Here is a 72089-nt window from a genome sequence, read left to right as displayed (position 1 = left end):
ACAAACATAGTGAGTATGTATTATACTAAGGGAAATATGAATAGGTTAGGATGGAATAAGGAATACAGTGGGAGAGACTTTCATGTTACTATAAGCTAGCCTTAATAACCTCGACGATACCGCGAGGAGAGAAATTAGAAGAGATGTGTTTACAAAAGCTCCTTGCTTAGCATTTGATTGACCTTATGATCGTAGTTGTGTCTGTGTTAAAGTTTAAGCTATGCATCCAGGGATTTGCTCGAACGATTATATGATAGGGATTGCTATCACATATATGAGGGAAAGTGAAAATAAGACAAAAGTGATCGGCGAAACAAAAGGATGACAAGTGGTGAACACTTAGCATATGTGATGTACGTGGTAGAGGTGTTAGAAACAAAAAAGGAGGGGTAGGAGCGAGGTAAATAGGGGGGAGGTCCCCTGGAGCAGTAACTCGATAAACGGAAGGTGGAAGAGAATTAAACCCTGCGGATCTTCTAATACTACGAGGAAATATTAATGGGTGCCATGAAGCGATTGAGATTTTTAATCATACCGTGAGAGTGGTGTGGTTAATTAAATTATGACCCGAAGTATGGAACCAACTAATGAGTAAGATATCTTACCTGTAAAGAGCGACTTTACACAACATCTTTTCAGAGAATTCTAAAAGGACCATGCATTACCCTGCTATCAATGTGATGAGGTAGTGGAGGATAGTACTTCTATGGCAGTATGAGCTGATCCGAGGAGAATATGGAAGGAGCGACGTGGAATCTTAAGTTGCAGCTTTATCAAAAAGGAAGAAACCAGGTTCGATTGTGAATGGTCAATGAACTGACTTTATATGTATGTCAAGGTAGCAACAAATGGAGTCGCATCCTTGGTGAATTACACGATAAAGGTCCCAGGGAGCGATTATCGAGGAAAGGTGAGCCAAGAGAGGACGAATTTGCGGATGAGGCGGTATATAGAGTATAGAGCGAATATGAGCTATATTAGTGCAAATGGTGAACACACAAGATTGGCTATGGGTATTGATAAAAGTAATGAAAGAAATGCTGGGGTAAAGACAATTCCCTTATGGTTTGATAGTGTGGCAACTAAATGGTAATCAAAAGAGATCATCAAGGGAGTAGGCTTCAAATTTCTGAGACAACGTGGCCGCCGAAGGCGTATGAATGAGATAATACAAGATATGGGTCATAAAAGGTAAGACGGGCGAAGAATCTAACATGGCAGCCGTACAACAATAAGATAGGTTACGAGGTAAGAGTTAATGGATGAGCATATGACGGAAGAACAGTATTAATCCCAAGAAGATACATCACGTGAATATCGCAGCTTCAGCTCAAGCGTAAGATAGACAAGAATAAAATATTGTTTCCATAGAATAAGGGCTCATACGAATGATTTTATAGCGAGGAGATACAGGCGATGAGAGTAAGATTTGGACTAAAGGGGGGAACTGAATGATGGACTGAGACGGGAAGTCAAGTGAAATAGCCACCGCAATAAAGTTACATAGATGCGAAGTTTCAATGTCGCATAACAATTTAGGAAGCATTGCACAGTGAAGACCTTAACGGCAGAGTGCTTGACTCAGAAGTTGGTAATGCCTTTGCTAACAGAAAGATGTGGCACTAACAATAAGAGAGGGTCAAAATTGAAAATGAACCATTTAGAAGCATGTAAATACTTGAGCGTAGTAACCCACATTAAAAGGGAAAATATGTGTATGATTGTTTAGAAGAAGAAGTTCATGAATTATGCGAGCTTTCAAGCACAGAGTACTAAAATGTAAAGGAACAAAAGGTGAAAGGCCATAGTGTAGGAGATATAATAAGGAGTAAACTCATGTAAGACAATTCCGTGGTATTAGCCAAGAATGAGGATGAATCTAGAGCTGAAATAGGCGTGGTAATTGTAAGGAATCATGAGCTATCTATGAAATGTGTGTTAAAATGTTTGGTTCTCTACCAATGTCTGAAGATTGATATATCTCGAGAGATTTGGGGAAAAGTGGGCCATTTTAGTAAACCTCCATTTTGGAATAATTAGCGGATAAAGGTCGTTTTCTAACTTTTTGAGGTATGTTAAGGACACGTACGTTAAACCTTTAACAAAGATGAAAAGACCTGTAAGATGGCTTGGAATGGATATATGTCGGCAGTCGCATAAAGCTTGCAAGAATGAGAGGATATTAAATGATTAAAGTTCGGACATTTCGTTTCAAAAAATTTAGGGAGGATTATTGAAAGATTTTGTGAGAATTTCGTGCTGCCCCTCCAAGGGTTTAAAAGTAGTGAAGGAAGAATGGATGAAAGCTTAATCAAGATATTAGGAAAGAGCGCGGAATAGAAGAGATGCATTGGTAAGCGAAAGAGGATACGAAGTCCAAGTGTATGCATTTATCTCCACTCCCAGAAGAGGTTCAAAATGAAACTATACTGCCCCAGGTATGCAATGTAATGCTTTACTTTTGAAAGCTTTTGGTCGTGTATGACCATATTGTATGTTGTGATATCGTAGCCTTGAGTGGAAGTGTTATTGTGGGCTATTGCGACAGGATGGTAGCGCTATATTGCAGGGAAAATTCTGGCGAAATTTCTGTAAGATCCCAACAACCTAACATTTGAGGACGAATGTTTTAAAAGGGGGGGGGGGGGGGGGAAGAATGTTACACCTCAAAAAAAAAATCATGTCATCGTATGATAGCTAGACTAACTCAGGCTAAGAAGTATACGATGTTCCTAAAAGTAAGAAGTAGTATTTAATGGTCCTAATTAAGATTTCAAAGACTTTTGATGCAAGAGAAGAAGTTCGTTGAGGAAGGCGAAGTATACGTGTGTTTCAGAAGTGTTTTATAAAGCACCAAGTTAATGATGGATTAATAGTTCCTTATAGAAGAGTTATAATGTCCCTTAGATTGTTAATGAAGTGTTAAACAAGTGTTAAGAAGGTTTCATGAGGATTGGAGATCAAACGAGTCGACGAGAACAAGTCTCGAAAAACTGTGGATTATACGGTCCACTCTACGGTCCGTATAAAAGATACTAGCCGTATGTTGGACCGTATAAACTGCCCAGAATTGGAGCCTTCACTGGAACCATTGTACAGTCACACACACGGACCGTATAAATTGTACGGACCGTATGTGTGTCCGTATGTTCGTGTCGGGACAAATTTTAAGTTGATATAAGGAGGACCCAAGTTCATTATTTCATTTCATTCTTTCTCTCCACACTCCAAGAACCCTCTATAACTCTCTCCACACTTCTTCTATAATAATCCAAGAGAAATTAAGGATCAACTTCATCAAACCAAGGCAATCAAGTGCAAGAAACTCACTAGGGTTCATCCAAGGCAAGAAATCTCTTTGGAAGTGGAACTAGGCTTTTGCTCAAGTGAGGTGTTTCCACCCAAATCTCATTCCCACACTATCAAAGGTAAGTTTTATGATCAATTCTTGTTATTTAGAGTATGGAGAGGTTGAAAGACTTGGATTATGAAAGGAGGTAAAAGATGGGTCATAAATATGAGAATAGTGGCATTTGTGAGTAGTAGCTTGATATGAATCATGATTCTTGATATGTTGTGACTATAATTATGTTGTAAATGACATTAAGAACATGGGAGAAACGTTATATGAGGATAAATGTAATGTAGTATTATGACCATGGTTATGGATGCCCTTGAAATGGAAGTAGGAAAATTGAATAATGTATGGTGATGAAAATTGTTGAGTATGATATTATGAATATTGTTATTGACGTTTGGGAGTTGTTATATGATATGGAGGAAGTTGTATAAACAAAGGAGATGCTGCCCAATTTTATTTAGCTTTAGTTCAAGCATGCTTATGTTATCAATTATCTAATGTTAGTATGAACCCTCTTGAAGGTAGAAACGTGAATGTTGGATGGGAACGTTCAAGTGATAAGGTAGCTAAACGAAAAGGTATGTAAGGCTAGTCCCCTTCTTTCAAAGGCATGACTCTTGTTTTGTGACTTATTTTCTATATTCCCGTGATCTTCTTACATTCTAAAAGAGGAAGATTAAAGGTTCTTAAGGGCTTCCTATGAGATAGAGATGAGATATGTTCCATGATAATGATGCCACGATGAGTTCGATGTTCTTATATTTAGGACTTCATTGATGTTGCTCCTTGTTGTTAGTCTCACCTCGTGTTACTAGCCCCTTCTTTTCTAAGGCATGATTCTTATGACATGATTTTCCCTATCTCACCATGACTTTCTTACATTCCGGAAACTATGAGTTGATGTTGATGAAGAGCTTCTTATAAGATAAAAGAATAAGAGATATGTTATGAATACGATGATGATGATGATGAGCCTAAATCTAAAGATTCTAAAGTTCATGATACGATGTTGTTACGAAGTTAATGACCCTTATACGACTCCTTGATGCTATTCGTTATTGCTAGACCCACCTTATAATGTTAGGTCCTTCAAGGTGAGGTATGATGATTATGATTACTCTCCTTTAATTAAAAAAAATAATACATAATCGCACATTTAATTAGCAAGACAAATAAAAACGATATCTTCAAGAAGTATAATCACATATATTTTATTAGCAAAATACGAGAATAGCATTTTTAATAGAAAATTTCACTTTACAAGCAATAATGAAATTTCAATAGGCCAATCATGCTTCTACTACTAACAATACAAGTAAAATAAGTACTTTCAATGGGGGAATCATGCCCTTCTAGCAAATATAAATTTATACAAGTTGAAACAAAGTTTTGATAGGGAGTATCGCTACATAATTAGTACCCTATCCTAATTCCAGAATGCTATATGTGCAAATGCTTATTAAATTAAAGAACGAGGTGCACACAAATTGACGCAGACACCATTGTTATAAAGAATCAAATTAAAGAATCCAGTAAGGTAAATATAAAACTAAACAAACAGGAATCTCAAGAAATAAAATTTAAAAAATTAAGCTATATCCATACGGATATTCTCATTAATTATAATTTAAATATCAAAGAGTTCTACATTTAATTGAACACAAATGAAGAATCAAAATTTCTTAATGTAATAAGCAGTAGACACAGACCTTTAATTTGATTTCATTCTAGAGTTTCCTATTGGACTAGGAAATTTACAAATTTTGTTAAGACGTAAGAGCTAAACTGCAATATTTTGGATGTTTTGGGTTTGTTTTTGCATTTTTTCCTTTCAATGTCACTTTCAAACAAATAGAGACCAAAAAATAAAATAAAAAATAAAATAAACGGAAAGAAAAGTGCAAAAGATGAAAAGCGAAATCAATAAATAAAATAAGCATATAAAATAAAATAGAAAGGACAAAAACAATGTGGTACTTTGTTCGCACACCCACAATCCGCCCCTCAAACTAAGTTACACATGGCACATTACCATAATTAACGGGTTAGAAATTCACATGTCTGTGTGCCGCCCACATCGTCAGAGTATTTACGGTCACTAAAGCCGAAAGGTTGTGTATGCGTTTTTAAAGCTACGGGTAAAGGTCGTAATAGGGCAAAGGCGCTGAGTCGGGCCCCACGCCACACTCCGCCATCTTCATACTCGTTCCGCCAAATTGTCAATTCTGATACCAGTTGTTGAGCTAAACGGTCCAAAGATACTCTTTACATGATGTTATATTCTCCACTTTGAGCCAAGCCCGCACAGTTTTCTCCAAAAGGTCTCACATCATTAAGAGTATCGACCACCTTATAAGTAGCTCCTTTTTCTTTTTAGCTACCAATGTGGTACTTGGTTCGCACACGCAACAATCTTCCCCTCGAACTAAGTTACACATGGCACATTACCATAATTAACGGGTCAAAGATTCAACATGTCTATGTGTCACCCACATCGTTAGAATATTTACGGTCACCGAAGCCCAAAGGTTGTGTATGCGTCTTCAAAACTACGGGTAAAGGTCGAAAATCGGCCCACAGGCAGGCACAAGCACCAAGCTGGGCCCTATGCCACACATCGCCATCTTCATACTCGTCCCGCCAAACATTGGCTCTAATACCAAGTGTTAGGCTAAACGGTCCAAAGATACTCTTAACATAATGTGATATTGTCGCGATCCGCTTTGGGCCAAGCTCGTACGGTTTTCTCCAAAAGGCCTCACATTATTAAAAGTATCCAACATCTTATAAGTAGCTCCTTTTTATTTTCAGCTACGAACGTGGTACTTTATTCACACATCCAATAATCTCCCCCTATGCCGGTTATGTTTTAACAAAAATTGTTGGATAATGTTCAAAGTTAATGCTTTAGACGAGAATCGAGCATGCGAGTTCCAAGTAGTCTTGAACCAAGGGTGTTCATATTCTTATAAATATCGGTTGCAAGTAATTTTGACCTATATACACAGTATAATTTTTCAGCAAAAGTGTTCGATCACCCTTCTACCTCCATCGCTCCGCCACTGATGCTACTCTCCTTTAAGATATATTTTGTTAGACATATCATTGTATGAGTGTGATCTACTTATTCTCCCTACACTTTTTTTTGTTAAGTGGATGGATTTGACATAGACCGCCTACCATGCTTAGAAAAAGCTAAATACATAGACGAGCCCTTAAAGTAGTTCTAATTTTTATTTTGACACCTTAATCAAGATTTCTTTTCAGTAGTTTACCATAGCTCAAACCTTTGTCGGAGGATATTTTTTGCTTATCATTTTTATACAAGAACAAACTTTCTAAGTTAATTTCTATCGGTGGGTTGTTGATACAGTGATTACTGCTAATTTCTAGCTACTTGTGCTCTTGCCTGCTAATTAGAAACTTGTAAAGATAACTAAAAATTGCAGCTTTTTAAATTCTTGGACAGACTCAAAGTGAAGAATTTTTTTGGAGATAAAGAATAATAAATAGAAATTAGTGAGAAAGTTCGATTTCCTTTTATGCTTCTATGTTGTAGCTACTGTTGGAAGCATTACAAAGGTAGAATTTTAGCTCTCTAAAAATAAAAATGAAGAGGAAAGATGAAGGTGATGTTTGAGGTTTTGTATAGTACTATGTTGGTGAATCTTGAATTAAGAAGAAAGAGGTCATTGTGGGGGGACCAAAATTGTTACATGTCGCCTTCCGAAAAGCTAGTGTGTCTCGTACCGTATAGTATATGCTCATAAAATGATAGTGTCTTTGAGCTCACAAGAGCTACGAGCCATGATGAATACATTTATATTACATCTCGCTCTCAGAAAACTAAGTACGTCACAAATTGGTCGACGTATGCTTGCAAGTTGAGGACCTCTTTAGGCCCTCAAGGGCTACTGTTACACCGTGGAAAATTTCGTATCACTAGTGTCATAAGTAAACTAACGTAATTTAGGAGGGGCCATGGAACTCTTATAAGGTTAATCAATACTTTTAACAAGTGTTAAGAGAGTATCTAGAGGTTCCGGGATCAAGCGAATTGAAGGAAGTAAGTTGTCAAAACTTTGGAAAAAACTTGGCAGAATTTGGGATGCGATTTTTTATCCAAATGGAGAGAGGTATATCTCCTAGCATATGAGAATTTATGGAGTGAATCAACTATCCAATTGAAGTTCATTGACTCTAGTTTTCAACGCAACAAACCATTCGTTGAGATGATATTAGAGTAGGAAATTATGGCCGTTTCAATACAGACTACTCGAGCAGTGCATTTTGACGATTCAGGGAAACTCGACGACCTGTCAAGCAACTCGACGGTCCATCGAGGTTTCGATCGAGTTGAGGCGGTGGAACCGACCTATGGGGGTATAAAACCCCATCCCACCTCATTTTCATCATTATCCAACTCCTCAACACCTCTACATACCTCTATACACGCCTTTCAAGATATTTTACTCAGTAGATCACTAGTCACTCCAATTTGTATGCTAATTTGCTCGAGAAGCGTGTAGCAACGTCGTAGTACTGTAATTGTTTTTGGAACGAAATGGGGAAGGTGGGATCACGAGTTCAAGGCTAACAAGGATCGACACAAGCTTAGTAAGGTAAAATCTTCCTTTATATCTATGGAATTAACTCGACTCAAGGTCATATTTGCTAGATTATAATATATGCAGTCGAATTGAGCAAAAGATAGAACAACCCTACGTTAACATTGTTGATTGGGTGATATAGAAATGGGATTGAGCTTGATGTTGCATGTCTTGAGTTAGTTGTTGTTATAACCTTGGGAACATAGTAGAAACAGGGGAAATGCTGCCCAAATTTTCGTAACCCGACACTCTTCGATATGCAACTTATATACATTGATATACAAACATGATAGGTTATAACTAAGGACATATCTTTCAATATAGTCTCGGGGAAGGAACGAGCATCGAAATAAGGATTCGTTCAAGGTGACAGCTCGACAAATAAGGTATTAAGGTGTTTGCTACTCCTCTTTCCTTGGCACGAATCTAAATTTAGCGCACCTATGAATATACCCCGATGATTCTACTCTATTCGTGTATCACTTCTTGTAGATGTTCTTTATTGAACCACTTACTTGTTTTCCCCAATTAGTGTGATATATTTCTCGAATGATTCTTGAAATATCATTTTTATCATCATTAATTTATTTTTTTGAGTTCGATACTAATTTCATAATTCATTCGGAGGTTATCGACCTTACGTCACACCGAAAGGTCCAGATGTCATTTCTATTAGTTCCTCATGCATTGTATATATGTGTGTATTCATTATTTTACTACAATGCGTAGCACTATAGTCAGCCGGGCAGGCACGTAGATGTGCACACCACTGCAGTGGGCATGTTATGAAGATGATGCTCCCCGGATGCGGGTTGAGGATGATATGATGATGATGATGTACTATATGTATATACTTGCATATGATTTTTAAACTTATGCAATGCATAGTTCACGTCCTCAGATTGCTCAGGTGAAATTCTTATATTTTATATCTATATCTTACTTATGTTATTGTTTCCTACCTTACATTCTCAGTACTTCTATTCGTACTGACGTCCCATCCTTCGGATGCTGCATTTTGTGCTCCAGGTCTTGGCAAGTGTAGCGAAGGGCCTCCACCACACTAGGATTTCCGGCTTCAGCGAGTGTCAACAAGTGCCACTACTCCGGACTTACTATCTTTTGGTATACTTATGTTATTATGATATATGTTCATATGCTATAGGTACGTCGGGGCCCTATCCCGACCTTTATGCTTTTGTATGCACACTCTTAGAGGCTTATAGACATAGTGGTGTATGTATATGTTGTGTCCGACCTCGTTGGTCTTCTTTTGGTTTGATGTTCCCCTGATAGACTTGTCGGCTTTATGATACTTATGATGTTTGTAGCGGCCTTGTCAGCTTGCTTATGTACATATATATATGTTCGATCATTGCATATTTCTATGATTGGGCCTTCTCTGAGTACAAGTATCTTTTGAGTCATACTATATTGAATGACGGCTATATGATAATCATGGTAACTGTTACGCCAGGTGGTATTCGGCCTACAGGTCTATGCCCGTCATGCTCCTCGTCGGGGTATGACAAACTTGGTACCAGAGCAAGGTCAGTCCTAGGGATGTCTATGAACCGTTTCTAGTAGAGTCCTAGTTATCGGTATATTGTGCACCATCTCTTATAGCCAGGAGGCTACAGGTCATTTAGGAAGTCATTTTTCTTCATGATCTAAATCGTGCGATATAGTCAGGTAAGAATGCAATTATCTAATCTTTTCCTATTTATTTTTTAGCGATGCCTCCGCGAAAGAAGAAAGTCAGTAAAATATTGGGCGCTGCTGGGGAAGGTACTAGCTATGTACCCCCAGCTGAGTTAGGAGATAGCGAGGCTCAAAGTGCTACTCCATCGCATGCTACCCCTATTCCTCCAGTTGCAGAAGAGCATGGAAGGGCTCCAGTCCCTCCGGCTTTTCAGCCTCGAGCTCTTCCCCCGGTTCCTCCAGATAAGGACTTGCGAGGAGCAGTCTAGTTATTGATCAGATTGGTAGCAGTTCAAACTCAACGACAGGCTTGCCTTTCGGATAGGGATGTCAGTTCCCGCGTTCGTGATTTTCTTACTTTGGATCCTCCGAGCTTCATGGGGTCAAACCCGAAGGAGAATCCCCAAGACTTTATAGATCGAATGGGTCGTACATATATGCCTCTGATATAGAATCAGTAGAGTTGGCCTCTTATAGATTGTGGGATGTGGCAACAGTATGGTATGAATCCTGACTACAGTCGAGAAGGCAGAATGCACCTCCAGCAGTATAGTCCGAGTTCACCAGGGCCTTCTTGGCTCACTATTTGCGCCTAGATTTGCAAGGCCAGAGTTGATGAGTTCTTATCGATTCGCCAGAATAATATGAGTGCTCAAGAATATAGTTTGAAGTTTAACTCTTTGGCTAGATATGCCCTGTGATTGTTGCTGAAATGGAAGATAGATTTCAACATTTTGTAATAGGGCTTGTGCCCCACTTGATAAATGAATGTATGACGGCCTCACTTCAGGACAGTATGGATATTGCTCGTATTGAAGCATATGCTCAGAATCTGGAGGATCGTAAGCTTCAACAGCGGGCCAAACAAGATACGGATAGAGGTCGTCATAAGCGGGCAAGGTCCGCGGGTTATTCTGGCAATTATCAGAGAGGTTATAGGCCTCATTCTTCCAAACGATCAACCCTTTCAGCATTTAGTGCACCTTCTGTTCCAGGGGCAGCGTTAGGACCTATCCACTTATTGTGGACCTGGTCAGAGTTCGAGGGCACCAACTTATTTTTACAAGGGAAAGTCTAGTCAGGCAAGACCCTTATTGCCCAATTGTGATCAGTGCGGTAAGGGCCACTCAAGCCAGTGCCGCCAGGGTATAGGGGTGTGTTACACTTATGGGTAGCCTAGTCATATATGCGGGATTGTCCGTCCCGAGGTAAAGGTGGCCCGACTCAGCCTACAGGGTCAGTCGCAGGCTTTTCATCTTTTGTTCACCCTCCCGGGAAAGGTTCTTCTTCAGCCCCAACAGGTAGAGGTAGGGGCAGAGGTCATACATCTTGTTCCGGCAATAGTCAGAACCGTATTTGTGCACTCATAGGGTGCCAGGATCTTGGGTCATCCCCAGATGTTGTGACAGGTGTCTTATCCATCTGTTCTCGCGATGTTTATGCATTGATTGATCCAGGCTCCACGCTATCTTATATTACTTCATATTTTATAGGTAAGTTTGGTATTAAGCCAGAATCACTATCTAAGCCTTTCTCAGTTTCTACCCCAGTTGGGGAGCCTATTATTGCAAGACGAATTTATCGTAAGCGTGTGATTGTTATATGTGGCCGCGAAACTCTTGCTGATTTAGTAGAATTAGAAATGGTAGACTTTAATGCCATTATGGGTATGGACCAGTTGGCTTCTTGTTATGCTGATGTTAAATGTTGGTCTAAATTTGTGAAGTTTCAGTTCCCTGGTAAACCAGTTCTAACATGGAAGGGCAATACTCCAGCACAAAAGGGTAGGTTTATTTCCTACCTTAAGGCACGGAATATGATCTCCAAAGGCTATATTTATCATTTGGTTCGAGTTAGGAGTACTAAAGACGAACCACCAACTCTACAGCCTGTTCCAGTAGTTAATGAATTTCAGGATGAATTACCAGGTCTTCCTCCTGAAAGGGAAACCGAATTTGCGATTGATGTGTATCGGGGCATTCAACCCATCTCTATTCCTCCCTATCGTATGCTCCCTGCCGAACTGCAAGAATTGAAGGTGCAATTGCTGGACTTGCTAGATAAGGGCTTTATTAGGCCCAGCACTTCTCCGTGGGGAGTGCCAGTATTATTTGTGCGTAAGAAAGATGGCTCACTAAGAATGTGTATTTTCTACAAACAACTAAATAAGGTGACTATCAAGAATAAATACCCATTGCCCAAAATCGATGATTTATTTGATAAGCTGCAGGGTGCCAAATGTTTCTCGAAGATTGACTTAAGGTCAGGATATCATCAGCTACGTGTAAAAGGGGAAGATATTCCAAAAACGGCTTTTTGAATGAGATATGGGCATTTTGAATTCTTAGTTATGTCCTTCGGATTGGAAATGCTCCAGCGGCATTCATGGTGCTAATGAATACTGTATTTCGGCCCTTTTTGGATGTCTTTGTTATTGTTTTCATTGATGATATCCTGGTATATTCTCATTCTGAAGCAGAACATGCTCACCTTCAGAAAGTGTTGCAAACATTGCGAGATTGAAGGTTGTACGAAGTGCTCTCCAAATGTGAATTCTGGCTAACTTCAGTAGCTTTTCTAAACCATATTGTGTCTAACGAAGGTATTAAAGTTGATAATCGTAAGATTGAAGCCGTTAAGAATTGGTCCAACCAACAACAACCTTAGAAGTTCGAAGTTTCTTAGGCCTTGCGGGATATTATCAGAAATTTGTTGAAGGATTTTCTTCTATAGCAGCCCCACTGACAAAATTAACTCAAAAAGCAACCAAGTTTCAATGGTCGGAAGCTGGTGAGCAGATTTTCCAGAAACTGAAAGACAAGTTAACATCCACTCCTACTCTCACCCTTCCAGGAGGCACTGAGGGTTATACTGTATATTGTGATGCTTCACGCACAGGTCTGGGATGTGTACTAATGCAAAATGGTAAGGTGATCACTTATGCATCTACACAATTGTGTAAACATAAAATGGTAAGGTGATCACTTATGCATCCAGACAATTGCGTAAACATGAGCAGAACTACCCAACTCATGATCTTGAGTTGGCGGCAGTAATTTATGCTATGAATATATAATGTCATTACTTATACGGAGTTCATGTTGATATTTATACAGATCGCAAAAGCCTTCAATATATATTCAAGCAGAAGGAGTAGAAATTGAGGCAACGAAGATGGCTCGAATTGCTGAAAGATTATGATGCCGAGATTTTCCATCATCCTGGCAAAGCCAATGTTTTTGCTGATGTGTTAAGTTGCAAGTCAATGGGTGATACGCTCAAATTACACCTTTTAATGGCATAACACTGACATTGTCAAATATAGTAACCCAACAAGGTTGGGATCGAATCCCACAAAGAACAATATGTAGACGTTTAAGCAGATTAAGAATTATCACCAACAATGGCTAGACCGAACACATCAATGGTTGTTTTTAAATATGGTTTTGATAAAATACGAAAATAAAAAATCTAATATAGAAAGAAAGTAAATTGATCAATGTCCACAAGGATGGAATAAAGGAAGCTACTTCTCAAGTAATGATCCAATATATTTCACGAATTACAGATAATGGTAATATTATGTTAATTAGCCTCGGATAATGACTCTAAATTAACTTCTCCCGAAGATTAACTAGACTACCTAATTGAATATCCCTAAAGCAATTAAGAGCATTAAGAACACCCGACTATAGCTACAAGTGGTATCGTCTTTTACTAGGTCAATTTCCATTAGATGAGGGTTAACGCCGCAAATTCATGTTAATTATTCTATCTCAATCCCGTTCTTCCTCTTCCGAGTTTCAAACAAAATAAATGGCGAGTCCTAGGGTTAACTACTCTCTTGAGAAACATTGAAGAATAAGAATAATTAAAATAACAATAACTTACTTGATTAAAAATAATGTCGATCAATAAATAAGCACAACAAGAGTTTCAATCTCAATTGTCAAAAAGAAATTCCCATCAACAAGGTTTGAATAAAAGAAAGAAAATATACGTAGGAACCCTAGCCTCCAAATTTTACAATGCTCCCAATTGGCTTTTAAATGAACTGGAATAGAAAAAATCGTCAAAATCCAAGTTCTGCTCGAACTGGGCCGGAAGACCTTCAGCGCAAACGCGCAGCGCGAACGTGTGGATGACGTTAGCAAGACTTCTCTTCTTTAGCGCGAACGCGTGACACACTCGCACGAACGCGCAGATTCACTGATGCGTGTGGACGCAAACGCGTGACTTACCTGAGCGAACGCGCATGCTAATTTTCCACCAAAATTTCCAGAATCTCCAGTTTTTTCCAGTGATCAACCTTTTTCCTCTTTTTTGCTTGTTTTCCACACTTAGGCTCTAGGGACCTCGTATTACCTGAAAAATAATAAAAATCACGTAAAATTACATAGACTTTCTTAAAAACAAGTAAAACTTATGGCCGAAAAGCATCGATTGTGGCGTAAAATCACGCCACATCAACACCCCCAACTTAAAGTATTTGCTTGTCCTCAAGCAAGCCATACAAAACAACGACTCAATATAACACTTAGATATCATAGAGTAAGAATGTCTACATTTGTTTTGACTCTCAACTACTGGCACACATGTTTTTTTCTTCCAAGAACCACCCCATTTTTCGATTTTCAAACCATATACACAACCCAAGAACGCTAAGACTAACAATGAAACTTCAATGCATCACATTACATTATCGAACATATTATGATGCACACAAACGCTACTTTAGGCGGTCACTTTATTTTGCTCAATTCTCATCCCTATGCCCTCACATAGACCAAAGAATGTCCCAACACACATATATATATATACAACAATAATGGGACAAAGACGAATGAGAAGAGAAAAACACTCACACTCACAAAGAAATTCATATCTACACATGCAAATACCATAGGCTTGCCCTTATTTTCTATGTTTTCATCCTAGGCTCATTCGGTTGTGATCACATTAGGATTTGTTTTGGCTTGTAATGTAGGCTTGGGGAGGGGTAGGATACTTTTTGGATATTAGTGAATCACCCTCCTTGAACACTACAACATCCCTTCCCCTTAATTCGCCTCTCCTCTTTCCAACCCCTTTATTTTCTTTCAAGTTTTCGACCTCGATGTGGTTTTATTCCTAATCAACTTGCAAATCTTTTTGTGTTACAATTTTCTGATTTTTATCTTTATCTTTATATATATATATATATGCAACTACCACATCGAATTTCCACTAGCAAACTCCACCACCCCCAACTTATATTTTTAACATCTACTCCACATTTAATTCACCCCCAACTTAGGCATTTTGCCGCATCTATCTAGTAGCATCAAGGAGGGAATGGGTGCGGAGATGGATCAATTGTATAAAGGGTAAGGTTTCATAATTGGCTAGCCAAGAAAAAGGTCAAAAGGCTCAGAAAGGGAAACTAGGGATATTTGAAATTTTTGGTAAGGCTTATTTAGGCAAAGTAACTATTTACACAAAGAAAGCCTAAGATCATCTCACAACCAAACTAACTTTCGGATTTCAAACAAGACCAACCGGGCAAGTTCTAGATTATACATGCATAAACAGGACCAAACTAACAACTCGCACACACATTGGCATAAGGACAAATATTTTTACACTTGTGACTTCCTAAGTAGTCATTTATCACACACAATACTCCAATAATCATAATGTCATATAAAGAATCAATCTTGTCAACCAATAACTGTTCTAAGTATGCATTTTCCAAATTTTTTAGGGGTCCAAAATTTCCAACAAACCATAACAAAATGCCATCAGTTACAGAATAACACCAAATAAGTCAAAACTACTCTATTCAACCTAAGCAACATCCTAAACATACCAGTTTCAACAAAAAATGAAACCCCTCAGGAAAAGAACTCTGGCAAAGAAAAGCCGAGGGGGTTCCTAAACACATATTTACAATACAACAATTCCAGATAGCCTACCCCTAACTAAAAAAATTTGCAGTCTCCCCACTGCATCACATAAGCATACAAAATGTTTTAGGCATACCAGCTAGCACTGAGTGCTAGAGTCATCTCTGCTCACCCTCGGAGCTAGAGCTACTGGGCTCTGGCATGAAAAAATCTTTCTCATTTTCCTGCTCCTCATTCTGTGCTCCGCATACACTCTCTCAGAACACTCATAATATTGTTAAAAAACTTGCTTTGCTTTTTGGTGTGCTCTATTGCCTTTTTCTGCCTCTTCTCCATCTTACCTTGCTTTTCCTTTATATTCTTCAGCTCCTCTACTACACTTGCTAATTTCGGACCACCAGATCCAGAAGGAGCTGTAGATGTGCCCTCTCCAGATGGGCCCGAAGGTAGACTAGCCACTAGCCGCTGAATCCGAGTGTCCACCCCATGGACATGGGTGGAGATATACTGAAAAGGCCTGGCAGCCTCTTGCAGTGGTGGAAAGAGTGGTATAGCTGGAGTAGGAGCAGGTGCCCCATCAGTGGAAGGGGTAGAAGTCGAATCCGATGCAGTAGAGATGAACTACCCAAATGACGGGGCTGCTACGTCAATCTTTCTTTTCTTCTGCACATTACCGGGCCCTCTCTTCTTCAATGGATGAATCGGTCCAGCGGGCCCCTTTTCTTTGTCACCTGGCCTCGTGGGCACCCCATCAGTGGAGGACAAATAAGTGATCAACGACGGGAAAAATAGACTCTTAGTCCTTTCAAGCACCACCTCCCGTATTTCTTGTATAATAAGCCTCCCCACATCCACGGGCAACCCTTCCATCACATCACAAATTAGTTTATCTCTCGCAAGGGGCACTTCTAAATCATGTTTCGAAGGCAGCACTCAGGATGTCACAATATCTAGCCAAGTCTTGGCCTCAGCAGTGAACTCTGTGGAGTCAATCTTCCTTTGCATTGTGATCAACCACTTTGGTTTCTCCCCACCGTGAAGGTGGGTCACAAACCATTATTGCTTCATTTGTTCGTACCTCTGTGCCATCTCACTGTTATCACCATCCTGCATATTGTAGTAGGCATTGATTCGAGAAGCATTGCACAGGACATCTACGCCTTTGACTTTGACAATCGCCCGATCTGTAATGTCCGCCTCTGCAACATTTGCATAGAATTCCCTCACAAGGGTATAATTTTCCTTGATTGGTTCATTCGTAAAGCGTATCCATCCGCTTGTTACCAGTCTTTCATAGAACTCGGGCATATTTTCTTCCAAATTTTCCGTTACAATGCCCCTTTCTTCGATGAAGATCTTTCCCAGCAGTCTATCATAGAGTTTAGAACATTTTGCTGACTGAAAGGTGGTGGTATCGTAGTTTTCAATCTGGGGCACTTGGGCAACATTGGATGTTGTAGCCATTTTTCAAGCTTAAGTACCTACAAAATGATCACACATGTCGAACATACGGATGGATACCTAATACAATGTATAATGAGGCAATTAGGCCAAAGAACTGGGTCACGAAAGTTTCGAGTAGCTCTGTGCGAGCATTCTGTTTCTGCACTACCTGTTTTCCTTTAGCGTGTTCGGGCCACAGAGGTGCGCATTCACGCTATTTTAATTTTTCTTATTGCGCGTTCGCGCTGAGGACAAGCGTTATCGCGCTGAGTTGGTGTCAGTTAAGAATTCCAGAAGACAATTTCACAAACAGGTTATGGGCATGTTTTTGGGGCTTCGATTTAATGATATTAAGCACGTATTTTGCCCCATATTTTGCTCAAATCATCATCCAACTCTCAACTCACATCACTCAACAACTAACAACAATTTATATGGCAAGAAATTCAACAATTTCATCAAATTTTAATGCTTAAACAAGTGAAAGTAAAATTTTCTTTCACATTTTTTAACATGAAAAGATGATAAAAACAACCCTATGAACAAGAGAATGAGAGAATCACATACCTTGTGGTTGCAAGTTGAAGAATGTTTAAGATTTGAATTTGAGTTTGAGAGAAAAGTGAGAGAAAAGGGAGAGAAATGGGGGGTTATACACCCTTTGCTTCCGTTTTTTACCATGTGCTTACCTGGGAACTCCGCGTTGGTGTGTTCGGGTGGTCATATGGCGCGTTCGCGCTGACCAATATTTCTGTTTTTTTTTCAACGCGTTCGCGCCAAATGGGACGCGTTCGCGCAGAGGTATTTGAGACCCCCTTTTTCCAGATCGCTGTTTTCAGGGGTATGGTATGAAAATTTTTGCCCTGCTCAAATTACCTCCTAGCATTCTGAGACTCTGTAGGTTAGTCAAAAATAATAAAATAAACTATGCTAAAAATTTATAAATGATGGGTTGCCTCCCACCAAGCGCTTGATTTAACGTCTCGGCACGACGATTATCAACTTTACCTTTTTTCTCGCCATTTGGAGCTTATGAATTGGGCACCCAACTTGGATTCAAGTTTGTGACCACGAGCAGCGAGGGGTGATAAATATATGACCACACCTAGTAAAATATTTTTCATCTTACACTTCTTGGCTTTCGAGTGAGGAATGTCGTTATGCCTTTTTGAATTTTCAAATTGCAAAATATAAGGCTCTTGAACTTCTTAAATTACGATATCCTCTTTTTCCCCCAGATTGGAGTCAACACCAACCATATTTTTCAGAACAATGGTTGACTCCAATTTATTTTTTTCTTTGGCATTCCCAATAAACTCATCTTCATGATTTACCCTTTCATCTTGAGCATTAGGGAGTTCATAATGATTTGCCCATGGAGGATTTTCATCGTTTGTCATCAAACCAAGTTGGAGACTAGTTTCCACGTATTCTTCCAAGGCTTTCTAATTTTCGTTACCCTCACCTAGCAGGCACTCCATTATGAGTTTGAACTCACCAATTTGACCATGCTCACAATAAAAATCACTAATAAACAAGTTTTCATGGAAAGATGACATTTTTTTTCTCAAAATAAAATAAAATAAAACACAGAAAACAACTATACAAATATTCACATGTTCGGTTCAAAGCAATTTAGCTTATTTCCTAAATTAGCCAAAATACGCCAATTGTTCCCCAGCAATGGCGCCAAAATTTGATACGCTCAAATTACACCTTTTAATGGCATAACACTGACATTGTCAAATATAGTAACCCAACAAGGTTGGGATCGAATCCCACAAAGAACAATATGTAGACGTTTAAGCAGATTAAGAATTATCACCAACAATGGCTAGACCGAACACATCAATGGTTGTTTTTAAATATGGTTTTGATAAAATACGAAAATATAAAATCTAATATAGAAAGAAAGTAAATTGATCAATGTCCACAAGGATGGAATAAAGGAAGCTACTTCTCAAGTAATGATCCAATATATTTCACGAATTACAGATAATGGTAATATTATGTTAATTAGCCTCGGATAATGACTCTAAATTAACTTCTCCCGAAGATTAACTAGACTACCTAATTGAATATCCCTAAAGCAATTAAGAGCATTAAGAACACCCGACTATAGCTACAAGTGGTATCGTCTTTTACTAGGTCAATTTCCATTAGATGAGGGTTAACGCCGCAAATTCATGTTAATTATTCTATCTCAATCCCGTTCTTCCTCTTCCGAGTTTCAAACAAAATAAATGGCGAGTCCTAGGGTTAACTACTCCCTTGAGAAACATTGAAGAATAAGAATAATTAAAATAACAATAACTTACTTGATTAAAAATATTGTCGATCAATAAATAAGCACAACAAGAGTTTCAATCTCAATTGTCAAAAAGAAATTCCCATCAACAAGGTTTGAATAAAAGAAAGAAAATATACGTAGGAACCCTAGCCTCCAAACTTGTGTTTTATGCCAAAGATAATTTTGCAATGCTCCCAGTTGGCTTTTAAATGAACTGGATTAGAAAAAATCGTCAAAATCCAAGTTCTGCTCGGACTACGCCGGAAGACCTTCAGCGCGAACGCGCCACGTGGCAGTGCGAACGCATGGATTACGTCAGCAAGACTTCTCTTCTTTAGCGCGAATGCGTGACACACTCGCGCGAACGCGCAGGCTAATTTTTGACCAAAATTTCCAGAATCTCCAGTTTTTTCTAGTGATCAACTTTTTTCCTTTTTTTTCGCTTGTTTTCCACACTTAGGATCTAGTGACCTCGTATTACCTGAAACATAATAAAAACCACATAAAATTACATAGACTTGTGTAAAAATAAGTAAAACTTATGGCCGAAAAACATCGATTATGGCGTAAAATCACGCCACATCAAGGGATAGTCTATTGCACGTACCAGCTGAAAAGCTGGAAATGACTAAAGAACTTCACCACCTAGCAAGCCTAGGAGTTCGCTTATTAGATTCAATAGATATTGGGGTTGCCCTACAGAATATGTCACAATTGACTCTTGTCTCGGAAGTAAAGGCTCAGTTGTATGAAGATCCAGTTCTAGTCAATCTCAAGGAAGAAGTTCAACAAAATCGGATTTCAGCCTTCGACTCGATTCAGATGGGATTCCTATACATCGAGGTCGTTTGTGTGTTCCAAATGTAGCCGAATTTTGGGACAAAATTATGTCAGAATTTCATTATTCCCGGTATTCTATACATCTTGACTCCACAAAGATGTATCATGACCTCAACGGCTTCTGCTTATGGAGCGATATAAAGAAAGATATTGCGAGCTTTGTATACCATCGCCCTACTTTCCAATAGGTGAAGATTGAATGCCACAAACCAAGCGGCTTATTGCAGGAGTTAGAGATCCCGGTTTAGAAATGGGAAGTGATTAATATGGATTTCATAACGGGATTGCCCCGTTCTTATACCAAGTTTGATTTTATTTGGGTAATCGTTGATAGGCTAACCAAATCATCCAATTTCTTACCAGTAAAGACTACTTATATTGATAAAGATTATGCCAAGTTGTACATTAAGGAGATTGTGCGTGTTCATGGTATTCCTATGTCTATTATTTCTGACAGAGGCTCTCAATTTACGGCAAACTTCTGGAAATCTTTCCAGAAAGGTCTTGGCACTCAGGTGAGTCTTAGTACAGCCTTTCACCCACAGACAAACGGCCAGGCAGAGCAAACTATACAGACTTTGGAAGATATGCTACGGGCTTGTGTACTGGATAATTATTTACCTGTTATAGAGTTTTCCTATAATAATAGCTATCATGCCAGTATCAAAATGGCTTCGTATGAGGCTCTGTACGGTATAAAGTACAGGTCTCCTGCCGGTTGGTTTGAAGTCGAAGAAGCAAGTTTGTTTGGGCCAGATCTGTATATCAGGATATTCAGAAGATAAAGCTTATTTAGGAACGGCTGTGTATAGCTCAGAGTTATCAGAAATCTTATGCAGATGTACGATGACAAGAATTGGCATTTCAGGTAAGTGATTGGGTGTTTCTAAAAATATCACTTATGAAGGGCGTAATGAGGTTTGGTAAGAAGGGAAACTCAGTCCCCGATACGTCAGACCTTATAAGATCGTCCGACGAGTAGGCCAGGTAGCTTATGAATTGGAGTAGCCAGCAGAGCCGTAATTAGTCCATCCGATCTTCCATGTATCTATGTTGAGGAAATGTATCGGAGATCCTTCCAGAATCGTACCTGTTAACAATATACAAGTTACAGAAAGCTTATCCTATAAGGAATAATCATTTGCCAGTCTCGACAGACAGGTCCGCAGACTTAGGACTAAAGATGTGGCTTCGGTAAAGGTTCTGTGGAGAAGTAAGGACAAGGGAGAGATGATGTGGGAAGCGAGGCGGAAATGAAGTCCAATACCCTCACTTATTCCCTGTTACAGATGATGCTATCCCAGAAGGAACTTTACAGGATTCCGCTCTACCAACAAATGACTTGCAAGGTAAAAATCATATTTAAACTTTTTGAGAGGCAATGTAATGGGAAATTTTATTATGTTATTCTATGAGTATATGTTGTCGAATACGGTATCCTCTAAGGTTTGTAGATTGGGTTTGCTGTATGCAAGCATTGGTAGTACCGAGTTTATAAAGGAAACTCTGCCGAAATTTTCACAGAAATTAGGATAAACAAGTATACCTCGCATTCTCTAAAACATTCGAGGACTAATGTTCTTGGGGGGGGGGGGGGGGGGGATGTTACATCTTGCCTTTCAAAAAGCTAGTATGTCTTGTACCATGTAGTATATGCCCGTAAAATGATGTCTTTGAGCTCACGAGAGATACGAGCCATGACGAATACGTTTACGCTACATCTTGCTCTTCGAAAACTAAGTACGTCACGAATTCGTCGACGTATGCTTCCAAGTTAAGGACCGCTAGTGTCATAAGTAAACAGAAGTAAGCCCGAAGAGGCCATGGAACTCATATAAGGTTAATCAAGACTTTAAACAAGTTTTAAAGTTAGTATCTAAAGGTTCTGGGATCAAGCGAATTGAAAGAAGTAAGTTATCGAAACTTTGGGAAAAACTTGGCAGAATTTGGGACGAGATTTTTTAGCCAACTTCAAAAGCGTATATCTGTTAGCATATGAGAATTTATGGAGTGAATCAACTATCCAACTTGAAGTTCATTGAGTCTAGTTTTCAACACAACAAGCCGTTCGTCGAGAAGACATCGAAGTAGGAAGTTATGAGCCTTTCAAGACAAACTACTCCAGTAGTGCATTTTGAAATTTCGGGGCAACTCGGTGACCCGTCAAGCAACTCGACAGTCCGTCCAGGTTGTCGTCTAGTTGAGGCGGTGGTACAGACCTATGAGGGTATAAAAACTCCATCCCACCTGATTTTCATCATTATCCAACTCCTCAATACCTCCATATACCTCCATATACTTCTTTCAATACATTTTACTCACTAGATCACTAGTCACTCCAATTTGTACTCTAATCAGCTCGGGAAGCGTGTGGCAATGTCTTATTATTGTAATTGTTGTTGGAATATAACAGGGAAGGTGGGATCACGAGTTCGAGGCTAACAAGGATCAACCTAAGCTTAGTAAGGTAAGATCTTCCTTTATATCTACGGAATTAACTCGACTCAAGGTTATATTTGCTAGATTATAACATATGTTTAGTCGAATTGAGAAAAAGACGGAATAACCCTATGTTAACATTGTTGATTGGGTGATATAGATATAGGATTGAGCTTGATGTTGCATGTGTTGAGTTGGTTGTTGTTATAACCTTGGGAACGTAGTAGAAATAAGGGAAATTCTGCCCAATTTTTCGTAACCCGAATCACTCTTCAATATGCAACTCATATACGTTGATATACAAGCATGATAGGTTATACCTAAAGACATATCTTTCAATATAGGTTCGGGGCAGGAATGAGCATCAGAATAAGGATTCGTTCAAGATGACATCTCAATAAATAAGGTATGTAAGTTGTTTGCTACTCCTCTTTCCTTGGCACGAATCTAAATTTAACGCACCTATGTATATACCCTGATTATTCTACTCCATTCGTGTATCACTTCTTATAGATGTTCTTTATTGAATTACTTACTTGTTTTTCCCAATTAGTTTGATATACTTCTCGAATGATTATTGAAATATCATCATGTTTATCATCATTAATTTATTTCTTTGAGTTCGATACGAATTTCATAATTCATTCGGAGGTTATTGACCTTACGTCACTCCGAAAGGCCCAGATATCATTTCTATTATTTCCTCATGCATTGTTTTTTTTTTTTGTGTGTGTGTGTGTATGTGTATGTATGTATGTATGTATTCATTATTTTACTACACCGCGTCGGCTATAGTCGGCCGGGCAGGCACGTAGATGTGCATACCACTACAGTGGGCATGTTATGATGAAGATGTTCCCTAGACGCGGGTTGAGGATGATTTGATGATGATGATGTACTATAAGTATATACTTGCATATGATTTTTAAACTCATGCAATGCATATTGCACGTCCTCAAATGGCTCAAGTGAAATACTATTCTTTTATATCTATGTCTTACTTATGTTATTGCTTCCTGCCTTACCTACTGAGTACTTCTATTTGTACTGACGTCCCATCCCTCGGGACACTGCATTTCGTGCTGCAGGTCCTGACAGGTGTAGCGAAGGACCTCCACCATTGTAGGATTTTCGGATTCAACGAGTGTCAGCAAGTGCCACTACTCCGGACTTGCTATCTTTTGATATACTTATGTTATCATGATATATGTTCATATGCTATGGGTATGTCGGGGCCCTTTCCTGACCTTTATGTTTTTGTATGCACACTGTTAGAAGCTCATAGACATAGTGGTAGATGTAGACGTTGTGTCTGGCCTCGTCGGTCTTGTTTTGGTTTGATGTTCTCCTTGTAGCCTTGTCGGCTTTATGATACTTATGATGTTTGCAGCGTCCTTGTCGGCTTGCTTCTGTATATATATATGTTGGATCATTGCATATTTCTATGATTGGGAGTTTTCTGCGTACATGTATCTTTTGAGTCATGTTTGAGTCATACTATATCGAATAACGACTATATGATAATCATGATAATTGTTACGTCAGGTGGTATCCGGCCTACAGGTCGATGCCCGTCATGCTTCGCGTCGGGGTGTGACAAAAACGCACAAAAGGAGGTTTGCACTAATGGTGAAAATAAGAGTTAGAAGAGATTTAATGGGTGAAGGTGACAAAGTAGGAGGAAGGTAAAGGGTGGAAGACGACACAGAAGAAAAGAGAAAGAAAAAAATGATGTTTTTTTTTGGCGTTTAAACATTCTTGGATAAGGTATTACACTCATTGTGCTAATTGTGTTTAATAGGCACAGTTTAACTATAGATCAAGTGTTCAAAAGAAAAATAGTATTTGTTGAAGTATTAAATGAAAATTTGAGTCAATTTTAAGAAGTCGTCTATATATTTGGACTATATTAAATTTTGTACATAGGAGCAGGGCTAGGCCATACTCCCAGTTCCCACTACAAACATACAGCTTGATCCTATCACTACATTTTGTTACCCTAATTAAATTTCAACTTGTATAAAGTTGAACACGTAAACACAAATGCTGACGTTGCATATAAATTTTGGAGGTATCTAAACGATCATTTTGTAAGTTGGAGCGTTCAACTGACAAAGTGGAGACAAGTGAGATGTCTACTTATGCACAACCAAAGTTAGAGGGCGTACTTGCCAGCTGAGACCAAGTTTGAGGACATGTTTTATGTATTATCCTAAATAAAAAGGCAAAGGGAGACTCTCCCTATACTTTGTCACCCCAATTCACAAGCTTTCACTTCACAAATAACTACATAAGAGATCTTGATGGCTGGAGAGACAAATCAATCTTGAAGTTCCATAGTCACAACGGAGAGATCCAAGAGGTAAGCAAGATGAAGAGCTACAAATAGCACATCGTGATGCTTCCATTGATGGCTCATAGGCATCTAATACCATTCTTGTCTCTGGCTCTGAAAATTCAAGAAAGAACTAATATAGAATCACCATAGCCAGCACTAGACTTAACATTCTCTATCTCAACTTAGCCATTTCAAAGGAACAAACCAACTCATCAATTGATGACCAAATCCAGTTAGTGGAACTTGCTTTCAACTCTGAAGACCATGGCTTGCCACCCAATGTAGAGAACACTGAGGCCTTGCCTGTCACAGACTTGATAAAGCTCTTCAAATCCTCTACTTCTCTTGAGCCCCACTTTCATGACTTTGTCTATACTCCACTTTGCATAATTTCTGATGTTTTCTTTGGATGGGCTAACAAGGTTTCCAAGTCTTGTGGTACTATCAATGCTGTTTCGTTACAGGAGGCGCTTATGGATTTGCAGCCTATTTTTCACTATGGGTAAATCTCCCTCATTATCGATTCGCCAAAAGTGGAGGTGAGTTCATGATTCCTTGTTTTCCAGAGAGCTGCCTTTTCCATATATCTCAAGGTCATCCTGTTGTTAGAGCTGCAAATGGAACTGATTCTTGGTCAAGTTACTTTAGGCCTCAGTTATTACTTTCTTTAGACTCTTTTGGTTGTGTCACGACCCAACCCCGTAGGCCGTGACTAGTGCCCGAATTGGACACTCATATTGCCTATTAACTGTAATCATTTATAACTAGCAGGTCATGAACTTATTTGTATAAAAAGGTAGGGTGTTATTTTAAAGCTGTCAAAATTTTGTATGTCGTAGGCACCTGTCTCCTGAGGAGTTACAATTTCTAAACAACAACATATATATTCCTACGCAAGCCGACAAGGCTGCTACGATATGCAACATACCAAACATACATATATATGCAAGCCGACAAGGCTGCCATTACGAATGGGTACACCCCAAACATAAGTCATAGTCATACAACTCATCAAAAATTACATACAGACCCACACAAATGTCCACAGACCTCTAAGAGTAACGGCAATATCATATGACGGGACAGGGCCCCGCCGTACCCCGAGTAAACACTTATATATACCATAAAAGGAAGTTATACCACAGGCTAGGCTCCGGAACAAAGGAGCAGTCCAAAATAGCTGAATAGGTACCCTAAGCTGACGGATCTCCAAAACGACCGTCTGTACCTGCGGGCATGAACGCAGCCCCCCGAAGAAAGGGGGTCAGTACGGAATATGTACTGAGCATGTAAAGCATGAGATGTAGTAATAGACTCATAAGGAGACAAAGTATGTAGGACCCAATGCAACAATCAGAAATTCATAAAACTTGCCTTTGGACATATTTCATCTGTATCATTCTCATATCAATATCGTTATAGAGTTTTGTAATCAAAGCTGCATAATCATTCTGTATATAACATATATATAACGTGTCCCGGCCCTTTAATGAGGGACTCGGTAATTAAAATCATAGCATCATAAACATAAACATAGACGTGTCCCGGCCCTTTAATAAGGGACTCGGTAATAGGGAATATGCCCTCCTGGCCACCATCTCCATATCATCATGTCATCATATCATTACATCATCATATCATCATATCATTATATATATATATATATATATATATATATATATATATAACGTGTCCCGGCCCTCTAGTGAGGGACTCGGTGATTAATATAGTAAATATGCGCACGAGAACGTGTCCTGGCCCGGGACTCAGTGAAGGATATAGCGGTAAGCACGAGCAGAATAAATAGCAACCACATATTTGCAATTAATTCTTTGAGACTCAATGGACCAGCACTAACCAGCTCTAAAGTGTCGAAATAATATATATATATTGAGTTCTTTTAAGTCTCATAACAAACTATAACAAGAAACGTTTCAGATTTCTTGTACATGTATCAACTTAACATGGTGTATCTTTCGAAAGTCAAGTATGCCTCTATTTGTGAAATTCTTTAAGAGTAGGAACTTCTATACATCATTCATTAGTCAATCATATAGTAGGAGACAATAGCATTAAGGAAATATAGAATCATAAGTCATGCATGGAACTAGAGAGTAGAATTTACCCCAAGGTTCATATCGTTTCATACTTACGTCTAGGACATGCCAAAAGAAAGAAAGAATAGGCTTTACATACCTTTAGCGTTTAGTCGTATTATAACTTGTACTTGCTGCCCAAAAACACTTATCCTATATTAAGATATCAAGAGCTACAATTAGTCTACAAAGGAATTTAATACGTATTTTGACGCTCACAATCCCTTTCTAACATTTAAACGACGTTTCGTTCGCATTCAAACCAACTAGCGCTACAAGCTAACATTGCTAATCGTTCTTTCATATATTAATCCAAACTTGTTTAAACATGACTTAGGGAACTTGGGCAGTCCATACATCATTCAAAACTGTCCCATACACACAGCTAAACAACACACATAACATTTCCATTCTCACTTAGCAATTTTCCAGTTTTAACTTACAACAACAACAACACGTTTAATGACATTACTTTCATGATTCTTGGAACTGTTTTAGCATCATTTCCATTCTTACAACAGCCCACAAATCATTCCAATTTCGGCCTGAATCATTGCACTTCACTTTCACTAAACGTTCACAACAAGAATCAACACTCAACACATACAAATTCACTTCTAGCACTAAAACAGTCCACTGTTTTGGACTGCTTGTATGCTTCAACATAATTCATTTCTTTAACACCTCAATTCACATATTCAACATGCATACAATACACCACAATGTCCATAACAACAACAATCAAAATGTGACACAAAACAGTCCATAATCTCCCCTAAAACAGTCCCCTCACACGGCTACAACACCACTCCAACAACTTCATGATTTTCATCCATTTATCCATACTACAACACATTCAATCCACTTCCAATACATGTACAAGAAGATTAAACATGATTCCCTTAAAGCCTACAACACACGGCTCATTTAAATTTTAAGAAAAACAGTCCAATACCAACATACAACATCATAAACCAACTTGTACAATCTTTGTTCATTTACGTATGTTGACACATATTCAATTCATCAACAATACAAGCAAAATGAAATCAACCATGACTTCACCACTACTCACGGATCACCCCCTACTTCAACTACAACAACAATCCAACAACCTTCATGAACTATACATTCAAATCATCATGCAACACAAGAACAATAAACATTCTTACCTTACAACTTGTTCTTCACTTTGGCCGAATCTTCAACCCTATTGAGGTGCTACACCTCCTTGTTTCTTTTCCGCAACTACTACACGTTCTTGTACACTAGATGAGGAGTAAAATTGGTGAAGAAACTGATTTTTTTTTGGAGCAAAACTTGGAGCTCATTCTCGGCCAGCCATGGCCGAGAGCTTCTCTCTCTATTTCTTGGTTTCTCTCAACTTTGTGAAGGTGAAATGGCTAACTAGTTGAACCATGAATCAGCATTTTTTTTCTTATATATGCAGTCCACAAGTTGGACATGTGTCCACTTAAATTTTTGGGTCAAGAATCTTTGACCATTTCACTATAATGCACGGCCAAACATGGCTTAGAATAAGGGACTGATTTTTGTTCCCAATCCCACTTAATAATTTAACCATTGTTACTTTAATCCCATTTTGCTGCCCAAGAAGGCCTTACACGTTCCCCCAACTAAGCAGGGGCAAAAATCTGATTTTGTCATGTATTTGTGGGGCCCACACGGCCACTAGTGAAAAATTTGTGAACATTTAAGTCTTAATACTCAGCCCAACTTGAATTGTCCATATCTCCTTACCCATTATCATTTTGACGAGCGGTTTGTTGCGTTGCAAACTAGACTCGATGAACTTAATTTTAGGATTTTGAAACACCTTAAAACTCATTATATACTAGGAGATATGCCTCCTACAATATAGGCTAAAATCGGGTTCGAGATTTTACTGAAGTTGTTCCGATTCATTTCGTTTAACTTCTAATCCTCTTCCAACCTCATATAACCTCTTATACACATATATATACACACTTATATACATCAATAAAAATCCATATACACGTCTCGAAGGGTCCGGAGAATCACAATAACCTTAAACATAACTAGAGAACTCACAAAGCTTCAACGAAACTTCAATCGCAAAAGTATATTCCTATCTTTTGTCCATCTTCTATATCATTACTAATAATCTCAAATACTTTAAAAGGTCACTCACATCACCTCATATACATACTCATAACACGATTTCAAATCCTTTAGGTTACCATGTCACCTCGAGATACTTAAGACAACCATATATATAACGATATTCTTACTAACTCGATTAACTTTCCTTGAACCTTCTTAACTCATTCTTTCTTGTTTTAATACAGTAGCACGGATTATTATGGAGTGTAACAGGTTGGTTATGCAATACTTTAGAGGAAATAGAACCTCTAGGATCAGATGCACTAACAATATTCACCAAGCTTCCTGTTTGGTGCATCGGGCCACTTCTTCCACAGACAATACTAGTCAAACAACAATCTTCTAGTACTTCATCTATCCTTAATGTCCGAAATTCGGGGAAACAACATGGACTTTCACCTGAAAAATGCATAGAGTGGCTGGATAAGCAAACTCGAGGCTCAGTACTTTATGTCTGTTTTGGTTCCCAAAATACAATCTCTGTTTCTCAAATGATTGCATTAGGTTTAGGCTTGGAATATAGTGAAAGACCATTCCTTTGGGTCATTAGGCCTCCCATTGGTTTGAACCATAAGGTTGGTGATGAGTTCATTTCTGATCAATGGCTGCCAGAAGGGTATCAAGAAAGAATTGAAAAGGGAAACAAAGGATTATTAGTCCACACATGGGCACCTCAGCTAGAAATTTTGTGTCACAAGCCATTGTGGTTGGAATTCTGTAATGGAGAGTTTGAGCCAAGGTGTTCCTATCATTGGGTGGCCAATAGCAGTTGAACAAGCTTTCAACTCAAAGATGTTAATGGAGGAAATGGAGGAAATGGGGGTTTGCATAGAGCTAACTAGAGGGGCTCAAAAAGAGAATAGGTGAAAAGTGTTATAAATTTGGTTTTAAACAAAGAGGGGAAAGGAAAGGAAATGAAGGAGAAAGCTGTTGGTATTGGAGAAAAATGGTTCTTCTGTTCAAGCCATTGATGATTTTGTGTCTGCACTTTTATCTAAGAGAATTGCACAAACATAGGTTCTTGATTTTTGTAACTGCATAAGACTTGCATATTAGTTGAAACAAAGTGCATGCCTATTTCTTGTTTAGTCAAATGATTATATTAGTATTTACCTACTTCATTTTAATGGCTCGAACGCGAGACATCTGGTTAAGGATGGAGGGATACTTATCATCCCACTACAACCCCTATGTTGTAGAAAATTCTAAAATAATCCAATGGAGTAAAATCAAGCAAGAGAATCTAAACGAAAATTATAGAATGATGGAGTAGGCAAGACGTTTTCAGGAAACTATCTTTAAGATAGTAATTTCCTCCACATATTGCAAATGATTAAAAGGAAGTCTATTCCCAGGATACAATGCCTACTATAAAAGTTAAAGTTGCACTTTTTGATTTCTCCAACCACAATAACTCAACCCAAAAGAATGAAGGATTTGGAGGAAGAAAAAGAAGAAAATGAAGGATTTGGAGGAAGAAAAAGAAGAAACTAATAGAATATTTTTAAGTTGAAAACCGCTGAAAAACTGAAATGAAACGGAGAGTTATTCGTACTTTTAGTCTCTGCCAAAGGCCACTTTTATGGCCAAAAATATGCCTCCTCCTACTGAGTGATTTAAACCCCAACTTCAAATAGAAAACAACGTATGATTTAAAAATGAACCAACACAATTGTTGGTTTCCAACAGAAAAAAGCGTTACTTTCAAAATTAAATTAGTATTCCTTTGTTTTATATATATTTAAATATTATAATTAAATAATACTTATATATTGTCTTATATCAATCCCCCATTTATTATTTAATAATAATATACAGACTCACAAATGCACGAAGGACATTATTGGGTATTTACATAACACATAACTAAAGGTAGCTAACCAGCCTTGAACCTTTAGCTTGAATATGAATATAAAATCCATATTCATATTAAACATGAGTTATTATTCTGCAATGGCGGCGCCGATTTAATATAGGCCTTGCGCTCAGTCCTATTTCAGAAAGTACTCTAGATTCACCATTAAATCCATAGAAAGCAGCCTCTCACTTTCATACTCGCTTTGGCAATCTCATCAACGGTGTCACAACCGCTTTATCACCCCTCTTTAATTTATGAGACTGTTAAGAACATAGTTCATCCTTCTCGTGGTGAATCAATGCATATAGCCAAACATGGAACTTTAAAGGAATAGTAATTTATTTATGTTGAATTATCATCCCCACTATTCCTTGAATATATTTTATGCACCAGAAAACATAACCTCTGCGTTAACATTTCTTGGATAATTTTTTAAGATTTATCTTTGAACTCTTAGAATATGAATTTTCACTTATAACTGACATTCACATGATAAGTAGATGTCATTCAAAATTATCTCTTTAAAATGGTGATAGCCCCATGTTTTCCATGGCTTTCTCAATTTTCTCACCTGATAAAGTTTTTGTGAGAGGATCTGCCAACATCTGATTAGTAGGAAGATATTCAACAGATGTTTTTCCTTTTTCACAAGACTTCTCACTTGATTGTATCTCATGGCAATATGCTTGCTATTGCCAGACATCCTCTCATTTTTGTATTGTGAATCGCAGCTTGATTATCACAATATAAAGTAATAGGTCCCTTATGTTTATTAATATCATGAATCTCCTAATCCATAGAACATCTCTGCTAACAAGAGACATAGATATGAATTCAGATTCCATAGATGACAGTGCAACACAAGATTGTTTCTTAGAGGACCATGTCACTATAGCTCCTCTTATAGTGAATAACCTTCCGCTTCTAGACTTTGAATTACTTACACTAGAAGCCCAACTGGCATCACTGTAACACTCTAAAACAGAAGACGTGCACTTAATTATAATGTAGACCATAGTTCAATGTATGCTTCAAATATCTCATTAATTTAGTAATAGCTTTCCAATGCTCATGACTAGGATTACTAGTAAATCTACTAAGCATACCAACAACACATGCAATGTCTGGTCTAGTATAATTCATAGCATACATTAAACTACCAATTATCTTAACATGCTGTTCTTGATTAATAGGATCACCAATATTAGGGACTAAATTAATATGAGGACCAAGAGGAGTTTTACTAAGTTTACAATCTTCAAAATTAAATTTTTGAAGCAACTTCTCAATATAATGTGACTGTGTAAGAATAAATTCATTTTCTTTTCTAATCACTCTAATACCTAGTATCACATTAACAGGACCTAAATCCTTTATATCAAATATTTGCATAAGAAACATTTTGTTTCATTAACACATGCAATATTAGAACCAAATATAAGTAAATCATCAACATATAAAGTAATAAGAACTTTATAATCAGAAATGCATTTATAAAAGACACAATTTTCTACTTTACTACATGTAAAACCAATAGATTTAATCTCCTTTTTAAATTTTTTATACCATTGTCTAGGTGCTTGTTTAAGTCCATATAAGGATTTGTTGAGTTTACATACCTTGTGTTCTTCTCCGTTCACTAAATAACCTTCAGGTTGTTGAATGTAAATTTCTTCATCTAACACGCCATTGAGAAATGTCGTTTTGACATCCATTTGATGAACTTCCAAATTTAAATAGAAGCAATAGCAAACGTAATTCTAATAGTAGTAATATTAGTAACAGGAGAAAATATTTCAAAATAATCAATACCTTCTTTTTTACTATAACCTTTTGCTACTAACCTTGCTTTATATCTGTCTATACTCATCGGCTTTAAGTTTCTTCTTTAGAACCCATTTGCAACCAATAGTCTTAGTATTAGGAGGAAGTTCTGGTCCAAGTATTATTATCATTAATAGACTTAATCTCGTCATCCATAGCCTTCTTCCAAAGATTAGCATCAGGTAGAGACATAACTTCTTGATAGGTTCTAGGATCCTCTTCTACAGAATATGTAAACATTCCAGGTCCTAGATCCTTTTCTATCCTACATCTCTTACTTCTCCTTAACTCAAGACTACTTGTATCAACATGTGTGATAGGAGAAGGGTAATTTACATGCTTGGGAAAAAATTAGAATCTACATCTCGTATTTGAATATTTGATTCTAATTCATTTGACAAGTCTTGCTCAAGTTCTAATGCAATAGCATCTTTAATAGTCAAATGTTCAAAATAAATAGCATGAACAGGCTCAAATACACTGTTAGTATGCAAATTAAGAAATCTAGATGCCTTATTATGCATAGAATAACCCAAGAAAATAGATTTAATTGTCTTGCTACCTAACTTGGGTCTTTTTTATGTTGCATCTAACGCATATGCAATGCAACCCCAAACTTTAAAATAATTAATATTAGGTTTCCTATTTTTAAGAAACTCATAAGTTGATTTATCTTGTCCACTATGCAAATTTCTATTAGTTATCTGACATGCTGTATATAGAGCTTCACCCCAAAAACTATATGGTAATTTAGAATGTAAAAGCATTGCACTTACCATTTCTAAAAGTGTCCTATTTTTCCTTTCAGCAACTCCATAATGTGGAGGAGAGTTAGGAGCAGCAAATTCTCTTACAATTCATGTTGTTTGCAAAACGAAATAAATTGAGTAGAAAGAAATTCACCACCTCTATCCGATCTAATTCTTTTAATCTTCTTACTAGTCCTATTTTCCATTTCTTCTTTAAAAAATTTAAAATTTTCAAAAGTCTCATCTTTGGTTTTAAGCAAATAAATATATGTATACTTCGAAAAATAATCAGTAAAAGTAACAAAATATCTTTTTCCTCCTCTAGTCAAATGATCTTTATTATCACATAAATCAGTATGTACAGGTTCTAAAAGAGAAGTGGTTTTAAAAACTAATTTAAAAAGAGACTTAGTTATTTTTTCTTGTGCACAACATTCACAATTATTGGTAGTATAAATGTGCGAAAATTTAGGAATATAATCATATGAAATCATTTAATTCATCGAATTGCTACCGATATGGCCTAATCTATAATGCCAAAAAGCATTCACATCATCAACATATAAGCAGAAGCACTTGAAATTTTGTTCATATTCAAAACATGAATATTGTCCTTAGCATATCCTTTCCCAACAAATGATCCATTCTTAGAAATAATAACTTTTGGGAATCAAATACAATTCTAAATCCATGATCATCAAGTTTTTTAATAGAAACAAGACTCTTCCAAATTCCAAGAATATGGTGAACATTCTTGAGTGTAAGCACTTCTCCAAAAGAAAGAAGAAGTTGTACGGTGCCAATTCCCATAACAGCACAAGTGGTGGAGTTGCCCATGTAAACTGTTTTCTCACCATTTAAATCTTTGTACGTCTTGAAACCAGTTTTGGATGGAGTGACATGGCAAGTTGCTCCAGAATCTAGCCACCAATCATCATTTTTATCCACCATAAGAATTTCTGTAAGAACAGCAACCATTTCATCATCTTGCTCCATGACATTGACTTCTTCCTTTTTAGCTATCTTACCTTTGCGAAATTTACAAGCTCTGGCCAAATCTCCCATCTTACCACACACAAAGCAAGGTCCTCTATTCTTCTTACTAATATTATTCCTTGAACCAAATCTTTTCTTTTTATTAAAACTCTAGTTTCCATTTTGTAGCTTGTTAGTCTTGGTTTTAGAAGATTTAAAAGATAGAGGAATTTTCAACATTATGTACTTTTTCTCTTCCACTATTAATAAGCAAATATCTATTCCTAGCCTCATTCTCAATTTGAATATGCTGAAGTAATTGATCCAAATTTAGAGACTTTGTTTTGTGCTTTAATTTCATTTGGTAATCTTTCCAAGAAGGAGGAAGTTTACCAATAATAGTAGAACCTTGAAAAGTCTCAAAAATTGGCTCACCCACATCAGCATATTGAGAATCAATTTCATTAAGTTCATTTACATGATCAACAACAGGCTTGGAATCATGCATTTTAAAATCAATGAACTTGTTAATTAAAAAGGATATGTTTCCAGCATCTTCAGTTACATACCTTCGCGCAATGGCAGCCCATAACTCACATGTGGGGTAACATTTGTGGAAAACATTGAAGAGGGCATTGCTCATTGCATTCAAGATCATTGAGCGGCATACAAAATCATCTTCAAGCCATTTTTGTTGAGAGTCCGAAAGCTGTCCATCACCTTTTTCATTTTGTGGATATGGACAACTCAAAACATAGTAAACTTTTGCCATTGTTAATTGATACATCATCTTCATACTCCAATGCATGTAGTTCATGTCATTGAATTTTTCAATTCTGTAACGACCCGTTTGGTCGTTATTACATTTTTACCGTTTTGCCCTTGTTAATTCGTCCCTGAGCCTTGTTAGTACTATTTTGATCCGCCGGTGGCATAGTTCCCTAGGCAGCATTTTGGGTTTTATGAATATTCTTTCTAGGCTTCTAAGTCATGATTTGTTGGTTGGGTTAATTGAGTTAAGTTCGGTATACATTTCAAAAATTGAGTAAGGTAATTCGGGCGACCTTTTGTGAAATTTGAGCTTAAAACGAAAAAGAGTTGACTTAAATTGAATTTTAGGTAAACGGACCTTTTTTGAAAATACGTCGATTTCGAGAGGTCCGGGTGATCGTTTAGAACTTGTGTGTATATCTGGTTCGGTTTCCAATGCACTCAGATGTATTTTGGGACTTGGGTTGGGAAGTTGGAAATGAGGTATTGGGGGTTGACTCGGTCAGCGAGATCTCCCTTGGAAATTTTGAGGCCACGAGTGTGTTCATAGCGTGTTTTGATGTGTGTATGTGGTTTGTGAGCAGATGACCTCGGAAATTAGTAAGAAATTCGAGTTGAAGTGTGAAACTTAGGAAAGTTTCTGGTGTCTGGTGCCCGCGTTAACGGTACCAGCACCGCAGCAGCGGTACCGCTGAAGCGGTCCTTGCCAATTGGGCATGACCGTTGTAGCGGTCATGGGACCACTGGAGCGGTAGTAGTGTCGCAGAAGCGGGTGACGGGCAGTTAGTTCATTAAATGAAGTGTTAAAAGCCCAGGTCTATCATTTAATACCATTCCGAAAATTGAGCTCTTGGGACTTATTCTAGTGGATTCTTGGAGGAGATTTTTAGTGGTAAGTTCCCCTAAACTTCTTGCTAATTCATTATTCCTAATCATCTTAGAACCCTTTTTCCTTAGTTAGTTCACTAGTAATGGAAGATTAAAAGTGGTTTGACAAATTCTTCTATCTAAGACTTTTTAATGATGAAATTGATTTGGTTTATGATAGATTATGATGTATTTAAGGTTGTTAATCATATATCTCCCATTATTAAGGAAGAATTCTTGAATCTAAGAGTTAGAGTTTATACCCAAAATTGGGGTTTATGCTTGAATTTCAAAATTGGGTGAATCCTTGAGTTAATTGAGCAATTAGTTGATGGTTTTGGTCACCCACTGTTTAATTAGATATTTTACCCCTGAAATTCCCGTTTTGACCTTGTGGGTCCCGTTTCCTCAAATTCTAGGGTTGGGTTTTGGCCTAATTTAAATGATAGCAATATAGGTATCGATCTTCATGATTTCTATTCTAGATTTCAAATATTCCTAGACTTTCTTGATCTTGAGGCTCAGTGGAAGGGCAAGGCTAAGGAGTTGTTCGGCCATCCAGGTAGGTTATGGCATACCCTTGGTGAGACTTCGTGTAGCGAAGCATATATTTAGATGATATTATCGCAGACAGCATGTAAATCTTCGGGTATAAAGTTGGGTTGGATATTGTCTTAGGTTGGGCCCTGTTGTGTTATTGGAGCTAGCCACCCTGTTGTGTGATTGGAGCTAGCCACCATGTTGTGTTGTTACTTGATTGTTCTATTGTTGTTGGATTGATGCCACATGATAATAGTAGGTATTGGGGACTATTGTTACATCTTAATTGTGATATTGTAGTACCTTACTTATTGATGTTGATACGAGGATAAAGTTCTATATGACTTGTGTAGTCTTTCATGATATTGTGGGCGTACCCATGTTTGGTACATGTGATATTGATCTGATTATTGATGTTGACACATACATTGAACGCATTCTCATCCTTCATGATATACTATTGATACATTGTTGATACTTGATGAAATACTGTAATAAACTGGGCTCGGTTTGAATGAGAGTGATGTGAGAGTCTGATATCTGATGTTAGTCCCGGAATCGTGGATTGAGTGAGTGCATGGACTCCACGGGTCCCCCGGGGTAGTGCTGATGAAAATCTTTTGTGGGCAAAGATACGAAGTCTCGTCTGTCTGTTGGGCAAAAACCCGGGATGAGTAGCACTTAGACTTCGTGAGTCACCTTGGGTTGTGCTACCGAGACGTCGATACTTCCGTTCAGACTACATGTGTACACAACGTTGCATTGCATTTGCATTAATACATTATTGCATTGTATTGCATTATGGCTTATATTGTGATGATTTGGTGTTTTACTTGTGATGTGGTTTCAGATTGGATATATTGGGACTTGGCACACTTGGGTCTAGATGCTTCTACCTTGGTGATGACGTGTACTTGTTTCTGACTATGTTTGATTTATACCTGTTGATTTATCTGCCTAGCTTGTTTTAATGTCTGAATTATGTTAGCTATACTTAGTCAGCCTATGATACCTACCACTACTGTGGTTTTGTACTGACCTGCACTTGCTGCATTCTTTTTTGAATGCAGAATTCCAGGTTGGATCTACTTCTGTTTCTCGTGGTTGATAGTAGCTCCGAGATTTGCTTAGAGTCCACAGGGTGAGCACGAGACATCTTCCGCCTTGAAGATTCTTCTTATTTATGTCTTATTTCCTATTCCGGGACATATTCGAACTTGATGTATTATTGATATTCCAGACTTGTAGATTTTAGTTAGATGCTCTTGTATGAACAGACCAGATACTGGGCGGATTTCATTCACTTCCGTATTTTCTTGTTTATATTACAATTCTGAGACTTCAGCTATTTTACTTCGTCCGCTATTTTCTATTATTTGTGAATACTGGTTAAGGGTTCGCCAACCTGTTACACCTCGCATTCTCAGAGCATGAGCATGCCACATACTTCACTATATTAATGGAGTATCGGAGACGTTCCATGAAGTTTTGGAAGGCCCAAGTGTAACACCCCGTACCTTTAACCTAAGCTTTGACCATGATCCTAGACTTAGAAAATCAGATAAAGGATGTGGGAATTTGAACTTTCCACTTCAGTTGTAAGATGGTGGTTTACGCCCATGAACATTTACCGTATTTTAGTATACGGTCGGTAATTCAAGTCGTAAACAGGTACCTAGGATTTCTGAGCATTCTTGAATTTGACATTTGGATGTCAAATGGTTAAATACGGACCGTATTTCAAAATATGGCCCGTATTTCAAACCTTATTTGGAATTTGGGAAAACTTCCTTGATGAAAGTTGTAGAGCTTTGAAATACCTTTCCAACGGTATATTATGGGGGTCAAACGGACATCTGTGCAAAGAGTTATGGCCATTTTACCGAAGAGACGCAGTGCAGTCCGTATTTCAAAATACGGACCGTATTTCAAAATACGGCCAGTATTTAATTGGGCCGAAAATTTAATTTTTCAGAACAGTATATATTCGTCCATATCAGTTCAAATCATTATTTTTCATTCCTTCAAGCCCTAGAACGACCTTCTACCCTCTTCCATCATCAAGAAAACCAAGATAAGCCTACTCTAATTATTCCAAGTCAATTCTAATACATATCCTTGTAATCTAAACAAGAAATCATCATTCCTAAACTAGGGTTTTCAAGAAAACCCATCTCAAGGTTCAAGAATTCAAGATTTTGGAAATCTTCTTCAAAGCTCAAGTCTTTAATTCAAGTTTTGGAGCGACTAAGGTATGTAGAGTTACTATCTACGTGTGGGAACATCACTGTTCTTCCCCACGCCTCATAATCCATAAATTATGATTCTTTACGAAAACTAGGGTTTCTATACCATGCTCATGATAACCCTAGGTCCATGTCCATGATTATATTATGTATGAATTGTTATAATTCCATCATTTAGTTCTTAATATTTCTTTATGATTATTAAGAATCTGTCCGTAATCTATGAAAATCCCATATATCTCATTCCATGGGTTCATGCATGCTAGTTTATGATATATTATGCTATTTTCAAGAAAATACTATACATGTTTTACAAGTTCATGCAAGCAAGCTATAATTCATGATATCCATGTACAAGCAAGTTATATTCATGAAAACCATGGGCAGCAAGTGCCACTTATTTTACATGTTCATGTTTTTGGGAGTTGCTTTAATTACCGAGGAAGGCTTCAGATAGCCTGAAACTACGTAGCCACCGTAGGATGAGGATCGCTCCACCCATGTCCCGGACGATCTCTCATAATGACTGGATCCTTTCATATTTTATTAAATCTCATGTTCCCTGGCAAGGACTGAGTGTTCTGCTGGCGGGACGCAAGCACCAGATCATGGATCGATTATAAGTTATTGCTCTCCCTACTTATGATATTTTTACCATGTTTTATATATATTTATGTATCCATGTTCATGACCAGGTTTCAGTTCCTATCATTATTATTTCATGTCCCATGTTATTTCATTCAGTTGCTTTACATACCAGTACATTCAAAGTGCTGACGTCCCCTTTCTATTGCCCGGGGGCCTGCATTTCACGATGCAGGTACTGATATACAGGACGACACATCTGCTCAGTAGGATAACATTCGTATCAGCTTATTGGTGAGCCCCATCTCATTCGGGGTTTAGTCAACTTTTGTTTTATGATAAGTTATGCATCTAAGGTATGCTGGGGGCCTTGTCCCAGTAAGTATGTTTTCCAGTCAGACTCATGATAGAGGTTTCATAGACTAGACAAGTCAGTTATGTTATGTCAGACATTCGGAGTCGTATAGCCATTTTGGCTCATTCATGTTATTTCCGCACTCATGTTTAAATAAGTATTTTTATTAAGTATTATGACTTACTACATGTGATAAAGGCTCATCATGCATTCACGTTATATTCTGCTCATGTTATGCCTCATGATGATTCAGCAAGCCATGTGGTTCGCTCGGTCACATGCAGCAAGGCACCGAGTGCCGTGTTACGCCCAGGCCATGGTTAGAGGCGTGACAAAACTTGGTATCAGAGCCTAGGTTCAAGTGTCTTAGGGAGTCTATGAAACCGTGTCCAGTGGGGTCACTTTTATATGTGTGTGCGCGCCACACATATAAACAGTTGACCACCAAGACATTTAAGATTGTCTCACTTCTTTCAACTCTAGATCGTGCAATAGAGCTATGTTATTAGAAATCAATTGAACTCGTGCATTGTTTCCCATTCTACCGAATACGCCTTGTCTCAACGGATGAGGGAGATGTAAATTCTAATCATTATCGATATGTTGCTTTCAGATGGAGCCATCAGGAATTATTATAACTCGTGCCATGAAGCTTAGAGCAGTAAGTGACATTTTTTTCTATCGAATTCTGGCCGTATCGAATGCGTAAGCGATGAGAAGGAAATTTAAGACCAAGACTCGCCAAATGGGCATGGTGTATTTAACAGACGGTAATACCATTTGTTTTTGACAAGTTTCGGTATGGTAGTACATGTAGGCTATTTACCTTACATAGTAAGTTTATTTGGGTTCTTTGACCATTGAGCTATAGTATAAGGATGATAGTTGAGATTTAAGACCCTACAAGGTAACATGTTATGAAGTTAACCACGAGCAGATGATATTAAATTTCTAGGGATAGTTTTTAGATTATTTAAGCTTATTCAAATCAGACCTAGAAAGTATGACGTTAGTAAGTTACTACAAGAAACAAATATTTCTATGAGATAAAAAGATATGACAGTTCCCTCTTAGGTTATGTGATTAAGTATTTATCCCTGATGTGTATAGTATGATATAAATTTGAAAGTGTATAGGGAGTTTGGGGTTAGTTATTCCAATTCCTTGTTTGAGACAGATAAAATTTCCCTAAGTGTGATCCATGTCTATAGTTCAGAAAGATAGTATACAACCCCAGAATAGAGTCAGATAAGGAGGAAAATTTAGAAATAACCTTATGCTTCACTTTAGTACTCGGAGAAGAATTAGAGAATATGATGCTAGCAAGTGGTTAACAGAAGCATAGTGAGTAAGTTTGAATAGATACAATGAATTAGAAATTTTCAACAGAGTTAGTAGAAGTACAATTTGAGTTACTTAGTCAAGTAAGATCTACTAAGTGGATAACTGTCTGAATACACCGAAGGCGTGTTAGAACCCAAAGGGTTTAAGTTAAATTTGAGGTATAGAAATTGGTGAAAGAAGAAAACCATCTAAGCAGTAAGAGAGCAAGCCACAGAAGAAGAGCCTTAAAGAGTTTTCCCCAAGACTAACAAGGCTAGTATGCCAGTTATGTACATTAGAAACCCGTTCATTTAAGTAATCTAGTTTTCCCAGTAAGTAAGACTTGCTTTAAGTAAGAAGAAGAAATGAGTCTTCAGTATTTTAGAGGAAATTAGCAGAACCACTAGATGACCACTTATCGCTAACTCAAGAGATCCACAGGCTTTAAACGTCAGCTTTTGAACTAAGGGGGAGATCGTGCGATAAGGTTCTGATATAGATTATGTGTTTTGTAAGTTGATAGGTTTAGGAGATTATGTTAGAGGATCACAATTTCATATAGCCAAGATAAGGTGCGTAGAATGCGATTTTTGTCATGCCTGTTGAGATCAAGTACTAGGTAATTATGTTATGAGATAAAGTTCTAGATCGAATAGCGAGTTTTAAAGGTATAACGGTTCCAATTCCAGAGTAATTCATGTACTATGTGGTACCAATGCCCAGACGTACTCTACTCGTGCCTTTCGTACCCATATCATGCCCATGTTAGAGAATGATACTCCACGTTTAAGATACAAGAATTAAGACTTCATACGATAGTAAGTTATGCAAGGGAATGTCCTTTTATGTCTGGCACTTCTGGTGTGCTCATGTCTAAAGTTAAAAACCGCATTCAGGTCTCACGTATCTATCATGTTTTTATACTCATGTCCATGTTCTAGCATCTAAGTGCTTTTCAAATCTGATGATGATCTTGACCCCTATGATTATGTTATCCATGTTACCACATACTCGTGCCCCAATTCATTTCGCTATGCATTCCACTTATAGCGGTATCATAACAATGATTTTGTGAGATAATAATGAAGGCGAACCAAGATGGATATCCTACCCATGATTCTATGTAATTCGTACTTATGTTCCTTTAGCTAATGTTTTACGATCATGATGACATGATTCCTTTTTCCTTTCGCTAGGTATCTAGGCCTCGTTATGTTCAAGGTGACTTTCTACCCATGTCTTAGATGCTTGAGGAACGAGTTATACATGCCTATAATCCATTCTTTCATGTGCCTTATTTATAACAAGGGCGTTTACTCACGGTGATAAGAGTAAGCTTTGTTGAACCATGTCCTATTCTTTGGTATATCTAAATTCTAAAGGTAATGTTTTATCCATGCCTTACGTCTCTGAGTACCCAAGAGTTAGCCTGCAACTTGTGCTCTATGCAAGTCAGACTAATGCCTTAGTCTTACTTCAATACTCATGAACTCAAGTCCATACGCCATGGTATGTAGGTACTCATATAAACGCTATATTTTTCATGGTCCCATGCCCCATGTCATGCTATTCACGTTTCATGCCATATGAATCACGTTCCCATGTACGCATGTCCCACGTTACGTCCTCCATGTACAATGCACCATGTCATGTCTGCTCTCTAAAGTAAAGTATCTCATGTGAATAGTACCAATAATTCCTTTTCTCTCAGTCCTCTATAATTCGCTCACGAGAATGAGCAAGATGAGCTAAGGTATTCATAATCATTATTTATAGCTAGCAGGATAATTAGAAGTAAGGTGCATTCCTATATTCAAATAAATATCTTTTCATGTACCCTATGGTACTTATCTCGGGATTATTCTACTCAGATTCGACGTATTCATGTCATGCCTATGCTAGAGATTTATGAAAACCTATGTTAGGATCATATTCTTGTTATACGACTCAAGTCTGTCGCATTCACATCGAGTTGCGCTTACAATCAAAGCCTAAGTCATACTCCTATCTCATATTACCATGGTGACATACGAACGTCTGTGATTAAGTCTCTAAGTATCCAAATCCTACCCGCGCTTAGTATTCAACCCTCATGTTGTAACAATCATGTTTTCGACATTCAGATCCCATGTTACGATGTCCATGCTTATACGTATTCGTATCTCATGACAGTTTAGCACTCATGTATTCATGCCATCCAGTCTTCGTGTATTTATGTCCCACGTCATGCATCTCACGCCCAGGTAATCATGTCATGTTCATGCTTATTTCCAGTACTCATGTCATTCGTGCCTACGCATTTCTTCCAAACCCCATGTATACTAATCATGTAATCATTCATCCAATATCCGTGTGTTCAAGCCAGCTCAGTATTTATGTTAGATACATTCAAGATTCAGTAATCACGTTATGTCACATCATGCGTATTAAGATGCTATGTGAGTTGCGTGTTGGTACTTTAGTTAGTTGGCAGGCGCTTGAGAAATGTCGTGAGGGTCTGAATTATAAAGGAAGTCCTGCCATAAATTTTGTAGATTCCAGAGTTAGTAGCGATTCTTAACCACTAGTCATAAATCGAGAAAAAATGTTTCATGATTCTGATTCATGTAGGCGCTACTCAGTTTCATGTTCCCCATGTACATGTTTCCATGTAATCACGTACTCAGTTCTCATGATCCATGACCATGTTCCCACGTAACCATGTCAAGCTCTTATATTTTACGTCATCTTTCTTTCATGTTCATGTATTCAAGCCATGTCCAGCCATATTCTTAACCATGACCCATCATTCGAGGACGAATGATCCCAAGGGGGAGATATTGTAACACCCCGTACCTTTAACCTAAGCTTTGACCATGATCCTAGACTTAGAAAATCAGATAAAGGATGTGGGAATTTGAAATTTCCTCTTCAGTTGTAAGATGGTGGTTTACGCCCATGAACAGTTACCGTATTTCGGTATACGGTCGGTAATTCAAGTCGTAAACTGGTACCTAGGATTTCTGAGCATTCTTGAATTTGACATTTGGATGTCAAATGGTTAAATACGGACCGTATTTCAAAATATGGGCCATATTTCAAACCGTATTTGGAATTTGGGAAAACTTCCTTAATGAAAGTTGTAGAGCTTTGAAATACCTTTCCAACGGTATATTATGGGGGTCAAACGGACATCTGTGCAAAGATTTATGGCCATTTTACTGAAGAGACACAGTGCAGTCCGTATTTCAAAATACGGACCGTATTTCAAAATACGGCCAGTATTTAACTGGGCCGAAAATTTAATTTTTCAGAACAGTATATATTCGTCCATATCAGTTCAAATCATTATTTTTCATTCCTTCAAGCCCTAGAACGACCTCCTACCCTCTTCCATCATCAAGAACACCAAGGTAAGCCTACTCTAATTATTTCAAGTCAATTCTAATACATATCCTTGTAATCTAAACAAAAAATCATCATTCCTATTTTAGGGTTTTCAAGAAAACCCATCTCAAGGTTCAAGAATTCAAGATTTTGGAAATCTTCTTCAAAGCTCAAGTCTTTAATTCATGTTTTGGAGTGACTAAGGTATGTAGAGTTACTATCTACGTGTGGGAACATCACTGTTCTTCCCCACGCCTCATAATCCATAAATTATGATTCTTTACTAAAACTAGGGTTTCTATACCATGCTCATGATAACCCTAGGTCCATGTCCATGATTATATTATGTATGAATTGTTATAATTCCATCATTTAGTTCTTAATATTTCTTTATGATTATTAAGAATTTGTCCGTAATCTATGAAAAACCCATATATCTCATTCCATGGGTTCATGCATGCTAGTTTATGATATATTATGCTATTTTCAAGAAAATACTATACATGTTTTACAAGTTCATGCAAGCAAGATATAATTCATCATATCCATGTACAAGCAAGTTATATTCATGAAAACCATGGGCAGCAAGTGCCACTTATTTTACATGTTCATGTTTTTGGGAGTTGCTTTAATTACCGAGGAGGGCTTCAGATAGGCTGAAACTGCGTAGCCATCGTAGGATGAGGATCGCTCCACCCATGTCCCAGATGATCTCTCATAATGACTGGATCCTTTCATATTTTATTAAATCTCATGTTCCCTGGCAAGGACTGAGTGTTCTGCTGGCGGGACGCAAGCACCAGACCATGGATCGGTTATAAGTTATTGCTCTCCCTACTTATGATATTTTTACCATGTTTTATATATATTTATGTATTCATGTTCATGACCAGGTTTCAGTTCCTATCATTATTATTTCATGTCCTATGTTATTTCATTCAGTTGCTTTACATACCAGTACATTCAAAGTGCTGACGTCCCCTTTCTATTGCCCGGGGGACCTGCATTTCACGATGCAGGTACTGATATACAGGACGACACATCTGCTCAGTAGGACAACATTCGTATCAGCTTATTGGTGAGCCCCATCTCATTCGGGGTTTAGTCAACTTTTGTTTTATGATAAGTTATGCATCTAAGGTATGCTGGGGGCCTTGTCCCAGTAAGTATGTTTTCCAGTCAGACTCATGATAGAGGTTTCATAGACTAGACAAGTCAGTTATGTTATGTCAGACATTCGGAGTCGTATAGCCATTTTGGCTCATTCATGTTATTTCCGCACTCATATTTAAATAAGTATTTTTATTAAGTATTATGACTTACTACGTGTGATAAAGGCTCATCATGCATTCACGTTATATTCTGCTCATGTTATGCCTCATGATGATTCAGCAAGCCATGTGGTTCGCTCGGTCACATGCAACAAGGCACCGAGTGCCGGGTTACACCCAGGCCATGGTTCGGGGCGTGACAACATGCCATGGAAAGTTCGTAACAAGGAAGTAAAGGATGAATTACGATCTCGTAAGTCGTAACCGGGAAGGACAACCTTGAAACCAAAGGACATGACCATTATCAAGTATGATTAATGATAAATATCATGTATATAAGGTATACCGGAAGGTTTTATAAGGAAATGAGTGGAAGGAGTGGAGTAGTACGACTTTGGAGAAAGGATGGGTAATGTTTTGTGTGAAACTTTTGGTCTAACGTGAGAGACGAATATCTCTTAGCATATGAAGTGTTTTGAATTGAAACAAAATCCTAAAATGAAGTTCGTCGAGTCTAGTTTCTAACGCAACAAACCGCTCATAGATAGGACATCGGAGTAGATAATTATGGACGTTACAAGTTCGGCTGACAGAGCAGAAACGCGTGCTACAGTAGTGCTACAGTACTGACCTGCTACAGTAAGATGCTACAGCGACCCCACCCGAATTTGACCCTTAGGAAATATATGGAACTAATTAATGAGTTCGATAGAGAATTGGGAGGATATGAAAGAAGACTAATGAGCCCATAGTATAAGAGCATGGAGATCAAGAACCAAGGGAGGACAACCATTTCAAGAAAGTAATAAAAGCGTCGTAAGCTCGCAAGCTACAACATTCGAGGACGAATGTTCCTAAGGGGGAAGGATGTTACACCTCACATTCTCAAAGAATGATCATGCCACGTACTTCACCATATTAATGGACTATCGGAGACGTTCCATAAAGTTTTGGAAGGTACAAGCCATGGGAAGTTCGTAACAAGGAAGTAAAGGATAAATTACGATCTCGTAAGTCGTAACCGGGAAGGACAACCATGAAACCAAATGACATGACCATTATCAAGTATGATTAATGATAAATATCATGTATATAAGGTATACCGGAAGGTTTTATAAGGAAATGAGTGGAAGAAGTGGAGTAGTATGACTTTGGAGAAAGGATGGGTAATGTTTTGTGTGAAACTTTTGGTCCAACTTGAGAGACGAATATCTCTTAGCATATGAAGTGTTTTGAAGTGAAACAAAAGCCTAAACTGAAGTTCGTCGAGTCTAGTTTCCAACTCAACAAATCGCTCATCGATAGGACATCGGAGTAGAGAATTATGGACGTTACAAGTTCAGCTAACAGAGCAGAAACACGTGCTACAGTACTACTACAGTAACCCCTACCCGAATAAACCCCCTTTATAATCAGATTTTGCCAGAAAATTCCAGAAATTGAAGAGAGAGAGAGAGATAGAGAGAGGGAAACAAAAAGTGAGCAATTTTCAAGTAGCGGAGTAGTAGTTTAGTTCCCAGTAACGCATGGTTGCGATTCTAGTATTATTTTGTGGTGGATTTTAGTGTGGATATTGAGGATATTGCTGTCTTAACAAGAAAAAAAGGTATGAATCTTTCTATTTTGGTATTATTTAAGGCTTATTCTCGGAGACAAAGTCATTAAATAATTGTGTAGTAAGTTGGTTAGTTATGGAAGTTGGAAAACAGCGTGTGGGCTATTTTATGGTGCCTATTGGGGTTGAAAATATTGTTGTGATGTTGGTATTGTTGTTGTTGTTGTTGGTTGTTGGATTGTGATTTCGGGCTAGGCATATAAACAAGGGAGGTGCTGCCCGAATTTCAGCAGATTCTAAATGAAATTAAATTGAAGGCATAAGATGAGCGTATGACATTGAGCCTAATGATAGTATGAATGGTTTATATGTATATTTACGAGCTTGGAAGGATAAACGTTGAACGACTAAGGCGACCGAAAGGTATGTTAAGACTCGTCCCTTTCTTTCAAAAGCATGATTCCTATGGTATGAGTCTATAAGTGTTTCCATAACCTCCTTGATTTCAAAAGCTAGAAGTTTATGAATCTTAAAACTTCTTATGATGTTAAAAATAAGAATGTTTTTATGAGGATTACGATGAGGATGATTTTATGCTTAAAGGTCTCAAATATGATTTCAACGATGATGTAAAAATGTTAAGCTATTTCATGATTTTCTCGATTAATTTCATTGTTGTTGATCTCACCTTATAAATTGTTCCTTCAAGGTGGGATAGAGCGATAGTTTTTAGTTGAACTCCTATGCATTCCATGAGTATAATATATGTATATAGCTATTTTGTGACATTACAGAGTTCTATTATTTCATTTTGATTATGCACTGCACTCATTTTCATTCTTCATGTATATATAAGGCACAGTTGACAGGGGGTGACGCTGTGACCTTTGTTGTGTATATATAAGCCACAGTTGACAGGGGTGACGCTGTGGCCTTTTTTGTGATATTTCTATAGATATATGTGTTTCTTTGATATAGCTGTACTGATGCATTTATTTTGCCCATTCATTGACATATCTCAAATGTTTTCTAGGATTTTATGTACATGTTGCTTTCATGCCTTACATACTCAGTACACTATTCGTACCGACCTCCTTTCTTCGGGGGCTGCGTTTCATGCCCGCAGGTACAGACACTCAGTTTGGTGATCCTCCAGTTTAGGACTTCAGCTCAGCTGCTTGGAGGGCTCTAATGTTCCGGAACTCGAGTGGTTTTGGTACAGATCCTTTGACATAGGATTTGTTATACTCTTAGAGCTCTGTAGACATATGTGGGTTGCGTATATATGGTTTGATCAGCTATGCAGATGTAGTTTGTTTTGGATATTCCCGTGCATAGTGGCAGCCTTATCGACTTTCATATTTTGTTATGTTTGGTTAGCTGTGGCTTCTCAAGAGAACGGTTCTTTTTTATGTATGATATGATGAGTTTACAGCGTGCTTTTACAGATTGCCATATTGTTTCCAGTTTTGGTCTAATCATATCGAGCAGGTTCGTATACGGGTGTCCAGTTCGGGCACTGGTCATGGCCCATCGGTTTGGGTCGTGACACTACCGAGGTAGGAAAGGTAGTTGCCCGCACGACTTAGTGAAATTAGGTTGTGACAAAGTTGGTATCAGAGCCCTAGGTTATCCAGTCTATAATACAAGAGTGTGTCTAGTAGAGTCTCGTGGATCGGTACGATGAGTTCCGTACTTATCTGTGAGAGGCTAAAAGACATTTAGGAAACTTTCAATTCTTTCATTCTCTCATGCGACTTCATTAAAATTTGTATTTTGTCGATTCCAATTGGTATTTGAACTTTCTTATCTTAATCACCCTAGAGGTGGACACTCGTCCTTAAATTCTTAAGCGAATGGTTGATCTATGACGTGTGGTGGTTTGATGCGAGATGTGTTATTTTGATTCGGGAAAGTGATCAAGTTCGGTCTCTAGTGATGGCTTAAGGATAAGATTGTGTGGATTCGTGATTAGACTTGTTTATTGTGAGAGTTCGTCAGAAATGGGAAAGATAGTTCAGAGGTCTACAGGGTCTCCATGATTCAGCGTTGGGTTGCTCGGAAGTGACAAGGTGCATTGATGGCTTAACAATAGTGGGTTGCTCGATGATATGATCGGTTTGACTTCTGCTTCGTCAAGGAATAATGATGGTGTGCGTGACACTAGTTTACCAATGGTGGATCGATGGTTCAATAACGGTAGAGTATTAGACTTCAGTATATGAGAACAAGTGTAAGTTCGGTGATGGCCATCGAATTAGGAAAATGTATTGTGATCGCGTGTAATAAAGAAAAGAAGTTGACAATAAGGACATGAAGGAAGACTTCATAGAATATCTTAGACATGAGTACTTTCGAGAGATTGGGATGGGGAAAATTGGTAGCTGGCATGGTTGTCAGGATAAGGTTGCGACTGGTGCTAAAGGTTATTCTTGATATAAGTTAGTTGATGTTAAAGGACTACTTGGTTATTAAGTGAATGCTATGGGCACATCGTTGGATCGGTAAATTTGATTGTGTGGTAGGCTTTGAGGAGTTACTAAATGACTTCAAATATGGGCGTATGTGATAAGTTAATGACTTGAGGAGTTACTGGTTGTTCACTTAGATGGGAGAAGAAGCATTGATATTGTTTTGTGGTTTGTCGAGCAAGGACGTTTCTGTCACGACCAAATTTAGGGTCGCGCCGGCACCTACCTTTCCCACCTCGATAGGTGAACCCTCTATCAAATTACCCATCAATAAATAAAGGCGAATCATTTTAACCAGTAAATGTTTTGAAATAACAGCGGAACATCATAATATATTTAATAAACTCAAGTATTTATATGATTACAACAATTACATAGTTACAGAATCATTCCGACTTCCCACAACCTGGTCTAGACTAGTACAGGAGCGACTAATTGATCCAGATTATAACAACACTCTAAGACCAACTTCCATCCCGGAATGAAGTGGGAGAAGGCCTTCAAGATAGACACCGCGCATTTCCGAACATGTTTCAATCAATCACCTGAAACATTATACACCTCGAAAAGGGTGTAGCAAGAGCAGTATCAGTACAATCAACGAGTACTGAGTATCATAGGCCGACAATGGTTAGAAACGCATACCAGTAAAATAATTCACAAATAAACATGATAAGTAACTAAATCAAGTCATACATCTATCTACCGCTCAATATAACACCAAGAGCCTTAAATCACTACCTTTCCTCTAATAACCACGAGTCAATTCCACAACAGTATCACAAGAATCATATATCATTATGCCATTCGTTTTTAATCTAGAAGTCGACTCATCACTTATTATCATTTCGTCTACATCCTTTAGAAGCCAAACATATAACTGATCTTATGGACGGTCTAGGAGATAAATCAATAAGTCTAAGGCAGCCATATTCGGAACCAAGCATACGTCATTGCCTAAGTAGAGCATCTAAACCCAATTGTACCAAGTCTCCATATGTCTAATCCGGGACCAACATCACCAGCAGAACACCAAGTCTTCTCAATACAAGTCATGATGTAATGCAATGCAAGACGTATGAATGCAATGCAATGCCATGAAAATGTCGTGTACACATGTGCTCCGGACGGAAATATCGGCATTTCGGTAGCACAACCTAAGGTGACTCATGAAGTCTAAGTGCCACCCGTCTCGAATCTTTGCCCAACAGACAGACGGGACCCCGGATCTTTACCCACTGGGGGTTCTCACTGGCACCACCCTGGGGGACCCGCAGAGTCCATACACTCAATCAATCCACGATTCCGGAATGAACATCGGATATCAGACTCTCACTTCACTCAAGTAAAAAGATTTTTCATCAAGTATCAATTAACACAATCCACGATTCCGGGATGAACATCGGATATCGGACTCTCACGACACTCAAGTAAAAATTGAGCCTAGCTCATCACAGTGTTTCATCAAATATCATCAAGGTATCAATAGTGTATCATGAAGAATGTTAGTGCGTACAATACATGTATTAACATTAATAATCATACTCAATATCACAATTACCAACAACGGGTACGCCAACAACATCAAATCAAGATGGAGAATAGATTCTGATATCTACTAACAACACGTGGCATGAAGCCACGCAATAGAACAATCAAATCCCAACACATTATTACCGTTAACCCTTTATTAGCCTATTAACTTAATACAAATATATCCGCCTACTACTCACAAGACATTCGCTACTACTCAGTCTAGAACTAATTCACAATCGCTGATACATTTTATATGCCCAATGTCAAACAGATCCACTATAATAGCATAGCACAACCTAGGCACATTTTACAAAAATTCTCACTAAATCATAGAAAAACATGAACCACCATTTCTTCCAAGTCACATAGAACCCACTGATACTCAAGGCACTTATTTCAAACATCCTAAGGAGTATAAAGGCCACAAGCCTGAACATACAAGTCGCACAACTATACCATCCTCAGATTCTATCCCAAATCTCTAATTCCTACACATGCATTCTCCGTTCCTTCTAATACATGAATATGGGAAATTAACCGGAGTTTACCGAAAAGAAAGTCGTAACCTACCTCATGGCCGAGCGGGTTCCACGAACATCCATTGATTCTTCAACTCGATCACCACATCGTAATCCGCACGAAAGAGCTTGGAGACCAACATGAGGCCCAAGAATAGAAATTACCATTAGAACCCTCATAAGAGATTTCAAATTAATCAGGAAGGTTTTGGGATTTTAACCCACTTCTAGATTCCATCTACAACAACACTAGGTAATTTACCAATTTTTAAGCTTATATTGAAAAAGACCCATTTCCAAGATCCATGGAAGAACTCATTTTTAAGAAGAATGAAGGTAGGAATCTAGGTTTTTAACTCATTTAGGTGAAGAACATCAAAGATTACCTAATGGGATTCATATGAAAGATGATGCTAACCCAACATTCCTCCAACTCTAGATACTTGTAATACCTATTAGATGGTTCTCTAGGTGAAGATTTTTTAGGAGAAATTTACTAGGTGGAATAAGAAATTGGAAGGTGTTAGAAGGATTATCATGACAAAAAATTTGATTATTTTGACTTCCCAAAGGACTTGGGCGGCTGGAATTTAAGGTTGGGAGAAAACGGGACTAATTCCCGAAATGATTTCTTAAATAGGAAATTTAAATGCGTTGACCTGCCGCTTCAGTAGCAGGGCTGCAGCGCTCGCATAGCTGCTGCAGCGGCCTGATGCCACCACAACACTAACGCTTCAGTGGGGTCATAGCCGCTATAGCGCTCAGACCAGCGCTGGGGCAGTCCAGATGGGTCCTTGACTCGAATTTTGATGTTTGATTCTCTTCCGTACAATGGGTCTCGCTAGGCTAGATGTTCATCGGAAATACTTTAGCGAACATAAGGGTCCAGGATGACACGGTTACGAATAATTTAAAAATTTTACGGTAACGACGAAACAAGTCGTTACAGTTTCAGTGGGATACATAAGGATATTAGTAATACAGTTGTGTGATACGCCGAATTTATAGAGCGCTCAGTTCAGAGTGGTAAGCGTTAAGAAAACGCTAATGTTCAGAGTGTGTGGTACGATCCTATATCCAGGATTAATTCAGCTAGTTTGCAAGATTTATGACTGTGTGGTATTCGATAGAGTGGATTCGAGGATTGATTACGGTATAAATAATCGTGAAGTGATTAGAAAATTAAGATTTGACGAGTCGAGAAAAGGTATATATGATTCTGAATCGATAAGAAAAAGTTACATCTTGGGGATTTCTTGGGTTAGTATGGATTGTGGTGTCGTCTTCTTACATTTCCAGTTGAGATGTGTTTGTTGCGAGAGCTTAAGAAGGAAATCTACAGAGATGGAATATGTGATATGACAGAGTTCCGTAAGGTTCATGATCCGCGACTAGTGAGAAGCATATTTCAGTGAACCGACTTGTTGAGGTTTATAAAAAGTGGCTTGGTGGTATACCATCGGATATGTTTCTTGACCTTCTAAAGTGGATAAGTTAGCATTCCTTAAGAGAGAAGATTGTGGAATCCCTATCATGTGAGGACTAAAGTTAGATTTTCGAGGTGAGGTTCTACTCGTGCTGATATTTTATGTTGCTAGTAGTATTGACTAGCCAGTTTGGGTAAGCGCTTTTGGTTATTAGAGACTTAGGGGTGATTGCGTGAGATTTAGAGTGGCAGTGTAAGACTGGATACTTTCGGAGAATTTTTTAGCATATCGAGGTGATACTATGTGAGGTTCGATGGTTATATAATTACTATATGAGACTTCAGGTTTGCGTTAAAAAGTTCGGGTTTATATCGGATTTGCGTATCGAGTAAATCTTGAGAAACATGAAAATTGAAGTTGTAAGGTGTATATCTTCGGTACTAAGTTAATAACTCGGATAGGACTCAACTTGTGGAGTCGAAACGTGATAGACATGATTTGTTATACGTGAGGAAAAATAAGAATTGGCTGCCACAGAGGTGCGATAGGACTGTGATTGGTTTTGGGAATTCGGAATCAGTTCAAACGACTATTAGTGATATTCGACAGTTGTGCATTCATTCCGGGTCAGCATGGTTCGAGTTAGGCTTTATATGGTAGGAAGTGTTTTTCTCCCGTGGGATTGGTTTGATGCATTTGAGGTTTTTCGTAGAGTTGGAGATTTTAGGTGTTCCTCCGATTTTCCATGTGCCTATGCAGAGGAAGTACTATTCCGATGGGTCTTACATTATTCTTTGGGATTCAGCATTGCTTGATGAGAACTTGTCTTGTAAGGAGGAGCCTATTGCCATCATGGATAGGAAGGTTAGAAAATTGAGATCTAAGGAGATTGCGTCTGTGGAAGCATCGTCCGATTGAGTAGGCTACTTGGGAGACTGAGTTTGAGATACGTGAGAAATATCCCCAGTTATTTGTCGAGTCAGGTACTTTTCCCTCGTTTCATTCCCTTATCGCTTGAGGACGAGCGATTATTTAATTGGTATCTAACGTAACGAAACGAGTCGTTATTGCGTTTTTATCGTTTTGCCCCAATTGACTCGTCCCTGAGCCTGTTAGTACTATTTTGATCAGCGGGGACCGATGGCACCGTTTTGGGTTTAATGAATATTCTTTCTAGGCTTCTAAATCATGATTTGTTGGTTGGGTTAATTGAGTTAACTTCGGTATATATTTCGGAAATTGAGTAAGGCAATTCAGGCGACCTTTTGTGAAATTTGGGCTTAAAGCGAAAAAGAGTTGACTCAAGTTGACTTTTGGGTAAATGGACCTTTTTCAAAAATTCATCGATTTCGAGAGGTCCCAATGGTCGTTTAGAACTTGTGTGTATATCTGGTTCGGTTCTCAATGCACTAGGATGTATTTTGGGACTTGGGTTGGGAAGTTGGAAATGAGGTATTGGGGGTTGACTCGGTTAACGAGACCTCCGTTGGAAATTCAGACGCCACGAGTGCGTTCGTAGCGTGTTTTTATGTGTGTCTGTGTATATGGTTTGTGAGTAGATGGCCTCGAGAATTAGTCAAAAATTCAAGTTGAAGTGTGAAACTTGGGAAAGTTTCTAGTGTCTAGTGCCCGCTTTGGCCGCACCAAGACCAAGGTAGTGGTACCGTTGAAGTGGTCACCCTGTCGCGGAAGTGGGTTACAGGCAGTTAGTTCATTAAATGAAGTGTTAAAAGCCCTTAGTCTATCATTTAATACCATTCTGAAATTGAGCACTTGGGACCTATTCTAGTGGATTCTTGGAGGAGATTTTTGGTGGTAAGTTCCCCTAAACTTCTTGCTAATTCATTATTCCTAATCATCTTAGAACCCTTTTTCCTTGGTTAGTTCACTAGTAATGAAAGATTAAAAGTGGTTTGACGGATTCTTCTATCTAGGCTTTTTAATGATGAAATTGATTGGGTTTATGATAGATTATGATGTATTCAAGGTTGTTAATCATATATCTCCCATTATTAATGTTGAATTCTTGAATCTAAGAGTTATGGTTTATACCCAAAATTGGAGGTTTTGCTTGAATTTCGAAATTAGGTGAATCCTTGAGTTAATTTAGCAATTAGTTGATGGGTTTTGATCACCTAGTATTTAATTGGATATTTTACCCCCAAAATTCCTGTTTTGACCTTGTGGGTCCCGTTTACCCAAATTCTGGGGTTGTGTTTTGACCTAATTTGAATGATAGCAATATAGGTATCGATCTTCATGATTTCTAATCTAGATTTCAAATATTCCTAGACTTTCTTGATCTTGAGGCTCAGCGGAAGGGCAAGGCTAAGGAGTGATTGTTGGTATATTTTTGTTCAGCCATCCAGGTAAGTTATAGCTTACCCTTGGTGAGACTTCGTGTAGTGAAGCATATATTTAGATGATATTGTCAGAGACAGCATATAAAGCTTCAGGTATGAAGTTGGGTTGGATATTGTCTTAGGTTGGGCCCTGTTATATGATTGGGGTTAGCCACCCCGTTGTGTTGTGACTTGATTGTTCATTTGTTGTTGGCTTGATGCCACGTGATGATAGTAGGTATTGGGGACTGTTGCTACATCTTGATTGTGATATTGTAGTACCTTACTTATTGATGTTGATACGAGGATAGAGTTTTATATAACTTGTGTAGTCTTTCATGATATTGTGGGCGTACTTATGTTTGGTGCTTGTGATATTGATCTGATTATTGATGTTGACACATACATTGCACGCATTCTCATCCTTCATAATATACTGTTGATACATTGTCAATACTTGATGAAACACTGAAATTAACTAGGCTCGGTTTGGATGAGAGTGATGTGAGAGTCTGACATCCGATGTTAGTCCCGGAATCGTGGATTGAGTGAGTGCATGGACTCCACGGGTCCCCCGTGGTGGTGCTGATGAAAATCTTCCGTGGGCAACGATCTAGAGTCTCGTCTGTCTGTTGGGCAAAGATCCGGGACGAGTAGCACTTAGACTTCGCGAGTCACTTTGGATTGTGCTACCGAGACGTTGATACTTCCATCCGGAGTACATGTGTACACAGCATTGCATTGCATTTGCATTCATACATTATTGCATTGCATTATGACTTATATTGTGATGATCTGGTGTTTTACTTGTGCTGTTGGTTTCGCATTGGATATATTGAGACTTGGCACACTTGGGTTTAGATGAATCTACCTAGGTGATGACGTGTACTTGGTTCTGACTATGTTTGACTTATACTTGTTGATTTATCTGCCTATCTTGCTTTATTATCTAAATCATGTTAGCTATACTTAGTCAACCTATGATACCTACCAGTACTGTGGTTTTGTACTGACCTGCACTTGCTGCATTCTTTTTTTAATGCAGAATTCCAGGTTGGATCTGCTTCTGTTTCTCGTGGCTGATAGTCGCTCCGAGATTTTCTTATAGTCCACAGGGTGAGCACGAGACGTCTGCCTCCTTGAAGATTCTTCTTATTTATGTCTCATTTCCTATTCCGGGACATATTAGGACTTGATGTATTATTGATATTCCACATTTGTACATTTTAGTTAGATGCTCTTGTATGACCAGACTAGATACTGGGGCGGATTTCATTCACTTCCGCATTTTCTCTTTTATATTATAATTCTGAGACTTCCGCTATTTTACTTTTTCCACTATTTTCTATTATTTGTGAATGCTGAGTTAAGGGTTCGCCTACCGAGGTGAGAAAGGTAGGTGCCCGTACGACTTAGTGAAATTAGGTTGTGACAAAGTCTCTCTACATCTTGAAACGGCTTACCCAATAAAGAAGACTCCATTGGAGAAGAAAATTACTATCCTAAAATTGTTGAAGAAAATTCTAAAATAGTCCAATGGAGTAAAATCAAGCAAGAGAATATAAATGAAAATTATAGAATGATGGAGTAGGAAAGGCGATTCCAGAAAACTATCTTTAGGATAGTAATTTCCTCCACATAGTGCAAATGATTAAAAGTAAGTCTATTCCTAGGATACAATGCCTCTACTATAAAAATCAAAGTTGCACTTTTTGATTTCTCCAACCACAACAACTCAACCCAAAAGAGAGAAGGATTTGGATGAAGAAAAAGAAGAAACTGATAGAATATTTTTAAGTTGGAAACGGCTGAAAAAATGAAATGAAACAGAGAGTTATTCGTACTTTTAATCTCTGCCAAAGGCCACTTTTATAGCCAAAAATATGTCTCCTCCTAATAGGTTCTTTAAACCCCAACTTCCAACAATGCGTACAAAAGATGAAATCAAGATAGAGCAATCATTGACTTACCTCAGAGATCACGAAAATAGGGCACACGAAGAAGATCACAAATTGGGAGCTTCATCTATGTCACTGTCAAGAACTATCTCTATTTGTTCTTTTCCTTTTGTTTCCTTAGGTGTTTTAGTTTTTGCCTTCGAGCTAAGACTTTTAGACCTTTTGTTTGTTTGTTTTAGTTTCAAGAAAATCTATGACAAGCACCCACTAAGCATTGCTTAGTGCTATTCGGTTTAAAAAAAAACCCAACTTCAAATAGAAAACAACGTATGATTAAAAACCCAAAACCCTAAACCCCACGGCTACCTTGAGAGATTCTCCCTCTAGGAGAATTGGCGACCTAGTGAGAGAGTACAATTTTCAGGCCATTTATGGCCTCTATGGCCGCTATGCAGCCTCCACAAGAGGCTGCGCCACCCACATTACCACAAACAAATACCATGCAAAGCTTATACTATGCCAAAATATTGAAAGCTTCCACCTTGAATGATACCGAGCCTAAACAGTCGACTGCCACGACTGTTCTACCTATTCCAATGAAGCCTATCGTGTATCACTATGGTGAACCAACAATACAATATACCATGGAAGAATTAGAAAGAATGATAGTTCACGAGAAGCTACAATATGCAGTAGTGAGGAAATTTAGCTATGGATTGCCAGATTTGCATGCACTACGTAATTTAATACCAAAACAATGTGAACTCAAGAGTACTGCTACTATTGGACTCTTATGCAATAGGAATGTCTTGATTAGATGTGAATTGTTTGAAGATTATGTAACCCTCTTGTCGAAGCCTGCCTTTTGGATCAAGGAGAGTGGATGGTATTATCCCATGAGGACACTTAAGTGGGATCCTTGATTTAATCCTGAGGAGGAGACTTCCATTGCCATTGCTTGGATATCGTTTCCTACATTAGCACCAAACTACTTTGGCCAATCGCACTTGTTTTCAATGGCCTCAACAGAAGGCAAGCCATTGACCTTGGATATGGCAACCATAAATAAAACGAGGCCAAGCTGTGCACGTGTGAAAGTTAAAGTGGATTTATTGGCTGAGCATCCTAAAAGAGTGCAACTACAGGCTATGGATAGTACAACTGGAGAAATTAAGTCAAGGTGGGTGAAAATTCACTATGACTTCATGCCTAAGTATTGTAAGGAATGTTGTTTGCAAGGCCATGATGAAGAAGGATGTTGGAAGCTGCATCCTGATTTGTTACCAGATAAGGAGAGTGAGGAGGAGGTTAAAGGTGATAATGGTGATAAAGGGAAGCAAGCTGCAGTCCCTAACAATGTGAAGGAACCAAACAAAATGGCAAACAAGGCAAAACAACCTAACAATAAGCAGGCAAACCATGCAAACAATAGAAATCCTAGGCAGGTGATCAGGGTGTTGGAGAGTGGCAAGGTGGTTGGTGATGCGCAGGATTTGTATAAATGGAAGACTCAAAAAGGAAAGAAGCAGGTGGAGATTGGAAACAATACTCAAAAGCAAGTTGCTTTGACAACAACAATGGAAAATGGTAGTACAAGTAAACAAGGAGAATTACAGAAATCTGATGTTGTTCAAATAATTAACAAGTTTACAGCATTAGAAAATGATAATGGTATACAAGAAGGTATGGTGATGGTCTTTGATGAGGTTCAAGCACATCAACAGAATACTGAAGTGTGGAATGCAGTAGATGCTCAGAAGCAGTTGGTTGTGGCAACTGTTGATAAGGGGGTTGCAACTGGTTTTCATGGTGCTGAGAAGGCCTTGAATATCAATGCAGTTGTATTTACTCCTGGTAAGAAGCAATCTTCACCTCTCAAGACTAAAGAGTAGGTTGAAACAGCTTTTAAATCAGGAGTGGATAAGGTTACCACTAACCAGGCCTATCATGATATTCCTTCAACTACCTTTGCTGAGGATAGAGGCACTAGTAGTGAAAGGAAGTTATGGAGTGAACAGGTTGAGGAAGATGGGGAAGAATATGAAATTGTAGGAGGCAAAAAAGCTGGTGCTACACAGTCTATTGACTCTATTTCATCTTCCCAAGAAATCAACAATATGTTTGACAGGGTGGATAATGATATGGAGGAAGATAATGGCACTCAGAAGCAGCAGGATCAAATTAATAAGGGACAAAAACAAGTTGTGCAGTCTTCACCAAATCAGCTGAAGAATGATATTCAGGCTCAGCTGATAGATAGTGCTAAGGTACAAGACTATGCAAAAGCACAGTTCATAGATAGTATGCAGGAGTATAGCCAGGATGAAAGTGTAGCAGATGTTCAGGCTAATGAAACTCCAAAAAAAGGTCCAAACAAGCAACAGTAAGTCATGAATACAGATGTAGTGCATGAAGCTAAGAGTAGTGCAAAGAGGCAGGCATATGCCTCTAATCAGTCCATTCATGGTGGAAAGGAGAATGCTGAATTGCTTAGTCAACAAATAAGCAAAGACAATACAAGTGGAAAGCAGCAGAATCAGAACTTTGCAAAATTACAATTATCATGAGGGGCTCTTAATTCCAAGTTTAGTAAGCAGGATCAAATTGCCAAGGTAGACAATGAAAACTTGCAAGTGGCAATAATTGGAAGGGAAGAGCCAAAAATAGATTTGGATGAGGAGTCAACTGCTCAGAACTTTATGAATGCTGCAAGGGAGGGAGATTTGTCTCCCAAGCAGGTAGAGAAAGTTATTGGCAAAGGAAGGAGAAAACCAGTCAAAGAAAATCATGCATGTCACACCATTGGGGTGCACACAAGGAGAAATGCATCTAAATCCCAACTTTAGTGATGAATGCACTAATTTGGAACATAAGATCAGTAAACACTAAAAAAGCTTTTAAAAGGCTCTTAACAATGCATACAAAATATAAGTTCTTTCTTATAGGCTTGATGGAACCTTTTCAACAGGCTTATAAGCTAGAATCTTATAAGAGAAGGCTTGGACTTAAGACTGCTCTGAGCAATGTATCAGGAAAAATCTGGGGTTTCATTGATGAAGAATATGAAGTCACAGTGTTAATGGACACTGATCAGTAGCTTACCTTGAAATTATTCAATTGGGATACTGATCTTGATATGATAGTCACTTTAGTATATGCTAAGTGTGACAGAATTGATAGAATTGAATTGTGGGATTCCATGTATAACCTTGCATCAGACATGACTCTTCCTTGGCTTGTTGGTGGAGATTTCAATGTCATTGTGGATAAGGTAGAGAAATATGGTCGCCTACCTGTCACCTTAAATGAGGTGGAGGATTTCAGACATTGTATTCAGACTTGTAACCTTAGTGACTTAGGTTATAAAGAAAGCATCTTCACCTGGTGGAATGGAAGGGTTGTAGATGAATGTGTGTCAAGAGATTAGATAGATGCTTGGGAAATTTTGAACTTCAACAACTATTTCCAGGCCTGGAAGTTAGTCATTTAATCAAGCTGGGATCTGATCATCCTCCACTCCTGGTAGAATGTAAACAAGAGGTTCAACTTTTTAAGAAATCCTTTAAGTTCTTAAATTTTTGGACAAAACATGCAGAGTTTTTAGAGGTTGTGAAGGCTAATTGGGAGACAGATGTGGTGGCTAATTCTTTCATGACCTTTAATGTCAAGCTTAAGAAGTTGAAGAAGGTGTCGTCTCAGTGGAGTAAAACAACTTATGGTGACTTTTTCCAGACCATCACTAATCTTGAAGAAGTCATCAAAACTTATGAGGCACTGTTTGAGGCAGATCCTTCTCATGCCAATAGGGAGAAACTTCAAAAAGTGCAAGCTGAGATGACAAGAGTATTGCATATAGAGGAGGAATATTGGAAGCAAAAAGCTGGCATGACCTGATTCCAAGAAGGGGATAAAAATTCTAAGTTCTTTCATGCACATGTTAAAGGAAGGAGGAAAATGCTGCAATTAAAAAGAATTCAGAACTCTCAGGGTCTATGGCTTGAGACTGAACATGAAATTGTTGAGGAGGCTGTTAGGTTCTACCAAGCTCAATTTCATGAAACAGTGGTTCCTACTCAGTTTGACATCTTGAAGCATGTTCCTAGCATGGTCACAGATGAGCAAAATGAAAAGTTGACTGCTGATCCTACCATTGAAGAAGTCAAGCATGCAGTTTTTGGGTTGAATAATGCAAGTGCTGGTGGGCCTGATGGTTTCACAGGCATGTTCTTTCAGGCCTATTGGGACATTATTGGAGGGGATATATTCAGCATGGTGTGGGATTTTTTCAGAGGACATGAACTTCCAAGGTACATAACTCACACAAATCTGGTACTTTTTCCTAAGAAGCAGGATGTTCAGACCTTTGGTGACATGAGACCAATAAGTTTGAGCAACTGTGTTAATAAGATTTTCTCTAGAGTTATACATGAAAGGATGGTGTACCTACTGCCTGAATTGATTTCCCAAAACCAAGCAGGATTTGTGAGGGGTAGGAGTATAGTAGAGAATATTTTGTTGACACAAGAGATTATTACTGATATCAGACTCAGAACCAAGAAAAGGAATCAAGTTGTGCCTAATGTAGTGATGAAACTTGACATGACAAAAGCCTATGATAAGCTGTCATGGATATTTCTCACAACTGTGATGAGGAAAATGGGATTTTGTGAGATGTTCATCAGTTTCATATATGAACTAGTTGGGAATAACTGGTATTCAGTGTTTATCAATGGCCAACCACATGGTTTCATTCATTCAACTAGCGGTGTTAAGCAGGGTGACCCATTGTCTCCTACACTATTCATCATAGCTGCTGAAGTATTGTCAAAGGCCTTAAATTCTTTGCATAATAACTTGTGGTTTACTGGTTTTGGCTTGCCTAAGTAGAGTCCAAAAATCAATCATCTTGCCTATGCAGATGATACCATCATTTTCTCATCATCATGTGAGATTTCACTTGGCTTGATTATGAAGGTGTTGTCTGAATATGAAGCAGCTTCAGGACAGTTGATTAACAAAGCAAAGAGTTCTGTGTACCTACATGATAGGGTGGAAGAAGAGGCATTTCAAAAGGTGGAAAGGGTAACTGGTATTTCTAGGAAGGAGTTTCCTCTGATATACCTTGGCTGCCCTATATATTACAGCAAGAGCAAGATGGCATTCTACTCAGAACTGATTGCAAAGGTAAGAAACAGGTTGCAGAGTTGGAAAGGAAAACTTTTGTCCTTTGAAGGAAGGGCATTTCTCCTAAAGCATGTACTGCAGGCAATTCCTATACACTTGTTGGCAGCTGTTAATCCTCCATCATTTGTTATTGACAAGTTGCACAAGATCTTTGCTCAGTTTTACTGGAGTAACAATATAGGTGAAAGTGGCAGGCATTGGGCAAAATGGAAAAAGGTTTGTCTGCCTGTGAAAGAAGGAGGTTTGGGAATTTAGATCACTTGCAGACATGTCAATGGCTTTGTTTGCTAAGTTATGGTGGAATTTTAGGACTAAACCATCCTTATGGGTGCTTTCATGAGCAACAAATATTTAAAGAACAATAATCCAATCCTAGTCCCTTGGAAAGAAGGATCTCATATATGGAAGAAAATGTTGAAGGCTAAGGATCTGATTGATCATCAAATTTGGTGGCAGCTGAGAATGGGTTCTTCATTATTCTGGTTTGATAACTGGTCTGGACTAGGCCCATTATACTTCATTGTTCCTTCTGAATTTCAGTGTAATGAAGCCATAGAGAATGTTTCTGATGTAGTTACTGATGGTAGGTGGCATGTGCCTGCCATTAGAAACAATTTACCTAAGGACTTGGCTGAATACATCTTGACTGAGGTAAAGCCACCTGCTAAACCTGGAGAGATTGACAAGCCTTGGTGGATGTTGGAGACAAATGGAGAATTTAGTGTCAAATCTGCATGGGAATTTATAAGGAGCAGAGGTGAAAAGAAGGAGGTTTACAAGAAATTTGGGTCAAGGGATTGCCATTCAAGATATCATTTCTTATGTGGAGAGTATGGCATTTCAAAGTCCCTCTTGATGATGTAGTGAAGAGTTGGGGATACCATATGCCTTCCAGGTGCTCTTGTTGTGTAGAACCAAAAGAAGAGACTGTACCTCACATATTTTTGAGATGTGCAACTGCTCAAGCAATATGGACATACTTTGGTGCAGCAGCTGGAATTAAGATTGATGGAATGCATTTGCATCACGTAATCATGCAATGGTGGACTGCTAAAGTTCCATCCAGACTTCAGAATATTTTCTATGCTATACCATCCATATTAGTTTGGCAGCTTTGGAAGAAAAAAAATGGAGATAAGCATAGGGATAAGGTGTCAACTAGTAGAGTTATTTACCAGGATTCTACTGATATACAACAACTGGTGAGAATGAGAAAGCCTGGGATTCAAGTAGTTCCACATAGATGGCAGGAAATTCTGAGGATTTTGGAACAATTTGTGCCAAAATTACAAGTCACCAAGGTCATGTGGAAGTTTCCACCTGGGGGTACTTGGAAGTGCAACACAGATGGGGCAACTAGAGGCAACCCTGGTAGAAGTTCCTTTGCCTTTTGTGTGAGAATTTCATCTAGAGATTTGATACATGCAGAGGCTAGGACGATGGGAGAATGTACAAATACTGAATCTGAGGCACAAGCACTTCTGCAGGCTGCAAGATATTGTTTGTCCAACCATGTTTACTTCTTCATTCTTGAAACTGATTCTTTATTGTTGAAGAATATCTTAGATAGAGAATGGAAACCTCCATGGAACATTGCATTTGTGGCTGAGGAGCTACTAGAAATCATGGACCATGCAGATGTACAGGTTTTGCATATTATGAGAGAGGGTAACCAGTTGGCTGACCATCTTGCTAACTTTGCCCTTGATCATGGAGAGATAGCTATCAACTCATTTGCAGAACTGGATTCAAAGGGAAGAAAGATTCTTAATAGTGACAAACTTCAGTGTCCCTATCTAAGAATCAGGACAAAAAGAAGATATTGAGGATGGATTCTGGTTCTAAAATATACAGTAGGAAGATTTTCCAAGGCATCATGAAGATCCATAATTTGGATCATATCTTTCATGATATGGTACAGATGTGGTTCAAAGAAAATGAGGGCAATGCTACTTTGATTCTTGCACAGAATATGATAAGTATGCAATTTTTTCAGTGCATCAATGTTTTTATTTGGCTGCCCATTTGGATTCTAGCATTAGCAAAGATTCTGAATGGACAAGTCATCCGATATTACTAGTTTACAGTTCAACTTTGCTGGTTTTTCATGGACTCAAAGGAACATGATATGGAAAGCCTGGAGTATCTGATACTTGTGACATTCTGGAAGCTGCAGAAGATGAGTACTCACATGAATGCTTTGGTATCAAGGCTGCAGTGTGTGGTATTAGCACTTGGTGCTCATTCCACTGCAGTTTTGACATTAAGGAAGAAGTGTGGTGAGGCTCAAGATGGAGTTACAGGATCATGGATGTATATTGAGAATTCAAGAAAAGGCAGCTTCTCTGAAACTGAGTTTTATGGCCCCTTGCAACAATGTGACAATGGCAAAATGTTGAGATGTTGTTAGTGCTGTGCTGATAATTCTCACTCATCATGTTCAAGTCCTCTTGGGGGAGAACATGATGAGTCCTTATACACTAACAGTATTTTCTATTTTGCAGGCATACATTATGCATGGAAACTGGAAATTTACATTTTTTCTGGAAATTCTACTGAGTTTTGTATCATTGATCCTATTAAAACTGGAAATGATATAATGCATACTGAGTGGGATTCCAAGTTTTTCAAAGTTATTCAAATGCTTTGCATCATTGATCCTACTCACATAGGAGATGACATGGTCTTTCTACTAGCTTACAAACATTAGAAGATCAATCTCCTGAGAGTAACTTGGAATTTTGAGGATAAATTTCAAGTTTTAAACAAAGCTGATCACATGCTTTGTCCTACTGATCCTATTCACATAGGACAGGATATGGGAATCTCAGAAGTTGATTGGATGGTAGTGGTGTACTCATACAACAAAGAGAAAAGATGGAATCAAGATGGCCTTGAAGTTGGTATAATCTGCACAGGTCACTTGAGGATGGCAGGTTTTCATGATATTGAGCTGGTGTCATTGGAATTAAGGCAAACCCTTACAGTGTCAATCAATTTCTATATGTTGACAAATCTTTGTGCAGTGGTATTAGCACTTTGTGCTCAATCTGCAGAGGAGATGACATCATATGGAGACTGGTTTGATTGCATTAAGGAAACCTTGGGCATCAGGGGTGCAAATTATAGATTATGCAGAAGGTTTCAAGAATGGGATTTAGACTTGGGACTTTCTATCAATGCAGCACACAAAGGCAAGAAGATGAAGAGAAAAAGCTGAGGTGTGCACCAAGGGACCAAACTTGGGACAAATGTGCATCAGCAGCTGTCATAACATCAGTACATATACACCATACATTCAGGCATCTGGAAATGCAGCATCTTTTTGCATTATCTGGAGGCAGTTTTGTGTGTATATGTATTGCGAGGTTCAATCTTGGCTACATTGTTCTTACAAGGACTCAAGATTCTTTGAGGAATTTTCAGCAACACTCAGATCATTGGGACCATGCATGTAAAATCTCAGGCAACTAGTATTCTGCAGTTTTTTGGAGTGCAAATCTAGAGTTACTGATAGATAAAGGTTACAGATATGCAGTCATGAGCTTTTGCAGGACTGTAGGGACTGATATACGCAAGTATACTGCTGATATACACAAGTATACTGCTGATATACATGGACTGTTGGCCAACTTGTGCATTAAGGGATCAAACTTGGGACACAATTTGGTTGACAAGAGGAAGAACAACACACAGAAATGCATACTACATGGGATTATCAGCACATTTCTTCAAGTTTTAGTTTTTTACCACATTCTTATCTTAGCAATTTGTAGTGCCAACTTAAGCCATCATATAAGACTTAAGTTGGTCATGAGATTAATCATGCATGGTAATTGGCCTATATGGCCACATTTGTAAAGACATTTAGCTTGTTTTGCTTTGAGAAAATATATAAAATTAGCCTTAGGCCAAAAGCCTAGTGGACTTTATTAAAAAAAAAAAAAAAACGTATGATTTAAAAATGAACCAACACAACTGTTGGTTTCCAACAGAAAAAACTTAAAAATGAAAAAACACAATTGTTGGTTTCCAACAGAAAAACGTCACTTTCAAAATTAAATTAGTATTCCTTTGTTTTATATATATTTAAAAATATTATAATTAAATAATACTTATATATATTATCATATGTCACCTTGGTAGTAAGTCTACTCACCTTGGTCATTTTCTCACCATTGCATATTATTATAATAAAAAGACTAGATTTTCGTTGGTTAAGTTAAATTTGTTCAATCACAAGAGTGGTATGGTGCCACCACTTTGAAGTGATATAGGTAGTGTTATATTAAGTTTTTGTTTCTCCCTTGAATGTACATTTGAATCTCGTTAAGGATTTGAATTATTTTCTCAAGTGATAACTTGTGTCCATTTGTGTTTTATCAAATAGTCCCCTGGAGGCCGTGGTATCTTTTAGGAAACATTTGGACACTTGGGTTGAAGTTGAAAAAAAAAAAATCATCTCGAGGTGTTCTAATGTAGAACAATGCATTCTCGAGTCTACATTTCAGACAATTTTAGATTCCAAGAGATAGCTCAGGGTTGTTAAAACGAAAAGGCCTAATATTACCTTTCAACTATCTAATGTGTAGAGTATTTTTGTCCTCAGTTATCTTTTAGTATCAAAATTATCCTTGTCGTCTAAATATTGTATCATTTCTACTCTTATTTTCTAACGGCTGATCTTACACCCAAATTCTTGTCCAATTAGATTAATTACTATAGGAGAAGGGTAATTTTGACCCATTACTGAAATTTTAATCATTCTCTTGTATAATTTATTCTAAATTTTTTTGTTTTTCTTTTTCTTTTTTCTCCCCCACCCCCACACCCTCCCCGTGAGATTTTTTGCTCCACCATCGTCCCATACCATCTCCCCCGGCGTGCACTCACCTGAGCAAACCCCAATCACTATCCAACTTTCAACTTCCGCCTCGGTGGCATCGGGTGTCCACGGTACATATTGAGAATGAATTTAGGTGTCTAGATAATCATTTAGTAAGTGGAATGTTCAACTGCAAGTAGAGGCCAAGTTTAAGTTTCTATTTTTATATTCTGAAAAACTTAAATTTGTGCTAATCTAGAATATAGAGGAGGTTAAACGTAACTAGGAGTAATATTTAAAATTCCTTTAAAATAATACCCCAAATGAAAACTGAATATTCTAATAGTATTTTCGTTAGCCGAGAGAATAAAAATAATAATAGAGGCCTAAACATGGCATTTTGGTTATCAACACTCAATAGCACTAGAATAAGCGTATTTTTGGGTAGGAAGGAAATATTTTTCACGAAAAATATTTTTTTGAAAAAAGAAATATTCGATTAGTAAATGAAAATATTATATCAAAAATATTTATACTCCAAATGATTTGGGTAAATCTAAAGAGAAATGCCTGTATTGACTTGATTTAATTTGGCAAAAAAATGAATGAAGTGCTTGTATCGAGTATTGACTTAAGTCGGAGTATTCCAGAACTTCTAAGGCGGTTCATTTATCTCTTCCTGCTACTTATACAGTTATACTAACCGCCTACTAGACTAGTACAGATCCACACTTTTAAATAGTATAAAAAAGAAAGGCAAGAAATGCCAAACCTAGTACCCCCGATAAACTCAATCATAAGAATCACATATATGGGTATAGCAGAAAATAGTCGTCCCCATAAAAAGATTAAATTCTCACATAGACCCACAATTGCTCAAGTTGAAGAAGACGATGATGATTCCATTTCGAAACTCATAATTCATGATAGTGTGAATAAAGGAGAATTAATGAAAGATTTTACAAAGTTGGAACTGAAACCTGATCACGAAAATCGACCGTTATGGGTTTGCTGTGACGGTCGCGTTTTCTTGGAAACATGTTCTCTTTGTTATCAACAAGCTACTGATTTCCTTATAGCTATTGCTGAGCCTGTTTCCAGGCCTCACTCTATTCATGAATATAACCTCACACCTCACTCTCTTTATGCTGCCGTTTCTTGAGGCCTCCAAACTCATACTATCATCTCTGTGTTGAACAAATTATCAAAGACTAATCTTCCTAAAGAGGTTCTTGATTTTATTCAAGCTTCAACCTCTAATTATGGTAAAGTAAAACTAGTACTCAAGAAAAATCGTTACTTCATCGAATCCCTGTATCCGGAAGTGCTGGAAAAGCTACTCAATGACGATGTTATATCTTGAGCACGAATAATTGCAAGTAGTACGAGTGAAGAAGAAGAAGAAGAAGAAGAGACGAAAACACAATATTCCTTTGAAGTTGATCCTGTACTAGTTGAAAGTGTAAAGCAACGTTGCTTACCAAACGCGTTAAATTATCCTATGTTGGAAGAGTTTGATTTCCAGAACGATACTGTAAATCCTGACTTAGATGTAGAGATGAAAGTTAATGCTCGACCACGGCCTTATCAAGAGAAGAGTCTTAGTAAGATGTTTGGGAATGGCAGAGCTAGGTCTGGTATTATAGTGCTTCCATGTGGCGCGGGGAAATCGTTGGTTGGTGTTTCTGCAGCAACAAGTATTAATAAGAGCTGTCTTTGTTTAGCAACAAATGCGGTATCTGTTGATCAATGGGCTCAACAATTCCGGCTATGGTCCACAATTCGAGATGACCAAATATGTCGTTTTACTACTGACAGCAAGGAACAGTTTCGCGGGGATAATGCTGGAGTAGTGGTGACAACTTATAATATGGTTGCTTTTGGTGGGAAACGTTCTGAAGAATCCGAGAAGCTTATTGAACAAATAAGAAAGAGAGAATGGGGATTGCTTCTTTTAGATGAGGTCCATGTAGTTCCTGCTCATATGTTTAGGAAAGTCATCAGCCTCACAAAATCTCACTGCAAACTTGGACTTACTGCCACATTGGTTAGGGAGGACGAAAGGATTACTGATCTGAACTTCCTTATCGGTCCCAAGTTGTATGAGGCTAATTGGTCTGATTTAGCAAAAGGAGAATTTATTGCAAATGTGCAGTGTGCTGAGGTCTGGTGTCCCATGACTAAGGAGTTTTTCGCTGAGTATTTGAAACAGGAAAATCAAAGAAAGAGACAGGCTTTATACGTAATGAATCCTAATAAATTCAGGGCTTGTGAGTTTCTGATCAGGTACCACGAGCAGCAGCGTGCTGACAAGATTATCGTATTTTCTGATAACCTGTTTGCATTGACAGAGTATGCAATGAAGCTTCGGAAGCCTATGATCTATGGTTGTACCAGCCACGTGGAGAGGATGAAAATTCTCGAAACATTTAGAACTAGTCCAGTGGTGAACACCGTTTTTCTTTGAAAAGTGGGTGATAATTCCATAGACATCCCTGAGGCAAATGTGATCATTCAAATTTCGTCCCATGCTGGATCAAGGCGCCAAGAGGCACAACGTCTAGGTCGTATACTCAGGGCAAAGACGCACCCTAAAGGGGGATCAGGGATAGAGGAAAAATACGATGCCTTCTTTTACTCGCTTGTGTCAACCGATACACAAGAAATGTACTACTCAACAAAGAGACAACAATTCCTGATTGATCAAGGTTACAGCTTTAAGGTGATAACGAGTTTGCCTCCGCCAGATTCAGGACCAGAGTTGAGGTATTACAATGTTGAGGAGCAGCTTGGGCTTCTGGGAAAGGTACTAAGTGCTGGTGATGATATAGTTGGTATGGAGGAAATAGAAGAAGAAGACACAGATGGCAAAGGCCTTGATAGAGCAAATCGCACTGTGGGATCAATGAGCACTTATTCAGGAGCCAAAGGAATGATCTATATGGAATACAGTGGAGGCCAAAAGAAACCTGGATCTGGAGGGCTTGTCCAGACAAAGAACAAGCCCAAGGACTTGTCCAAAAGACACTTTTTGTTCAAAAAACGCTGCGTCTGAATAGGGCAATGTTATCGGTAGAAAGGCGCTATGTAAAGTTTGTCTTAGATAGTAAAGTAGTACTTCGATGTCGCATGTAGCTGCTAGTTAGAGCATTTGTAAATAGTTTTAGCTAGGTTCATTTAGTAGGAATGTGTATAACCTATGGTTTCTGCCACTTTTAAATTATTTTTTTTCTTCTTCTTAATTTGGGATGGTGAGATTTCTCTTTTCTGTCATTCTGCTAGGTACCACTTTAAAGTTAATTGTTTGATTCGAAAAGCCATGGAGTTCATCAATCGGCCAAACGTTGGGTAGCAGAAGTGATCCAAAGTCATAGACGTTCGTCACTGCAATCCATCCTCCACTTTCAACTCTTGGTGATGAAGTGAGATGACAAATTAAATGACAAAATCAAACACTATTTTCCTATAGCAGGTAGAAAACGTAGCATCGAGATAAAAGTATACGTGCTATGCGGTAGGGAGTCTTTAGCCTGACTTTTTCATGCTTTCCGATTGTAATCATCAGTGGGTTTAAGGGCCTTATTAAGCAAAGCTGGAATTCAATATGCTCTGAGACTAGGACTAGAACTTGCAGTTCCCAACAACATAATATTCTTGCTTTGACACTTAGTTGTGGTCAACTATATTAGTTCTTATTCCTTGCTGTTCATTTTGCTCCATTTAAGCATGTCTCAGTCCAAAATTATAAGATGGTAGTCCTCTACATTTCGTATTGGCATATAAGGCTTTGAAAAACCGTACGACTCCTAACAAATATTTGACCTAAAGGTAAGTGGACTACATTGACTAACACTTAATCCTAACTAATTGTTAGAGCTTATAAGATGGAAGAAAACAAAAAATTGAGGCAGATCTAGCTTTCCGACGAGCTAGAACAAGGGTGGAGGCTGTCAATCCAATTCATTACTAGCTAGTATGTTCGACTAATAAAAATTTCGCTTTATACTCCTATTTAGATTCTGTCGGGTGAATACAATCATATGCAATCAAACATTATCCAGTTCTGATGCAAAAACTCAAATTCAAAAATGAAATAGAAAATTTACAAAATTAAAAAATAAATATCACTGAAGGTGGTTGTAAGCCTTATTAGATACCATAGCCAATGGTTTGCAAGGTCTGCATGGATTCCAAGAGATTGTAAATCTTTCGAGACAATTACCTTTCATGTGATTTTTGGTCTATATCATCTTCTTTTAATACCTTCAATCACCATGATCACCCCTACAAATCGGTGCATCTAGAGATCGATGTAGGACATGATCTAAGTCATCTGAAGTTCCAAACATACAAAGAGTTCATTATGATGTTCATGGGCAAAGGTCGAGACATATGAAGTATGGAAAGATCTGTGGATCTGAGAAGCTCCATCATCACTTGTGACGTTTAACTATT

The 72089-nt window shown here is 38.2% G+C and overlaps 1 protein-coding gene and 2 pseudogenes across 1 annotated transcript; all 3 read left to right on the top strand.

The window, feature by feature from the left end:
- The first annotated feature begins 20396 nt into the window (after window positions 1-20396).
- On the top strand, window positions 20397-30119 carry LOC132608027 (UDP-glycosyltransferase 92A1-like; annotated as a pseudogene).
- Window positions 30120-63220: 33101 nt separating this feature from the next.
- Window positions 63221-63673, top strand: LOC132608026 (uncharacterized). Its single transcript, XM_060322107.1, has one exon. The coding sequence runs from the start codon at window positions 63221-63223 to the stop codon at window positions 63671-63673; it is 453 nt and encodes a 150-aa protein (XP_060178090.1).
- Window positions 63674-68440: 4767 nt separating this feature from the next.
- On the top strand, window positions 68441-70886 carry LOC132605190 (general transcription and DNA repair factor IIH helicase subunit XPB1-like; annotated as a pseudogene).
- The last annotated feature ends 1203 nt before the right edge of the window (window positions 70887-72089 follow it).

This window comes from Lycium barbarum, chromosome 8 (genome assembly GCF_019175385.1).
Source record: "Lycium barbarum isolate Lr01 chromosome 8, ASM1917538v2, whole genome shotgun sequence".
Classification (NCBI taxonomy): domain Eukaryota; kingdom Viridiplantae; phylum Streptophyta; class Magnoliopsida; order Solanales; family Solanaceae; genus Lycium; species Lycium barbarum.
The sequence above is the reverse complement of the archived record's forward strand: the minus strand, read 5'-3'. Positions and strand labels throughout refer to the sequence as shown.

Bases quoted from the DNA above. Each gene is read 5' to 3' on its own strand.
- LOC132608026 (XM_060322107.1), top strand. From the start codon at position 63,221: ATGTTGAAGGCTAAGGATCTGATTGATCATCAAATTTGGTGGCAGCTG.